Genomic DNA, 71,302 nt, shown 5'->3' with positions numbered 1-71,302 from the left:
GAAAAGTAAGTGGAAGTTATAGGGTCACCTCCAGGTGGCAGTCTCTACAGCCAAATCGCAACTTGCCACCCTTCCCTCCTTCCTGCCACTGTTGCTGTCCCCATTGCAGATGGTCACTTCATCTGCCTGGGTCCCTCAGTAAGGACATGGGACACAGTCCCCAGCCACCCCAGGAAGGACATGTAGAATGAATACAAAATAAATCTTCATTGTTTTTCTATTTTGTTTTATTTTTTTAGAGACAGGGTCTTATTCTATCACCCAGGCTGGAGTGCAGTGGAGCCATCCCAGCTCACTGAAGCTTTGAACTCCTGGGCTCAAGTGATCCTCCCACCTCAGCCTCCTACAGTGCTAGGATTACAGACGTGATCCACAGCACCCAGCCGGGGAGAAAAGATTTTTTACTCATCACGAAATTCATGGGTGAGGTACCTACGGTAGAAGACAAACAAAAGAAAACCATACAAATTTATTTATTTAATAATATAAGTTTTATGTGACACGGGAGACTTCAGAAATGAAGACCCAAGAAACAGAGAAAACTTGTATTTTTATAGATAGTCCTGCAGAAGCATGATTGGAGGACAGAAGGGTATGATCTAATGGTAATAAACTAGGGCCTTAGCAAGGCATGTTTGTCCAGATTCTTCATTGTGTGCCTGTGCCTTCGGAGATAAGGACATTCCTTCCCTTGGGTGTAGGAAGGGCATCTCTGGAATGAACGTTTTCTTCAGAGGAAGGTCAGAGAATTCTTTTATGACCTGCTAAAGGGGAGAAGGGTGAGGGGAAGATGAGAGTGACCTTACCGCTTCTGCTGTTTTCTCTTATCCTAAGGCGCCATATTTTGGGGTAGCATGTCCTTAACCCCATCAATACCAACTCAGTAATAAAATATAATTTTTAATACTTTTTATGGAGAAAAGGATGCAATTCTGGGTGACAATGTACTTCTTGGACATGAGCAGAGACATGGCATTGCTGTGACCTATAATGTCTTTTCCTTTATGAGTATGTCAAAATTTCCCCAGTTACAGTGAACTGGCTCTGTGTTTGCTTTCTAAGGTTACTCAGCACACCTAGGTCGTAACTGCTAGGGGCAAGGGTTCTAGTTCAAACCAGTGAGCATGAGACAGCAGATTCCTCTAGTTTACTTCCCATGTTTGTACTTTCCCTTCTTCCGACTTCTGGAGGAGTCCAGCAGGTTCCAGGGAAGCCAATTCCACACCGAGCTCCAGGGCTGGAGCCTAGGGTGTAAGCTCAGCCCCCCGCCCTGCCCACGGGGAGCATGGACAGGTGACCATTACTCCAGTTCAGCTAGAGGGAGCCTTACAGCTGTGGCCAGGAACTCTGGGGGTGCAGTCTTTCCCAGAAGGCACGGTGTGTAAACGTGAATCTGAATTCCCACCTAATTTGCAGCCATGATCAAAATCAAAGGAAATCTTAGAGAACCAGAACCTTGATCATACCACACTTGAGCTCTACCTTGAGATCTTTTGAGTTACATACACCTATAATTTCCCTTTTACTGTTAAAGCCGATATGGAATGGGTTTTCTTCTACTTTAAACACCTTACTGAAACTAAATGTATTATTATTATCCCCTTTATAAATCAGGAACAGAGGGGCTAAGTCACTTGCTCAAAGCCACAGAGCTAGTATGTATAGGAGCCAGGATTCAGTCCCAGCCAATTCGACTCAGAAATTATCCTGATTAATGTTAACCTGTGATTTGCATTGATATCAAATGCTATGTTTTCACAGATTTCATATGTTTCATCTGTAATTCTCCCCGTATATGTTACCTTATAAACCGCATAAGTACGAACAAAGCTAAGCAGAAAGGAATCAATGCATATATGAATTTTGTTCTAATCTGTGTGTCTCGTTTAAGGAGCTACCCCATTCCAGGAAAACACAGCTGGTACCACATGAAAAGGACCCCTCATCACCACATATACAAAACATTAAAAGATCAGGAATTTGACAGCATCATTGCCTCCCATCTGGCTCCCTGACCCTTCTCCCACCTCATCTTTCCACCTTTCACACCCTCTCCTCCTTCCTCCAGCTCAACACCAGATCCAGTCTCTCTGCCTCAGGCCAGTTTGCCTCCTGGTCATGCTTGCGGGTTTCCTCTCTGACTCAGCACATTCCTGGGCAACCTGGACAACAATCAGGCCTTCTGAGGCCTGGACCTCACCATGCCATCTGTGGTCTTCTCAAATAGCCCACCCCACCCCTAATGTGTCCCACCTTCAAGGCATGGACTTGTATAATAGTCTCCCTTTCTCCAAAATACTTTTGCAAACCCTTATGCATATGGAAAACAAACACTGGGAGGAAATAGAGATGATGAGTGTGGACAACTCATTTGAAAAATTAGGACAGATAAAAAAGAATGAAATCATGTCTTTTGTAGCAACATGGAGGGAACTGGAAGTCATTATCTTAAGTGAAAGAAGCCAGGCACAGAAAGTCAAATATCACATGTTCTCACTTATAAGTGGGTGCCAAAAAATGTAGACACATGGAAGTAGAGTGGAATGATAGTGGAGACTCAGAAGGGTGAGGGAGGCGGACAGGTGATGAGAAATTAGCTAATAGGTACAGTGTACATTATCCAGGTGATGGGTACCCTAGAAGCCCTGACTCAACCACTATGCAATCTATGCATGTAACAAAATTTCACGTGTACTCCATAAATTTATACAAATAAAAAAATTTTTTTAAAGAAAAGAAAAGTTAGGGCAGAAAAGAGAAAATTGAGATTGGGCTATACTCGGAAGGGATGTGGCGTGGGGTGGTAGAAGTTGCTTGTTGCATACCGTATCTATTCTCCCTTCTGCTATAGTAAGAGAGTTTCTATTTTAACTGGGTACCAGAATAATGGCTCCATTTCCCAGCCTTCCTTGTGGCTGGGCATGGCCATGTCGATAAATCCTGGCCCGCTGGGATGTGAATGGAAGTCATACCCTACGTGGAAGGGCTCCCCATTTCCCCAGCCCTCTTTCCCCATTCTGTTAGCAGGAGTGTGAGTTACCACGGACTATGCACGCAAGGCCACCCCCAGGAATGGTGGAGTGAGGAGACCTAAGAAGCTGAGGTCCCTGACACTATGGTGCTGCCCTGCCGGCCCTGGGCTGCTTATGTGAGAAACAACTTTCACCTTGTTAAGCTTTTTAAGTGGGTTTGGTCATTTGGGGTCTATATAGCAGTCAAACTTGCTTCTTCATTAATACACGTGGAAAGAAGTTTTTTCACTTTTTTGTTTTTAATGAATTTTGAGCCTGTTCCAATGTTGATTGGAAGAAACCAGGACAAAGAGAGGTTGAAAATACAGAGTGATCCAGAATGATGGTTAGCACCAGGGTCCTGAGAAGACAGGAGAAAAGAGGGCCCAGAGCCGATTCGGAAGGGCCTGCCATGGTGGCAGGAGGGACACGCTCCACTTGGACAAGGGGATTGGCAAAGCAGAGAGCTGGAGGCAGGACACTTGAGATTTGGTGGCAGGAAGTTGAAGCAGTTCCTGCCTCGTGGCTTCTATTTTCTCAGCAAAGCAGGAGGTGAGGTCCTTTATAGAGAAATAAACCTGGAGCGGGAAAGTGAGCCTGGGAGAGTTTATGTAAGTGTTCAGAGGTAGGAGCGTGGCTGGGGCATCCATTCCATGGCTGTCTGTGTTTGTGTTATCTAAGAGCACAAGAGCTAAAAACCAGACACTGACAATTTCATTCCATGTCAAGTACCACACAAGGCCATCCCTGAGTAAGATTTGCAAGTAAAGTTTTTTCTATGATTTTGATCATTAAAAATAAGAATATAAAACAGATTGAGGGCCTTATTCAATACATCTAATTTATCCAAAAGCTTCAAGCTAAAATATATTCATTGTCTGCAGTTATCAAATTATGATAGGTCTATTTTGATTTTTTAAAAAATCAGGATAACTGAGACCCAAATAAAACACCTGCATGTTGCCATTTCACTTGTGAATTAGGTGTGGTCAGACAACATGCTCAGCTTTTCACATGGCTTAACTCTCCATCCCATGAAATGGGTATTTTCATCCTCATTTTAAAGATGAAGAAACTGAAATCCAGAAAGATTGAATAACTTGCTCCAAATCATACAGTAATTAAAGGACCAAAATTTGAGCAAGGTAGTTCTGATTCCAAAATCTGTGTTGTTGGCCAGGCGTGGTGGCTCACGCCTGTAATCCTAACACTCTGGGAGACCGAGGCGGGTGGATCGTTTGAGCTCAGTGGTTCGAGACCAGCCTGAGCAAGAGTGAGACCCCATCTCTACTAAAAATAGAAAGAAAATTAGCTGGACAACTAAAAAATATATAGAAAAAATTAGTCGGGCATGGTGGCACTTGCCTGTAGTCCCAGCTACTCAGGAGGCTGAGGCAGTAGGATTGCTTGAGCCCAGGAGTCTGATGTTGCTGTGAGCTAGGCCGATGCCAGGGCACTCTAGCCCGGGCAATGAGTGAGACTTTGTCTCAAAAAAAAAAAAAAAAAAAAAAAAAAAAAAAATTAAGAGAAAGGAATGAGACCAAAATCTGTGCTCTTAACCACTGCCCCTGCCTTTTCTTAGCCCAGAAGTTGTTCTAGGACCTGACAGGTCAGCTGCGAAGTTTTGCTGCCCTTCTAGAAAGTTATGAGGTATTTATGGAAATAGAGCTTCTGGTGGCCTGCCTGATGTCTCAGAGTTGCCAATTGAGAAATCAAGTTAGACACTCTCTCCCCTCCCTCACCATCCCCACATTGTGCTACAATGAAAGTCTTCTAGCTTGTCTACAGCCCTGGGCTTTCTTCACACTCCCTGGCACGTGGCACTACTCTTGGCTGGCAAGGACCGGCACCAACACGTGCATCACCCAAAGTATAGGGCAAGCGTGTGCCGGACTGCACAAAAACAGTCTTCAACAGCGACACCTTGTGGTAGCGGCTGAAACAATAGTGCTGGTGAGTTGGTTGGGCTTCTCCATTCTCTCTCTCCATCAATACTGACCTCTTTGAACCAAGTGCTTAGGATTCTTAGAAAGTTTAAAGGAACATTTAAGAGGTATATGATTAGATTTCCTGCTGATGAAGGTAGATGGGAGTTGTTAATGATAAAAATGAGAAATGCGGTTGTATTTGTACCAAGGCAGCCATACATCCTATGTGTTTAGTGTGCCACCCCTGGGACTGTCCCCAGAACAGGATGCAGAGCACAGAGAGAAGGTGTTTCAGGGAGCAGTCTCTCCAGGGCTGCTGGCCGTGTTGTGTGCTGTCTCTCAGAACTCCTCCAGCTCCATTGATGGTCTGACTCCTGGGCCTTCTGACCCTAGCAGGGCCAGGGCAAGGCCCCAAAGGATGGCCCCACCGTGGGGAATCAGCTATTATAGAAGCCATCACTAGATCTCCCACTGACGGAATCGTTTTCCAGGTAATGCAGTTGCAATTAATGCAACTTGCTGGCTAGCTTCTCTCAGATTGTCACTTGGTTTGGTAAGTCTGTTGCTTGTTGTCATACCCCGGCAGAAAAGGCCACTTCTGTGTAATCAGATTGTAGAGGCCACAGGGGCTCTTCTGCAACAGGAAGCAAGCTCTTTCCAGAGTGTTAATTTTATTTGTTGTGCATTTTAGCAGATTAAGCACTTAGGGTTGGCATTTTAAAAATATTTCTTCTTTGGGCCAAAGGGGTATTTTAATAAAGCTAAATTCTTTGCATAAAGCTTCTCCAAATCCCTGACTAATTAATTCCTCAGGAAGCAGCACGTGGCTCATGATTCCTGGCAGCCCCTCTTTATAACAAGAGCACCAGGGGGAGAGTGCCAACAACAGCACAGGGACCCAAATGGTGACCCTGTGACTGAATGGACCCACAGGGTGGTTTTCTGGGGACATTTCACATGAAAATCCAGATTTCTTACTCTTTTGGGGAAAGTGGGCAACGTGGCAAGTCTGGGTTTGGGTTCTCACAAGACAATAAAGAACAGCTGCTACCTTCCGAGGGGCTGGGCGAAATCCCGTTCTGCCAAAGTTGTCAGCGCACCTATTTTCTTACACCTGCCCGGGTGTCACTGTTGGAGACTGATTCACTTATTCATGTCACCTGCCTGGCCCTCCGGTTTGAATTTGCTCCCTCTGGAGTGGTGTGAGGCTCTACGGAAACTTCTCTTACACCTTCCCTGCAGACAGCAAGATCCTGGAAGACAAAGGCACAACCATTTCACATCCACTCTATTGCCACCACTAAACACGGGCTCTCGATAAATGCTGAGTGGAAGGATGAGTGACTAAATGAGCAGCTACTTGTATGTGCAGTGTGTGACTGATACTTTGAGCAAACGTGATGCGTAACTATCAAAAGGACGACTTTACCTGCCCCTGACGGAGACTGCAGCAGAGCTGTGCACTGTCTCGTCACCCTGAGGACACAGCAGTCTCATAGTCCTCAGCCCCTTTAAGGAACAGCCACTGTCTCCTTTCAGGAGAATGTCCAGTGCTATATAAAAATCAAAACTTTGAACTTGATTTGGTGTCACCTGTTCCTCCATCTCCCCAGCTGCCTGAGAAGGGAGGTGGGTGATGCTTTTTCTCTTGCTCCCATCCCACTTGTTTTCCCACCAGCAGGCTAACAAGGTCCTGACCACAGGGAGAAAGGGTAAAAATCACCAGGCGGTGCATTTGTCTAGAGACATCGGGGTATTCTGGACGGGAGGTAGGTAAAGGTGACGTTCGTGATCATGAGTGCTCTGGGTGGTCCTCAGAGATCCCCAAGCTGGGGGCTTAGCAGCAGTTCCCAGGACGCTGCCCTGTGGAACCATGGGCATCTAGAGTTCTCCCACTCCCTCTGAGATGAGGTGCCTCACAGCCCCTACCACCCTGGCCATATTGGGTGCTATTTAAGATGTCCCCATGACAGTTGTCTTGGAGACTTTCTGTTGGTCCACAAGAAACAACAGCACTCCCCTCCCTCTGCCCTTGCTGGAGGGCATGTCCTTCCCTCACTCTGCCTGGCTTCAGGCTGCTTCAGCTGTCTCCAGCTGGTCCCCAGAGTCCCCCAACTGCAGAGAACTTGTGTCAAGCTCTAAAGTGGCCACTGGGCCAGGCACGGTGGCGCACGCCTGTAATCCTAGCACTCTGGGAGGCCGAGCTGGGTGGATCGTTTGAGCTCAGGAGTTCGAGACCAGCCTGAGCAAGAGCAAGATCCTGTCTCTACTAAAAATAGAAAGAAATTATATGGACAGCTAAAAATATACATAGAAAAATTAGCTGGGCATGGTGGCGCATGCCTGTAGTCCCAGCTACTCAGGAGGCTGAGGCAGGAGGATCACTTGAGCCCAGGAGTTTGAGGTTGCTGTGAGCTAGGCTGATGCCACGGCACTCTAGCCCGAGCAACAGAGTGAGACTCTGTCTCAAAATAAATAAATAAAGTGGCCACTGAAACCCAGGCTCTCTAGACTCCATGGGGAGGAAGTGACACCCCCATTTGATTCCTCATATTTTCCTCTAGGCTTTCAGCACAGCTCTCGCTGAAGAAATCATCTGAAAATCCCCTCAACCATTCCGTAGTCCCCAAGGTGACCAGGGGAGGGAGGACCAAGAGTCCTGAATCCTATACTCTCCATTTGATGAGCTTCCTAAACTCACTTTGGAATCTGTTATCTCTTTAACAAAAAAATTATAAAAAGTGAGGCAGAGAAAGCCCCATTTTTTACATCCTGTTTTAATAAATAACAGATGCCCTTAGAAGAGGACAGACAGGCCGGGTGCAGTAGCTCACGCCTATAATCCCAGCACTCTGGGAGGCCGAGGCAGGCGGATCACTCGAGGTCAGGAGTTCGAGACCAGCCTGAGCAAGAGTGAGACCCCGTCTCTACTAAAAATAGAAAGAAATGATCTGGACAGCTAAAAATATATATAGAAAAAATTAGCTGGGCATGGTGGCGCATGCCTATAGTCCCAGCTACTCAGGAGGCTGAGGCAGGAGGATTGCTTGAGCCCAGGAGCTGGAGGTTGCTGTGAGCTAGGCTGATGCCATGGCACTCTATCCTGGGCAACAGAGTGAGACTCTGTCTCAGAAAAAAAAAAAAAAGAAGAAGAAGAAGACAGACAAACACTCCTGTGGGGGGTTAAAGGAGCATAAAATCTCTTCCAGTGTAGGGAGTGAACAATGGAAGACTTCCTGGAGGAAGTGGCCTTTGGGCTGGGCCTTGGCCATGTGGAAGTCGGGGATGAGAGTATTCCAAGAGAAGAAAGCATGGGGGGGCCCACAGGCAGGAATTGTGCCATATCTATGCTGTCTTAGTCAGGGACATTTCCACTGCCAGAAATAGACACTCAAATTACTTTAAAAAGAGAGAGAGAGAATTGAAAGGGTTCCTATGAATACCTCCAGAATTATGCTTCTCAAAGTGCAATCCTTGGGCCAAAAGCATCAGCACCCGGGAACTTGTTAGAAATGTAAATTCTCAGATCTTACTCTAGAGCCTTTGGATCGGGAAAGAAACCCCAGGGCTGGGGTGTTCGGACAGGCTCTCCTGGTGACTACCATCCACAAAGAAGCTGAGAACCTCTGCGATGGAGTATTTCTGGAAAGGTATGCAAAGAACTGACAACAGAGGTTATTTATAGGGAGGAAATGGGGCTACTGGTGCAAAGGCGAGGGGAGGTGGGGGATTTCTGCCATTGTGCCACGTGCATACATTACCTATTCAGAAATTAATCAAGCAACATGTTTAATCCCCTGTCCTTCCCCATCCACTTCTCTCCTACCCCATAGCTGCTCCAGGACCTCCCTCCTCAAACAGCCATCTCTTCCTTAGGCAAACTGGTTTTCTGTTCTCCCTTCCCCATTCTTCTGTTGCTCTGTCTGTGTTAACAGATCTGCTGAGCCTCCTAAGGAGAGTGGAAGAGGAGAGAAGAGAGATCCGGCTGGTGGTTACAGAATTCTGCCTGGGGAGCTGGCAGTGGGCGGAAGTCTATGAATTCAACCTTGATAATAATTTCAGTTGAGTCTATCTACACTAAGGAATTACGAATAAGCCTGTCCCACCCCCCCTTTTCAGTTGCCAAATATGCTTTGTCTTCCTCTTTTGTTGTGCTTTTGTTTCTGTTTCACTCTTGTCCTGCCCCAGCCCTGAGAAGCCTCAACTCTAAGCCTCATTCCAGCCACGTAGGGACCATGGAGAGGTTTGCCTAGAACAGGCTCCGCTATTGTCTCTGGGGTGTTCTCCAGGCAGCTATCAGCCAATCTGCAAGTTTTGATGCAAACACTCAGGCAAGAACAACTAGTCACAACCGCTGCCAACCCAACAGACGCTTTTAAGACACATCTATCTTAGAGATGTTCAGATGTGAAAAAAGGTGTATCTTAGAGTCCTTGAAAGATGGTAGCACTCACTTTAATCACTCCTGTCTTAGAGGTGAGGCTTAGAAGGGTTTAATAACTTGCCCAAGTTAACCCTCACTAATAATTGGCAGAACTAGGATTTGAACTCCATCCACTTGACTCCCTCTGACAGTGTCCTGGGTTGGGAGGAGATGTCTGGGCCAGTGCCCGATGGAGGGAACAGGAGAAGCAGGACAGCAAACTGTCTCATGCTGGTCTAAAGCAGAGAGAATCCACGTGGTTTCCCACAAAAGAGCAAAGGCAAAAGGACGGCTATTTTCATGGCTATGGGGCAGATTTAATCACAATGAGATACCACTTCACAGCTTTAGGATGGCTATAATAAAAAGCGAAAAAGAAAGAAAGGAAGGAAAAAAAACAACAGCAAGTGTTGGCAGGGATATGGCAAAATTGGAGCCTTCATATGTGGCTGTTGGGAATGTAAAATGGTGCAGCTACATGGACAACAGCTTGGCAGCTCCTCAGAAGGTTAAATACAGAGCTCTCATATGACCCAGCAGTTCCACTCCTAGGTATATACCTGAGAGAACTGAAAATCCATGTCCACACAGACCCTTGCATATACATGTCTTATATTAATAGGAGCATTATTTGTAATAGCTAAAAAGAGGAACCAACTCAAATGTCATGAACAGATGAGTGAATAAACAAAGTGTGGTATATCCAGACAACAAACTATTATTTAGTCATAAAAAGGAATGGCCAGCCTGAGCAAGGGCAAGACCCCATATCTAAGGCCGGGCACGGTGGCTCACGCCTGTAATCCTAGCCCTCTGGGAGGCCGAGGCGGGTGGATCGCTCAAGGTCAGGAGTTCAAGACCAGCCTGAGTGAGACCCCATCTCTACTAAAAATAGAAATAAAAATTATCTGGGCAACTAAAAATATATATAGAAAAAATTAGCTGGGCATGGTGGCACATGCCTATAGTCCCAGCTACTCAGGAGGCTGAGGCAGTAGGATCGCTTAAGCCCAGGAGTTTGAGGTTTCTGTGAGCTAGGCTGACGCTATGGCACTCACTCTAGCCTGGGCAACAAAGTGAGACTCTGTCTCAAAAAAAAAAAAAAAAGACCCCATATCCATAAAAAATAAAAAATAAAAATATGAGCCAGGCATGGTGGTGCGCACCTATAGTCCCAGCTACTCAGGAGGCTGAGGCAGGAGGATTACCTGAGCCCAGGAGTTAGAGGCTGCAGTGAGCCATGATAACGCCACTGCACTCCAGCCTGGGCAACAGAGTAAGACCTTGTCTAAAAAAAAAAAAAAAGGAATGGGAGTACTGACACAAGCTACTATGTGGATGAACCTTGAAAACATTCTAAGTGAAAGAAGCCAGACACGAAATACCACATATTTTATAATTCTGTTCATATGAAATGTCCAGAATAGGCAAATCTATAGAGACAGAAAGTAGACCAGTGGTTGCCAGGGGCTGGGTGGGTAGGAATGGGGACACACTGCTTGCTCTGGCTGGAATATGTGTATCCCCCTGAATTCATATGTCAGGACCTAACACCCAATATGATAGCATTAAGAGGTGGGGGCCTTTGGGGAAGTGATTAATTTATGAGTGTTCTGCCCTCATGAATGGATCAGTGCCCTTATAAAAGAGGTTGAAGGGAGTGCCCTGGTCCCTTTTCCCCTCTTGCTCTTCCTCTGTATGAGGTGCCATCTGGGAAGCGGAGGGCAGCCCTCACCAGACACAGATCTGCTGGCGCCTTGATCTTAGACTTCCCAGCCTCCAGGACTGTGAGGAATAAATGGCCATTATTTATGAATTATCCAGTCTTGGGTATTTTTTTACAGCAGTGGGAATGGACTAGGACACTGCTAATATAAGTACAGAGTTTCTTTGTAGGGTGTTGAAAATATTCTGGAACTAAATAGTGATGATGGTTGTACAACATTATTAATATACTAAAAACCACTGAGTTATACACTTTAAAGTGGTAATTTTGTTATGAGAATAATATTTCAATTTTTAAAAATCACACAGAAAGAACTGATATACTTCTCCATCCACACTTTTTTGGGATAATGAAAACATAGCCAGTCGCCTGTCAAATGGGAAACACTGATGTGGACTGACCTCGTTGGCAGGGGCGACACAAGGGCTGAGCTTTTAAAATTCGCATTCTGTGGGATTTACAAGGACCTCATGAAAGCTGTATTTGTTTCCATGTCCTTACCTCCAGTCACTTGCTGTATTTTGATAATGCTCTAAATTACCGGACCCTGAACTGGCCTTTAATTCCAGAGCGCTGTGATGGGGCTTGCTGGCAAACACCGCAGAATTATGGGAGCCACTAATGAAATACAGCATCGTTTTATCTCTTCTCCGGTGGCAGCTTTTAAAACGCAATTACAACCATGCAAGATATTTATTTAGAATTTTATCTCATTTATTCATTCCGTCTCCAAATGAGTGTTGTGCTTCCAGCTGTTTTTTACTCCTTCACATGGGTATTTTCTCATTTTTAATCCATTCTTTTCTTCTCTCTTAGACTCCAGGGAGCCAGAATGTCAGCAGCCCGGGGAGCTGATTGAGGGAGGCAACATCTTAAACGTTTTCTCCGATCCTGCCGCCTGCTCTTCCCAGGCGTGGATGGAGGGAGGAAGAACGGACACAAGTGATCATGTCGCAGTCCAAGCTAAAGTTCTCCTGGGTGCCCAACCATTACCTACAGGAAAACAGCCCAACTCCCAAGAGGACTAAATGACATGATCCCCACCTTCCAGGAATTTATAATCCACTAGTGGGAGGAGACAAAAATCCGTATCCAGCTGTGTCCTCCTTATCCGTGGTTCCGCCACCTGCAGTCTCAGTTACCTGTGGTCAACCAAGGTCTGAAAATATTACACACAATAAGACCTTTTGAAAGAGGAGAGACAGAGAGAGGGACCACATTCACATAATTTTGATACAGTATATTGTTATAATTGTTCTATTTTAGTCTTAGTTATTGTTGTTAATCTCTTAGTGTGCCTAATTTATAAATTAAACTGTATCATAAGTATGTATGTATGGGCAAAAAGCTTAGCATATGTAGAGTTTGGTACTATCTGCAGTTTCAGGCATCCACTGGGGTCTTGGAACGTGTCCTACGCAGGTAAGGGAGAACCACTGTGCCCAGGAGGGCGAGGAGGAAAGCTGGCCATTTGTAACTCACCTGACTCTTGGGGACAGAAGGCTGTCCCCAGCGGAGGTCTTTGATGGAGCCAGCTGTGTGATGTTGGGGGAAGGAGCTGGAAAGGCTGAATTTTTCTCTACCATGAAGGGAGAAAAAAAAATTGGAGCTCCCCCAATAACCTTGGAGGGAGGGAATCCAGCAAAGTGGGGAGGAAGAGGAAGGAGAGTGAGCAGATGAGAGGCGAGACTGCGGCATGGGCCCGCCTGCCACCCACGTCACAGCAGAGCCCACCTGGTCAGGACTGTCCACAAGAGGGGCTGTTTCTGTGGAAACCAAGGAAGGACTAAAATTCACACCCCCCCCATAAGTGGGCAGATTGAAAGAAACCACTCTTAGCCATGGGAACCCAAGAACAGAAAGGACCATGAGAAATGAAAGCCACTTCCCTGTCCCCAAAATTTAGTTGAAATGAGGGTTGACTTTTAGATTTCCATTGACTTCGGATTACATGCATTTGTTGGAGGTGGACGGACATCAACAAGATTTCACATAGATCTCAAGGGAAAAGAAGCTGCCATCTGACACTTGAGTTACAGTGTAAAGCAGAGTGAGATAAGTGAGAAACACCTTCCAGTGACGATGATGAAGAAGGTGACGACGGTGCTGGTGATAGACACACAGAGCTGTGTCCTTGGCCCTCCCCCCGCCATAGTCTTGGTGTTGAACTAACCCTTGGAGTCACCTACACTGCAGGATGTTCTAGGACAGTGCTCTGGGAAACTCCTCTCTGTGTCTGCTGGAAGGATGTCATTAAGGACGTTGGTTAGCACTGGGTGTTGACAAGATCATGATGAAGAATTAAATCGCTATACGTTTAGACAAGATCTGCTGACTCCAGGGAACAGGCCAGGCCACATTTTCTAGTGGGGGTGTTTTCAAAGGAGGTAGAGCATGTGGGGGCAGCTCTCTCTGCTCTCTTCTTTCCAGGAGACCACACCATGGGGTGACTCTTCCCCAAAGCCAGCTCACCTATGTCTTCCTTCCTGTGTGGGTGTCCTCTCTTCCCCCTCTCGGCAGCAGGCGGAAGGAGCAGAATCAGCTGCAGGCACTGGGGGAAGCACAGCCTCACCCTGCCCTGCCGGGGATCCACCAGGTCCAGTTCCCCAGATCGTAGGTGGTAAGATCAGAGACCCACGTCAAGGTGGTGGCTGTGAAACGGAGCACACTTCCCAGGCCACTTAGTCAGAAGCCACTTAGCCTTACAGAGTTACAAAAAGGAGGCTGTGCCAGGAATCAGTATCCATCTTCCTGGAGTTCTCTGCACTGGAGTCGGGGGCCCAGGCCTCAGGTAATAGTGTTATGCATGTTACATGCCATTTGCTCGTTAGAGCCTTCCTGGCACATATATTCCTTGGGAACCTCATGGGGATGAACCACGTGTGTTCAAGTCCCGTTTCCTAGTTGGTTGTGTGGCCTTGGAAAAATTACTTCACCTCACAGTGCCTCAGTTTCTTCATCAGTAAAATGGGAATAAAGTCATTGTGTTAATGAGTCTATACATGTACAGCACTTTTGGCCACAGTTGGTTCATGGCTAGCACTAAGTTAATGTTAGCTGTTGTGTCTCCCACCTAAGCTCAGTCCCTCCAGGGACCTGACACTGTCAGTGTCCCACCTCTTCCTCTCAGCAATAGTCCTGTCATGGTGGGCAGCACCCCTATTCATCCAGCTGAGCAAGCCACAAACCTAGAGGTCACCCTGACACTCCCCTTCCCCTTCCACCAAACCATCATCACAGCTCATCAGCCTTACTAACTTCCTTCAAATCCCAGATCTGTTCTCCTCTCCTTCTCTATAACCTCTCAACTGAACTAGCCCAGTTGGCCCCCAACTACAACCACTCCAGCCACTACCCATTTCCACCCTGTAGCCAGAGGGATGCTTTGAAATACAGACCTGATCTTAACACACTGGACTCTCCCAGCTTAAATCTCTTAATGACTTCCCACTGTTCTTGGAGTGAAAACCAAAATCCTAACACCATGCAGATTTTGTCTATTAGGATGATTTTATCCCTAGGGATCAGAAAGCCCTAATAAACCAGGCTCAGCATACAGGCAGTTGATTAGTTCACTAACAGGTAGAAAGGAATAGGGCAGGCTTCAGGCATTGCATGATCGGGGCTCTAGCGCCACATTCTGCTATTCTGTTAGCTCTGATTTCCCCCCTAGGTGCCAGCTTTATCCACAGCCCAGCTAACTTTCTTTTGATCAGTATCAAATGAGATATTGCCACAGAAAAAAAGAGAACATCTTGCCCAGCCATGAACTAAAATTCCCTTCTGTCAGCTTGAGTGAGCCATTTGAGGCCATATGCCCATTCCCCACCAAAAAATTCTTAGTGGCATGCCATGCACCGAGTCCTTCCATTCCCTGCCTCGGGTGGGAAATGGGTCCTTTAGTACAAAAACATTGAAAACATGCTAAAATATAAAATTGCTATTAAAAACAGAAAGTTTTGCTTTAACGATGTCAGCTCTGAAGAATATGAAAGAGCCAACTATCAACCTCAATGCTCCCCACTGTCTTTGTTGATGGATCTAGGACCAGAGGTCCCAGGGCCTTGACCTTATGGTAATGGGCAGCAGGAGCAGAGGGCTGGAGCATGGAGGAGGGAGGACAGGATTCCACGACTTGCTGGCCTCCTAGGACACTGACTCGATGGGATGGAAAAAATAAGAAAATGCTGCTGTAGCATCTTCTGCACCCTGGCTGGGTTTTCAATCTGCTAATTGTTTTATTTCTGAAAACGGACTTAGTGTTACCAAACCGAACCTGAGTCCACTCACCCAGGGCAGCAAAGCCAAACACTGACACCAAGATTTGCAGCGAGAGAAAGGCATTTATTGCAAGGCACCAAGCAAGGAGAATGGGCAACTAACACTTAAGACTTGAGCTCCCCAGTGGTTTACAAACAAGGCTTTTTAAAGGCAGGGGTACATTCCAGGAAAGCAGAGGTTACAGGCAAAATCATAAGCCATTACTGGAGGCCGGGCGTGGTGGCTCACACCTGTAATCCTAGCACTCTGGGAGGCTGAGGCGGGTGGATCGTTTGAGCTCAGGAGTTCGAGACCAGCCTGAGCAAGAGCAAGACCCCATCTCTACTAAAAATAGAAAGAAATTATATGGACAACTAAAAATATATACAGAAAAAATTAGCCGAGCATGGTGGCACATGCCTGTAGTCCCAGCTATTCAAGAGGCTGAGGCAGGAGGATTGCTTGAGCCCAGGAGTTTGAGGTTGCTGTGAGCTAGGCTGACGCCATGGCACTCTAGCCCGGGCAACAGAGTGAGATTCTGTCTCAAAGAAACAAAAACAAAAAAACACCCCAATACTGGAGGTTATACATTGGTTTGGCCCCAAAAGGCAGGATATCTTGAAGTGGGGGCTTACAGATCATAGGTAGATTCAGAGATTCTTTGATTTGGGATTCATTAAGGAAACAAGGTCTTGTCTAAAAACTTAGGGTCAGTGGAAAGGGATGTTAAGGTTTGGCCTATGACGTGATTTTCTCCAGACCTCTCAGGAAGAAATTTAGAACAAAGAATGGTGGTCAGAGTTCCTCCCTCGGCTCCCCCTTATCTGAGGTCATGTTCCATTTGGTGGGGAAAAACAACTCAAGAACATATGTGAAGATGTTGTCTTTCAGTGTACACAGGGAGCCAAAACACCTTGTGACTCTGACTTGCTTCGGAGACTATTGTTATTATCTTCTTGCCTATGAGGTTGCTCATTCACTTTTCAAAGTGCCTGGAATTTCCCTTGAAGGGACTCAAGATTTTTCCTCTACTTCTATGCCTGGAGGAGCCTGGCAGGCCCCTGAGAGAGGTCCCTGCTCCATCTCAGTAGCCAGCACAAGAATGGAGAGTGGCAATTTTGTATGTGGATGTTCAGAGCAGCACTATTCACAACAGCCAAAAGGTGAAAACAGCCCAAATGTCCCTCTGTGGAAGAGTGGATAAACAAACTGTGGTGTATACATGCAATAGAATATTATTCATCATTTCAGGAATGAAATTGTAACACACTTGTTGAATAAAAATTATAGGGGCTATCGTTTTAGACCAAGCTCCTGCACTGGTCTTAACGACCAGACTAAAAATCAAAACAGAGTCCTCTATGCTAAAGTTCCATATCACCAAACCCAAATTAAGTTTTATCTGACTTTTGGAGAAATCAGGAGAAAGAGATAACAGCCATTTTCCAAACAGGCCAGTTTCAGTCCTCAATCTGCATGATAATGAAGTTCCCTCTGCTCTAATCCTTACGCAAAAAGATAGCCTGATGTAACCTGATGTTAACTAATCAGTTATTTTTCCATTGTTCTCGCCCCACCTTAAAGGGAAAGTAACTTTGAAAAGTAACTAATCTGCTTTCTCTGCCCTCCTCTGCTTATAAAGCCAAGCTTTTATCCTTAGTTCATTGGAACACTTATTCTATTTTATGGAATGAAGTGTTTCCCAATTCTAGAATTGCAAATAAAGCTAATTGAAATTTTTCAACTAAATTTGTTGTAACTTTGTCTCTTTTTGTGTGTGTGTGTGTGACAGGTTCTTGCTATGTTCCCCAGGTTGTCCTTCAACTCCTGGACTCAAGTTTGACATGTGTTACAACATGGGTGAAACTTAAAGATATGATAAGTGAAATAAGCCATACATAAAAGGACAAATATTGTATGATTTTACTTATATATGAGTTACCTAAAGTGTCAAATTCACAGAGACAGAAAGTAGAACGGTGATTGCCAAGGGCTGGGGTGGCCGGGGGCAGAGTGGGGAGTTTTGTTTACAGGTTCAGAGTATGGGATGATTAAAAAGTTCTGGAGGTGGGTGGTGGCAGTGTTTGCACAACAATGGGAACGAACCTAATGCCACTGAATTGTATAGTTAAAAAATGGTTGAAATTTCGTATTATGTATATTTTACAATAAACAAAAAGATCAGCCCAGTACCTGTAGTCCCAGCTTCTCTGGAGGCTGAGGGAGGAGGAGTGCTTGAGCCCAGGAGTTCCAGGCTGCAGTGAGCCATGATTGCACCTATGAATAACCACTGCACTCCAGCCTGGGCATCACAGTGAGACCCCGTCTTTAAAAAAAAAAGAAAAGCGACTTAGCAGGCACTGAGGAAACAGCAAAGGAGTGACAAATGTCTCAAAGAATAATTATTGTTGGGTTGGTCTATCTGGGTTACAGACATTTTTAGTGATATACTTTCATTTTGACGCAATGATGATGATGATCAGGACAGTGATAAGGTGCTCCCCCTCCATCCCTGCACAGGCTAATCCCAGCAACCCCCCCATCCCTCTGAATCACTGCAGGCTTTCTGTGAGATGCCCTGGGTCTGCTCTCTGCAAGAAGGGGCCTGGGGAGTGTTTGGAGGGAGAAGAGGTGCAGAGAGGAGTTTCCTTTGGGCAGGCAGGAAAACAGTGTGAGGAAACTGAGCTGTCCCTACTCTTTCAATGGAAAATGTCTCTTTCAGTCCTCTTTTTCCAAGAGTTATTCCCTCCCCACCTGGCATTGCCAGGGGGATGACAGAGCAGCTGTCGCCAGTTGGGTCTGACTCATTAGTTTATCATCTCTCCCCATCCCTCTCCCCAACCCCCCCTCCAAACCCACCCCCCTGAAAATGCCTGAGCACAGTCTACTATTTTAAGAACTGAATTCCTTGTCGGCATGGCAACTTCAAGGCTGTACCTCTTGTCAGTGGCTGCCTGGATGGAAGAAAAGCCACCTTTCACCAGGGCTCCAGCTAGCCTACGGCAGAGGTCAGACCCAGCCAGAGAGTAGACATATGTGTCTCTGTCGCATATTCTTCTTCGTGTGTTTGCTTGCTTTACAACCCTTTAAACATGTAAAAAAAAAAAAAAAACCCTTCTTAGCTTCCTGGTCATACAAAAATAGGTCACGATCATAGTTGGGTTTGTTTCTGATTTTGTTTTTGCATTACTGACATTTGGTTTTATTTAGGATTTAAAGAGAATGACAATAGACTTTCATGTTAATGATTTAGCAAATAGTAATCCAAAATTTGAATTTTAATGGCTCAATTTCTGGTTAATATGTTTATCTCACAAACTAAATATACAACAGCAAAATATCTTTAATGTTATTCATGGGCCATCTTTTAAATTTGTGGAAGAAGTCTTGATCAAACAGTTCCCCAAACCATAGTGTACCCAACCTCTGCTGCAGGACAAAAGCAGTGGGTTTTAACACTTGCTGTACTTCTCACTGTGCAAGTTTGGAAGGTTGGGGAGGGAGAGGAGCCTTCCAGGGAAAAAGACAGAAAGGGGGTTGTAGAAGAAGGGCAACCAGATTAATTGATTTTTTTTACTTCCCTCCAAATCCACACATTTTTATTATACTTTAAAGATTTATTGGCCGGGCGTGGTGGCTCACACCTGTAATCCTAGCACTCTGGGAGGCTGAGGCGGGTGGATCGTTTGAGCTCAGGAGTTCGAGACCAGCCTGAGCAAGAATGAAACCCTGTCTCTACTAAAAATAGAAAGAAATTAGCTGGACAACTAAAAATATATAGAAAAAATTAGCAGGGCATGGTGGCGCATGGGTGCCTGGGCTAGACTGCCATGTTGTCACCCTAGCTCACAGCAACCTCAAACTCCTGGGCTCAAGCAATCCTCCTGCCTCAGCCTCCCGAGTAGCTGGGACTACAGGTGCACTCCACCACACCCGGCTAATTTTTTTTCTATTTTTAGTTGCCCAGCTAGTTTTTTTCTAATTTTAGTAAAGACAGGGTCTCATTCTTGCTCAGGCTGGTGTTCTTGAATTTTAGGGCTTGCTTTATTTTGTGTTGAGTAGGCCAAAGTGTTGATCTGCATATTCACTTTGAAGAATTCTGGGATTTTAGGAGGACTCATGCAGGTCCTGAGGTACTGATTTAACATTAGAACGCTGAAAGGATAACCAGTGACATACACTCCAGAAGAGCAGCTAATCCAGCCTAAGCCAAGAAGGTTCAGAGAGTTGGGACTCACTTTCCCAGCCCCTCTAAGGAGCTTGGTCCCATTGTAGAATATCCACCAATCGCCAATGTCTAGGGTTACTTAATATATCGGATTATTTGCTAGAGGACAAATCAGTAGGAGGAGGAACTTTGGCATCACGCTGCCTGGACTTAGGTTCAGTCCGCACCGCGTGTATTTCTGCTGTCGTGTGTCCTATCACCTCCAGACAAGGCCGGTGCCCAGCACCCATAAAGGGCAGGCACAGAGGCAGGAGCGGGCTGGACTTAGTCATCAAGCGACAGATGTGCGCAGAGAGACAGACAGAAGGCGGTGCAGGACCGAGACCGCTCCCCCAGTGGTGGGCCCCCAGCGCCGGGCCCCCAGTCTCCGGGTGTTGGAGCCCGCCCCCCGGCTCCGGAGGAAGACTGCGCAGGACAGGGACGGCCACCAGGGGGCGCGCGCGGCCGGAACCCGCAGGCTGCGGGAGGCAGAGCGGCAGGATTCGGCGAGCGCGGCTGCGGGAGATCCAGCCTTCGGTCTCCCCGCAATGTGTCCCCCGGGGAACAGCAATGACAGGCATCTCACTGGCAGCTGCTTACCTGTCCCCACCGCCTACAAAACCAGAAGTTCCGTGAGTGCAGTGACTGCGTTTTAGTCGCCTTGCTTGCTCAGTTGCCCTAGCCGAGGTTGTCTGAACCGAATCGAAGGGACCCGTTCTCACCCCAGAGGGGGAAGTGAGGCGGCCCCTGCAGACTGCCTGGTCTCCGGACCCCTGCAGACTCTTAACGTTACCGAGGGCCTCAAAGAGCTTCTTGTTCATGTGGGTTGTACCTCTCAATATTTACCAATATAGAAATTAAAACTGAGAATTTAAAAATATTTATTTACTTATTACAAAAATAAACCCATTACATGTTAACGTAACACTTTTTGTTTAGAAAAATAACTGCATCTTCCAAGATAACAACAAAAAAAGGAAGAGGTATGACACTATTTTACATTTCTGCAAGTTTTAAAAATGTCTAGCTTAATAAAAGACAGATGAAATTTCATATCCGCTGCTGCATTTGGTCTGCTATGATATCCCAAAGCACACAGCTTTGGGAAAAATTTTTCCACAAGTGTGGAAAAGGCAAATAACATCTCATAATGAAGAGTTTTGACCTTGCAGACTCCCTGCTCATTTTGATATTAAATAGAGTATAAATGGCATACGGTGTTACTTTTGGATAAGGATTGAATTGGTTTTTGTAAAAGGTTTGGTGAGGGCTGAGGGCTGAGGACCATACTGCCCCCAAGTTCACCCACCAGCAAGGATGTGACCTCCACTGCCAGCGGTGCTAGAAAGTAGGGCCTCAGCAGGTGTAGACAATACACGTGTTACGTGTCCATTCCCAGCCTGGGTGTTAGGACTCTATCACAGCTGCCTGTTCACTGCCTGCTGTCCTGAACACAGCTGGTGGACTGTGGCCAGAGGCAGATGAAAAGGTTCATTTTCCTTGGGGAGAGTCTTGTTTTTCTGATTCAGATATTCTGCTGGCTTTGAAACCATTTTGTGGGTTCTTAGCAATCCAAAAATATTTCACAACAATGGCCCCAACATCTCTGTGCCCCTAGGCCTGCTCTGGGGGTGGGGGGGGGGATCTGTGCAGAATGCCCCTGGGAATTAACAGGCAATGTGGGAGAGTAGAGTAACAGGTCAGGAAAGTTTCTTCCCAGTTAATTCCCTCCCAGGGTACGAAACCTGAGTGATTTTCATAACCATCGGAGGGACTTCTCCAGAATACTAATGCCTGGTCCCACCTCAAATCAATCAGCAATTGACAGCCCCAGGTTTGGGGGCTGTTGGGCTCCTCTAAGTAGGAGGAGGTGTCATAGAGAGGCTTGCCTACTGACTTGACAAAGGACCTCCATCCCTTGGGCCCAGGAACAAGTTTTTAACCAATAGCCCAGCTAATTCTGATGGAAAGGGCCCAGGACCATCCTGTGCCACGTTTATTGCAATCCATGTAGCACACACAGCCCATGTCTTACAGTCCGTGTGTCACAGCCTGTGTGTTACAAAGTCACTTTAAGGCCCAGATTGAAACCAGCACAATTTTAGTCTTCCCTCCTTCTCCTCTGAACAATCACACTCCCTCGTGGGAGCCTAAATTTAAATTCCTGCATTCCCAAGTCCCCTCTGATGAAGGCGAAAACCTTCCACCTCAATCCTAGAACTGTGCACTCCAAGAAGATCCCTTTCTTCTCAAATTGCAACTGGGCCCTGCCTGAGTGCTGTGTCACCTTGGCCCCCCTGTTCACTCATGAGCCTTCTCCCCACTTTTATATGATCCTTGTAAATCAGGCAACATCTGTCTTTCTACAGAGCTAAGCTAAAGGTGCACAGGGAAGAGCAGCAGACTTAACTCAGCTTTCTGCACGCCAGGAACCTGGTCCCACCTTCTCCTAATGTTGTGGAGGGTACTTTAGTACCCTCATGCCAGAAGGGGCTGCTCTCTCCTTTCACCCTACTTCCCGCCTCCAGCCTCTGGTCTCTCTGGCTCAAGAGTTTTCTAGGGAGCTCTCTGAATCTTTTCTGGTTCTGAGTGCTGCCTGATTTAAAAAAAAAAAAAAAAAAAGAGTTTTCTAGCAGGACTCCTGCAGCCCTGGCTCCCCAAGGACAACCCCTGGGCCCCAGGGTCTGCTCTGGAGCCTGCTGCCCTCCCCCTCCGCTTCTGCCTCTGGCTTTCACGTTCACATTTCCTCTGCAGGACACACGTACCTGTGGCTATTAAGGGTGTGAACACCAACTCATTTCATGAATTCTTAAAGCATCAAATTATGATGAGTGGCTTCTTTTTCCAGTTGTGTCCAGGCCACACACACTCAGGATGGAATTGGGCCTGTCTGTCCTTTGTGATCCCTGCTCGGCTCCATCCTTTTCTGTGGTCTGAACTCCATGGGAACTTTTAGCCAAATCTTTGCTGTCAGCTATGGAAGACTCAATTCTGGGAGAGACCAGGTGAAAATGATGAAGGTGCCCCAGTCAGGGGTATTTCCCAGGCGTGCTCACCATGGCTGCTCCCCACAACAATCTCATCCCAGTCTCTGGGGGTGGGCCCGGGCTCCTGGGGATGGCAGTGGTAGCGAGGTTGAAGAGCACTGCCCTACTCCTGTTTCTTATGAACATCTCCTCTTCTGCCTTCCTGTGGGTTGACTTGGCTTGGAAACCATCCAGAAGAAGCTAGTGTAACCCAAGGAAAAGAGAAATTATCAGAATGAAGTCTTTTCTTTCTTTCTTTCTTTCTTTCTTTCTTTCTTTCTTTCTTTCTTTCTTTCTTTCTTTCTTTCTTTCTTTCTTTCCCCCTCTCTCTCTCTCTTTCTTCCTTCCTTCCTTCCTTTCTTTACCCCTCTCTTTCTTTCTTTCTCTTTCTTTTTTTCTTTCCTTTCTTTCATCAAACATTTATTGGGCGCCTACATGCCAAGCCCTAGGCTAAATATTAGAGATACTACATTGGAAATAAAAGGTACAGGTCTCAGGAAGTGTAGTGGGGGCCCATTCATAACACTGACACTTACAGGGAGAGCTTAGCTGGTGCCCTTGGATCCCGGCCCATCTCGGTGGACTGGGGGGTGGGAGGGCTTACGAGCGACTGAGGACATTTTGGGGAATAAGTATTCATCCCCAGAAAGTTCACATATGGGTGGCAATTTCAGGTACAATGTGGGTCCTGTGTCCCGTACTTTTTAAGCCCAGGCTCTTAAGTTCTTCATACTGTGCTTCATGTACTCTGTGGAAGGCACTACTACTCATTTTACAGACAGAGGAACTGAAACGCAGAGAAATTAATCAGCTTGTCTAAATCTCTCAAGAAGAAGAGCTGGAAGCAAATCTTGGGTCTGTGTGACATCAGAGTCCTTTTTGTGACAGCTAACCTGTCCCAGCTCTAGACAGGCAGGCTCCGATAGAGGTGCTAGTAAAAACCGGCAGGGCCATTTCACTGGCACCTAGTGGGGTCCTGTAAATGCCAGATGCCACCAGCAGAGCTGCCAGCACAGAGCTGCCAGTGTCAGCAGTGGTGGGAGGGGGCTTTGGGGCAGCTGGAGGTAGCACTGGGGCCTCAGCAGTCCTGGTGGCAGTCAAGCATCACCCCCTGCACAATAGCTGACATTTATGGGACACTGTGTGCCAGACATTGCCTGAGCACTCAATATGGATTAAGTTATTTTAATATTTACAACTCCCGCCTTTTTACAAATTAGGCAACTGAGGCACAGAGAGGTAAGAACTTTCATGGGTCACATACTGGTAAATGTGGAGCCAGTGTTTGAACCCAGGCACTTTGATTTCTGAGCTTGTGTGCTTAAGCACTGTGCTAGACGACCTGTCTTTGGTGTTCCTGAGGGATGTAATATTTTTAAGTGTGTTTTCCTTTATCGGTAATGTGCCCCAGGAAGGAAGTCAGCAAGGGCGGCAGATGGCAAACAAGGCTGGGATACTTTGCAGCACTCTCCATCAGGAGATGAAGTCCGTTTGCCCACCTCTTGTGCTTGGCCCGGCCTTGTGACTTACTTTGACCAAGAGAATGTGGCAGAAGGGAGGGTATGTCAGTTCCAAGCCTAGGGCTCAAGAAGCCTTGTAGCTTCTGCTCTTCTCATCCTTGGAACCCTACTGCCATTGGAAGAAGCAGCCAGGGCAGGCTAGCCTGCTGGATGGCAGACACGTGGCCCCAGCACCCTTTCACCCCTGCTGACAGCCTGCCAACCACCAGATGTGTGCTGAGGCCATCTCAAACCACCCAGTGACCTGCCAGCTCACCACAGACACACAGTGAGCCCAGCAGAGCCAGGCTGGAAGAACCGCCCAGCCGACCCACAAAGTCCTGAGCAAATAAACGTTTATTGTTTCAAGCTACTGAGTTTAAGCCACTGGGTGGCTTGTTATGTGGCAACAGATAGCTGATGCAGCAGGAAACACCTCAAAGAGAAGGAAGATATGAAGTTGGAAGCATTCCCACCAGACAGTATGGATAAGTAGAAACTCTTTAGGCAGGAAAAAGAGGGTTTCAGAGGACAAAGGTGAGGGGTGGGGAAGAAACTGCCTGGATCTTTCAGAAACCCAGCACCCCCACTTCTTCTGGCTTCTGCTAGATGGAGTAGCAAAAGGAGAGACATTCCGGCTAGACAGAGAGGAAGCTAAAAGCAGAGGTTCTCTGCTGACTTTAGGAAGAGAATCCCACACAGTGGCTGCCTCTTGACAGATACAGTGGTGTTGTACGTGGGGCAGAGAGAGGACTTGAGAGACCTCCTTGGATCTCCCTGGGACTCTATGTGCCACGAAAGGGATCCAGATACTCCCACGAGGCTACCGCAGTGATCCGGACCAGGAATAAGACACTGTGAGCCTAAAGTCAAGCAGCAACTTGAGAATGAGAAGTGGAAAGATTGGAGAAATATTTAGGATGTACAAGGGACAAGAAAATGCAAAGCCAACTGAAATGGACGGTATGGTCACTGGGAGTGGGACATCTTAAAATAACACTGCTGTTCAGAGTACAAAAGGATGTCTGGGCAACCAATAATAGAAAAAAGAAGATTAAGCATTACTTATTAAATGTCCTTACCATATAATATGTACATACTATGGTATAATCACGCCTTTTTGGTGACATTGGTGATTTTTCGATGTCACCTGCCATCTACCCTTGTTTTAAGAGTTACCCTTCCTTTAGGCATTTGAATTTTAAAAGGAATCGAAGCCTGCAGGTACAGAGTTGATGCTGTATTCGTAGAATTTCAAGCATCCATTGAAAATGGAACAAGGGTTTTTCTTTTATGTTGGCTGTTTCCCTGGACTCTTGGTATCGGCGCCAGCCACGAAGCCACAGAAAGCATTTTCCAGGACCTTGGCGTTGGACTCCTTTCATTCCCTTCCTCCCAAGGTGTCCCAGTGTTTCCCAGACGTCGGGGAGCGGGTCCCCCTTAGTCCCCCGCCCTCCCCCGCCCGGAGATCAGGGGTGGGGGGTGGGGGCGGTACGGGGGTCCCCGCGCGGCCGCCAGGGGGCGCTGCCCCGCCGCCTGGGCGTGTGGCCTGGCGTGGGCATTTTTGTGTTGTTTAAATGCCAGCGTTTGCTGCTCGCTCCTTTCCCAAACGTGTTTCTAATTTACCCGGTATCTCTTCTACGTGAAAAACTTAAGGGGGGGGCGGGGATACTCGCTTAACTTTAGTGCCAGGGTGGGCAGAAGGGGTTTTGACACCAAACGCGGTTTTGTTCCTGAAACCTCCCGGACTGGGACAGAGCCGCCAGGAAGGGCCCCCCGGACCCCACTCCCGGGTTAGGACGGGGGCGCACGGAGACAAACACACCCGAACCCGGCCGCCCTGGAATTCCCTAGCGCAGCACCAGCAAGCCCGCAGGCGCTCCTCGCCTGAAAACGGGTTTGGTTTCCGGCCAGGCAGGTTCGGGGCCCGTGCCCGAGCAGAGGGTCGCTGCCGCGGAACCGGGCGCCCGGCGGAGGGGCCCACGCCGCGACCCCGCGCGAGCGCCGCGCCCGGCCGGGGGCCTCCCCGGAGCGAGGTAGGGGCAGGGCAGAGCGAGAGTCCGGTCTGCCGGGGCTGGCGGGGGACGTGGGTGCTAACAAGTCTGACAGCCAGGAAAAGAAGTCTTCGGGGGGAAAAGACCTCAACACCCGTTCGACTGCTGGAGGCCTCTGGGGTGGGGTCCTGGGGGGAGTGTCTGATTGGCGGTAGGTTCTGTTTTAAAGACCGGAAAAGAATCCCCTGTCGCCTGGGGAGATGTCTCAGTCACTTTTCTCCAGCAGGAAGCTGCTTCTCGTTGGAGCCTCCTGGGATTGGCAGAGTTAAAAAATCCTTTAACCCAGGATGCCTTGGGCCTTTTGTTCAGCCCTGACAATGGAGTTGGGTGGAGGGGGCTGGGAAGGCAAGAAGCTGGGTTAGGGATGCATGTGTGGGGTGGAGGGCTGAGGAAGCTCGTGTTCAGTAACTGGGTGAATAAAAGCAATTTAGGGGTGTGTGTGTGTGTGTGTGTGTGTGTGTGTAGGGGGAAAGTGTGAGGGAGCCCAAGGGCACTGGGGCACCAGCTCGTTAACACGTGTGTATGAGTGTGCTAAGCAAATCTTTAATTACCCAGGGAGACCTTCCAAAACGGGAACTCAATATTGGTCCCTAAAAGGTTGGGTAATGGGTTTTTCTTGCATCTGGAATCCAAGGGGACCAATTTCTGGCTCCCTTGGGCTCCCAGATTCTTCTAGATGTCTTTGTCTTCTAAATTTCTGGGCTCTCACGGGAGAGCACTTAGTTAAGGAAACACAGAAATGCATAGTCTTCAACCATATTAATCGTCCTGAAATCTTGGCTTTGAACATACCATGTCCTTGATCCGTAACCTTCAGTAGCACCCACTAACTCAGGCGACTTGGAGAGATGGCATTCAACGCCCCCCCCACCACCACCATGTGGAATTTTCTTCCTTCATTCCCCATGTGAATTCTCTCCTGTAGCCAGCCTGGCCCCTCATAGCCCCTTGGATATACTGTACCTTGAACTCTACAGCCTCTCTGCTATTGCCTTCCTAGGACACCCATTCCCATCTTCACAATCTAGCTAATTATATCCCTTCTCCACTCAGTTCTAGCATCAGCCAGTCAGTCAGCAAGCTCACTATGTGCAAGACATGTTCTAGGCCCTGGGAATACATCAGAGACTAAGACAAATACCTGCCATTAAGGATTTTATATTTTACTGGGAGGAACAGAGTAGACAAGTACTCTAAAGCAGCTAAACTAGAGTAATGTGATAGAGTTGGGTGTGTTTGTTTAGCCAGGAAGGCCTCTTTGAGGAGGTGGCATTTGGGACCTTACGGGTGGGAAGGAGGCAGTCCCGTGAAGATCTGGGAAGAGTGCTCCAAGCAGAAGGGAGAGTAAGGGCAAAGGCCCTGAGGCAGGGATGTGCTTGTTATGTTCAAGAGACACCATGAAGACCAATATGGCTGGAGCAAGAGAATAAGGAGAATAGAGGGGCCTCGGGTACACAGGCAGGGACCAGGTGATCTGAGTCCTTGTGGATCAAGGTGAGAAGTGTGGGTTTTAATTGGTTGCAAGAGGAACCCTCTGGAAGGTTTTAAGCTGGGGAGTGAAGAGATCTCATTATCTTTTAGGAAGATCCTCTGGCTACTGTGCAGAGTGTGGACTAGAGCTGAGGAAAACAGTTAAGACACTATTGCAGGCCGGGCGCGGTGGCTCACGCCTGTAATCCTAGCACTATGGGAGGCCAAGGTGGGTGGATTGCTCGAGGTCAGGAGTTCGAGACCAGCCTGAGCAAGAGCGAGACCCTGTCTCTACTAAAAATAAAAAGAAATTATATGGCCAACTAAAAATCTATATAGAAAAAATTAGCCGGGCATGGTGGCTCATGCCTGTAGTCCCAGCTACTCGGGAGGCTGAGGCAGTAGGATCGCTTAAGCCGAGGATTCTGAGGTTGCTGTGAGCTAGGCTGATGCCACGGCACTCATTCTAGCCTGGGCAACAAAGCGAGACTTTGTCTCAAAAAAAAAAAAAAAAGACACTATTGCAGAAGTGCTGGCAACAAAAGATATAAAAAACAAACCAGGGTTGTGGCTGTGGAGATGGTAAGACATGATACTGGTTTCTGGACCAATTTTGGAGGTGGAGAAGACAGACTTTCTGATGGTCTGACCTAGGAGTAGAGGATGGTGCCTCCACTTTTAGGCTAACTGGGTAGATGGGCGCCAATGTTGGCAGTAGGCGGTGGATCACTAGTTCTGTTTGGGCCATGCCAAGACCTATCAGACATCAGGTAGATATACGTAGACAGGCTTGAGTCTACCATCCTACCTTTGGATTTAAATTTGAGAACCAGCATATAGGTGGTATCCAAAGAAGCAGACCAGTATAATTCCACTTAGGGAGAGAGTAAAGAAAGAAGGTAGCAGAAGGCTAAGACGGAAGCCACTCTAACCTTTAGAGATCTGGCAGGGGAAAAGCCAGCAAAGGAGACTGAGGAAGACAGCCCCCTGATGTTGGAAGAAAACCAAAAGACTGTGATTACAAGGAAGTATTTTGAGAAGACGTATCAACCTACTATTGCTGGGTAACAAATAACCACAAAAATCTCAATGGCATAACAGTAAATATTTATTTTACTCACACAGCTGTGGGTCAGCTGGAGGTCAGCTAGATAAGGCTGACCTTGGCTGGGCAGCTCTAAGCCGTGGTTGGGTCTGCTCTGCATGCACGTCCCTTGTTCTCCTTGCACCAGCAGAACAGCTAGGGCACGTTTTTCTCCCATGGTGATAACAGGCACAGACAGGCAGCTGGAAACACGAAATGCCTCCTTCAGGCCTAGGTTGGGAACTGGCACCATGTCACTTCCTCCTACATTCCATTGGCCAAAAGAAGTCATGTAATCAAGCCCAAATTCAAGTGGCAAGAAAGTATTGTAGATGCTACCTCTTGTGGGACTGCAAAGCCACACGGAAAGGGATATGGACAAAGCAAGGAGTGACAAGAAGAAATAGGACCAATAACTCAATCTTTCACAGAGGAAGTGCTCAAACATTTTCAATGCCCCTGATGGGCCAGATGAGCAGAGGACACTGAACTGCCACTAATGTAACCTCAAGGTACAAGTCATCGGCATCCCTGGGAAGAGTTATTACAACAGAAAGGTAGGGATAAAAGCTGAGTTAGAGTGGGTGGAGGCGAGAATGGGAGATGTGGAAGTGGAGATGTCACTCTATAGACAACTCAGGAATGTTTGCTCTGAAGAAAGGCAGAAAAATGGTACAGTGGCAAGAAGGGGACATGAGGCTAAGGTGTTAGGGCTACTAAGCCCTGTTTTACTTCAATGGGAAGGCTCTGGTCCAGAGCAAGAAATTGATGATACGTAAAAGAAACAGAATTCTTCAGCTGGTCAAAGGGGACGGAGCCCAGGGCATGGTGCAGGGGTCAGCCACCAATGGGCAGGGAGAATGCAGAGCTGTAGGCATGCTGGTGGCTTTGGTGGTAGGAAGATCAGACAGTTGGTGTGATTGTACCTATTTTCTCTTTGAAGGCTGATCTGAGGTTAGACCGAGGATGAAAGAGGAAGGGTGTTGAAAATACACAGAGAGAAGAGAAAGTGTGAACTTATTGCACTATGGAGACGAAAAGGAATTTTCTAAGAAACTTTAGTAGGATTGTCCAGCAGTTGAAACACCTGTTTGAAATCTATGGCCACAGTGTGAAGTGAGTCCATCCAGAGTAGCTGGGCGATTTTCATCAGTGGTGTTCGACTGCTCAGGTGCAGGTGTGAAGTAAGCAGTTTGATTTAACCGCAGTTGGACTTTCACCCAGTGACTACGATGGAGAGAGACCGGTGCAAGGAAGGTGAGAGTGTTTGCAAGGGGGATTTCACATGCTAGACCATGGAATCTCAGCTGGTTGAGAATGAAGACTTGAGAGGGGAGAAATAAAGAAAAAAACAATAGAACCCTGGATTGGAGGTCTCAGGTGGGACAATTGCTGAGTCCCAGGACTAAAGTAAGTGAGGCGGAGAGCTGGCAGGTGATGGAAGCTTTGGATCTGAGAGTTTAGAGATGGTGTAGACATTCATGCTTCCAAGGTCTAAGATATGACCAGGAAGCTGAGGTGGGGCAGGAGGAATACACTGCCAGGGCTAAGGGAGTCTAGGGACTTAGAGGCCAGCCTGTTGAATGGGTCATTAGCATAGATGCTGAGGTCACCAAAAATGATGACAGAGAAGAAAGAATCCATGCTAAAATCAAAGGAGAGGGAAGTGACCAGGAGGGTGACAGATGACACTAACTAGGAGAGGTGGTGGGCAGTAAGCTCCTGATGACATATATTCCAAAAGAGCAAGGTTGTTGGGATTTTTTTAATTTAAAATTTTTTAAATTTTAATTTTTATTATTTTGTTTTTTAGAGTAGGTTCAGGTTCACAGCAAAATTGAGTGGAAAATACAGAGTTCCCTGCCCCCCTCACAGGCCCAGTGTCCCCCACTATCAGCACCCGTAACTAGTATTTGTTAGAATCCATGAACCTACAGTGAGTGACAGACACATTGTTCCCACCCACGGTCCGTAGTTTACATTGGTGTAAACTCTTGACACTTTTACTTTACATGACTCTTGGTGTTGTCCATTCTATGGGTTTGGACAAATGTATAGTGACACATATCCACCATTGTACAATAGTATCATACCTCTTTGTTTCACTGCCCTAAGGAGCTGAGTTTTTGAAAGAGGAAGAAACAGTCTGGAAAGGTCAGTGGTGAGGAGGACATCTGCAGGCCCTGAGGGACATGGCCCCGGGGAGGAAAGAGCGTGGACCTGTCCTCGGGGAGTGAGGGCCCTGTCTTGGAGGAGACGGACAGTAGAGGCCGGGTAAGGCTTGGGCAGGCAGGCAGGGGTGGAGGCGGGGTTGGCCGGGGATGCTCAGCAGTATATGGGGGGGGGGGGGTGGATGGCGTGGAGGCGAGTGGCCCGTTGGCATGGTGGCATTGCGATCCCTGCCTGTTGGCCATCTGGGGGCAGGTGGCAGGCCCCGCGGGAGGTGTCGGGTAGCTACACCTGGCCGTGCCGTGGGAGCTTTCCAGATGACTTGGGGGATAACAGCCTTCCTTTCCCAGGAAGCCCTGTAACTTTGGTTGGTCGTGCTTCTCGGGCCTTGTCCTCTACTTCCCGGCGTCTTCAGCGTTCTTCTGTGGGAACTTGTTTCCTCACTTAGACGCAGATTTGGGCAGGAACCCCGGCTGCACCGTTTTGCGCTCGCTCAAGTGCAGCACCGCACTTGACGTACAGTGTTTGCCGACTGAGTCGGATACAAGTGCGGTCTGGTTTCCCTCGGCGGCCAGGAACCCCCCTCCCCCACCCCGTCACGGGGAGGGTGTCCCGCCCGCGTCCCCTCCCCGCCGGGCCAGCTGCCGCGGCCGCCCCTCCCCGCCGCCACCGGGTAACCCGACGCCGCCGCTCTCCGCTCGCCCGGGCCGCGCGCCCGCCCCCCCCCCCCCGCCCCGGCCTCCCCCGGGGCCGCCCCCGCCAGGCGGGAGCCCGGGCGCCGCGGCGAAGGGCCTGCGGGCCGCGCGAGTCCAGCCTGGCTCCCGCCCCGGCCCTGCCCTGCGGGCCGCGCTGTTTCCCGGCCGGCCCGCCCAGGCACATCCTGCTCTCTGCCCGGCCAGGGAGGCCCGGCTGCGGCTCCAGCGGACCCGGGCGGTCACCCAGAGTGCCACGCCGGGGCAGGGCCTCTCGCCAGCCCAGGAGCCAGGACACTTGGCGGCTGGCCTCTCTCTGCTCCACGGTTTGACGGGCTGAGAGACCTTGGGCAATCCTAGAACCTCTGTGCCCTCAGTTTCCTCATCTGCAGTTGAGGCTGGTACCTGTTCAACTCTGAGAGGGTGGTGCGAGGGTGGGGGTGTGAATGCCCCCCCGTGATGCCCAGAGGACAAGGGCAAACCCAAGACCCAGTGGCTGTCAGCAGCTGCCCTGCAGCAGATGCAGAATTGCAGCTCCTCCCGCCCACCATCCAGGGAATGCCCTGGGTCCAGAGGAAGAGCCCAACAAGAGTACTTAACACGCCAGCACAGAGCCTTGTCCTGTAGCTTCCTCACTCCCAATGCACAACCCAGCGGGTGGTTTTAGCAATCCTGGAGGAAGGAGGCCGAAAATAAATGCAGGGCTAGCAGGATGGAGCACAGGCAGGATACCTTTTCAACTACCTATTTTATCTCCTGTATACAGTACTTACTAGAGTGTAAGAAGTGTAGAGAGGAAATCCTCACCGACAAGGCCTTTTTTTCTCCCCAAATGGTTGCAACTGCACATTCCTAACAATTACCTTTGACAGGCTACAAATGCTCGTGTATTTATCAGCACCTTTGGTCAGGGTACCTAAAAGAAAAGCAAAGGAGTGCTCAGGAAATATATTCTAGGCTCAGAGAGGAGGGAGGAGAGGATGTCTTTGCTAGGGCTGTGTTATTTTAACGTTCACAGCCTCCCCTGATGGCAGAGCATGGGTTGCCTGTGGTGATGAGGACGCATGGGAGTCCCCGAGTTCTTCATTTCTGTGTCCATGTCCTGAACAGACTTCCAAATTGGCTCCTGGAACCTACAGCCATGGCTCAGGTTGCCAACCCTTTCTCCGCACTGGGCTGGCAACGCTGTCACAGAGGTGAGCTGCTCTCTCTTCCCTGAGGCTTGAGCTCCAGGGCCTAACAGCCCCAGCAGACCGTTCATCCTTCTGGATGAATCCAAAGGCGGGAAGTGACTGGGGAGTCCATGAAGGGGTCCTCCCTAAGCAGACAGAGGGAGAGGTGCCCACCAGCCTAGGCCTGATGTTCTGTAGGTCACCTGAGTTCTTTTCATTCCAGATCTTTTTGGCCTTGACAAGCTCTATGTGAAAGATCAGAACTTTCTGAAAATTTCTGGAAATTTCTAGCAGGAAAGCACCAAGTGCTGAGCAGGTCCCAGAGTGACTTAGAAACAGTTAGGGGCTGGGGCTGTGTGGGGTTGGCATTCTTGTCTTTGCTTGGCCTAGCAGACAGGCAGGAATCACTGGCTCTTGGAAGGCAGTGCCACCCTGTCGCTGGGCTGGGGCTGCAGTTAACCCAGGACACAGGGCTGCGGATGGAGACTAGAAGCCTCACCCCTACCCATGCACCAGGACGACAACACAAAGGGCCTCCTCTCCTGGCCAAGCAGGAGGGGATGGGCTGACTGGGGAGGGCTGAGACTGTCACCCAGCACAGAGCCAGGCAGCTGCAAATGAAACACAGGCCCAGAAGGCTCAGACAGGCATTCAATCTTTTCCAGAGCCAAGAAATCCTGGCTAGAAACTTGACTACGGAGCGAGGAAAGGCACAGGGAAATACTTGAAACCAGGCGAGACCCCTGGTAATGCTGGACTCCTGACAGACAAGGAGCGGAGCCAACTGCTTTTTCCCGCCTGGCCCAAACACAAGAGCTGAGCTGGCCAGAGAGGACCCAGGGGAGGTGGTAGAGCAGCCTGGGAGGGACCCAGCAGGAAGAGGAAAGCAGGCAGCAGGGTCATTTTTACCCTGCTCAGACCCCAGAGTTCTCATACAGCAAGTCTGCAGAGGGGGTCTACCCCTGGCTTCACATGTGGCCAAGGCCACTTGGTCCACCAGAGGCTCACATGGAAATGCCAGCGTGGCAGTGAAGAGTCACCAACACCTCGGTGGCCAGGCTGCACAGGCCAGCTTCCAGCTGAGGAAGGGGAGTTTGCAGGAAAGATGTTGAGGGCAAGGCAGCCCCCGCCCCTGCTGTGGAGGGACTGACCTTGGCCCTGGAGCAAACCCAGTCCTTAAACCGTGTGCTTAGGCTGCTTTTTAAAAATGAACTTGCACAGTAGCATGTTATGAGTAAAATTTATAAACCTACAAAGGAATGTTCTTTTATTCATATTACTTGTTATGTGTGGAAAGGGCTTACTTTTTAAAAGTTCTAAAATTAAAGGAAAAAAGAGAAATCATCCTGTGTCGAGGATGGATTTGGTGTCTCAATTCTCTTTATCCTTTGCTAGATCTTTTTTTTTTAAGTTTTTTTTGAGACAGAGTCTCCCTCTGTTGCCCGGGCTAGAGTGCCGTGGCATCAGCCTAGCTCACAGCAACCTCAAACTCCTGGGCTCAAGCGATCCTCCTGCCTCAGCCTCCCGAGTAGCTGGGACTACAGGCATGCGCCACCATGCCCGGCTAATTTTTTCTGTATATATTTTTAGTTGGCCAGATAGTTTTTTTCTTTCTATTTTTATTTTTATTCTTTTTTTTTTTTTTTTGAGACAGTGTCTCACTGTGTTGGTCAGGCTAGAGTGCCATGGCGTCAGCCTAGCTCACAGCAACCTCAAACTCCTGGGCTTAAGCGATCCTCCTGCCTCAGCCTCCGAGTAGCTGGGATTACAGGCATGTGCCACCATGCCTAGCTAATTTTTTCTGTATATATTTTTAGTTGCCCATATAACTTCTTTCTATTTCTAGTAGAGACAGTGTCTCCCTCTTGCTCAGGCTGGTCTCGAACTCCTGAGCTCAAACGATCCACCCGCCTTGGCCTCCCAGAGTGCTAGGATTACAGGCGTGAGCCACTGTGCCCAGCCCCTTTGCTAGATCTTGAAGAAAAAAAATAAAAAGAAATATGCCACAGTAGAATAGCTTCTTCTTTAAAAAGAAAGAAAGAAAAGCTTTTTTCTGAATATAAAAGTAGAACATGCTCTATAAAAAGAAATTCAGACCAAAAAAATATAAAGGGAGCAAAAGTCACCTATCATCCCACCACCAATGATAGCCCTGATAAACATTTTTGTATATTTTTCCCATGCCATTTTCTATGTATGCAGATACTATTTTTTTTTGTAAGATAAAATTATTAACATAAGAATGTTCTCAGCCTTCTTCTTGCTCCTAGCCACTGAAGAAAATCCTTAATTGGCCTATTTGGTTTCTCTTCACTTATCTCTTCTAGAAAGAGGAAGAGTTACTTCTTGCAGAGGAAAACTAAGCTGATCAACATGATAAAGGAATGGCCTGGGACTCGAAAGAAGTCCAGGGTTGGGAAGTCTTAGGGACTGGAGTTCAGTAGGGTTCTTAGATTTTAGTGCATTTCAGGCTCTGGAGAAGTTACAGAGCTTTAGGTAATCGGACATGGAGGAGGGGGCTTTTGAGATGGGCTCATGTGGTTATGATCCAGAGCTCTTTTAGTGTTCTTCTGGAGATGTGATTAAATAATAGAATTTATTTTGTATTAATTTTGGCTGTTAAACTATGCATTAAGTCTACAGAGAGATTGAACCGCATGGTTCCATCCCCTCTGATTTATAAGGGTTATGTTTTTTAAAAGATGAGGTCATATTATATTTGCTTTTTAGATCCTCTTTTTTAAAAATAAATTTCATGGTCAAGTCAATAAACGCAGATAGGTGTTAACCTTTTGAACAGCTGCATGGTGATCCTTAATTCGTCTTCAGCATAACGTATTTAACCCCTCCCCTGTCGATGACCATTTATGTTGTTTCCTGTCGACAGTTAGACAGGAGCATCTTATGTGTATGTTTCTTTGCACTCTTGGTGAATTTTCCCTTAGGATATATTCCTAAAAGCATAACTGCAGGGTCAAAAGATAAGAACATTCAAAATTTAGTGCAGTGCCAGTTTGCTCTCTGTAGAGCAAAATGAACACAACCACCTACAGGAGTGGGGTTCTCGACTGTGGTAGTGCTGCTCCAGGGAGGTTGCAGTGCGGATAGATCCTCTGCGCATGGTGGGGAGAGGGGAGGATCGTCCAGGGTAGAGGGCATGAAAACCTACCGAAGGGTCTATGGGGGATTAATACTGCTGCCCAGTATTCTTACAGCTGGGGATTCGCTCTTTCCTCATTCCATAGTAACCCATTCAGCCAGTGAGCTGTGGGTGGCGCTGACCTCACACTTTGTCTCCCGCCTTCGTGCTGGGCTGGCTGCAGGGGTGACCCCATGACTTGAGTCTGATCAGTCAGAGGACCTCACTTATCCTGGAGTCCCGGGTAACTGGTCCGAGGATGTGTCTGTATGTCTGCATGTGTCTACATGACCCACACCTGGAAGAAGTCTCCTCTCTTGTTTGGTCAGCATCACGTGACACCAGAACTGGCAGTGTCTCTCTCCTGCCACACAAGAGGGCAGCTGAGATGAACTTGGGGCCGAGAGATGGAGACAAAACCCTGACAGGGATGCCCAGCCCCACGATGCAGCTGTGTGTGAAGTCAGTGGCATTCATCCCGGACTTTTCAGGTACAGGAGCCCATACATTTCTTTTTCTTTTTTTTTTTTTTTACCCCCGAATTGTCATTAGATTTTATTTTTTAAGTATTGGGTTTTTTTTTCCTCTCTTTTCTTTTTATTGAGATGAAATTTACATAACAAAATTAACCATTAACCATTTGAATATGTGCAGTTCAGTGGCATTTACATTCTCAAGGCCGGCCAACCGTCACTTCTATCCAGTTCCAGACATTTTCGTCATCCCAAAAGGAAACCCCATGCTCAGTAAGCAATCACTTTCTATGCTCCCCTTCTGTCAACCCCTGGAAGCCACGAGTCTGCTTTCTGTCTCTATGGCTTTCCCTATTCTGGAAGTTTCACATAAATGGAATCATATAATATGGAACCTTTCGTGTCTGGACTCTCTCCCTTAGTGTAATGTTTTCAAGGTTCATCCGTGTTGTAGAATGTTTAAGTATTTCATTCCTTCTTAGGGCTGAATACTATTCCACTGTGTGGGTATACCATCTTTTGTTTATCCATTCATCAGTTGATGGACATTAGGTTGTTACTACTTTTGGCTACTATGAATAATGCAGCTATGAACATTCATGTACAAGTATTTGTTTGAATACCCGTTCTCAATTCTTTTGGGTATAGACCTAGAAGTGGAATTGCTAGGTCACATGGTAATTCTGAGTCCATACATTCCTTTTCTAGCTTAAACAAGAGTACATTGGGTTTCTGTCCTGGGCAACCAAAGGAGTCACGACTTACTCAGGCCTTGAAAGAGGCACCACCATGGCCAAAGTGGGCAGCAGCGAGGTCAGGTTCTGCCTGGGGAGTGGGCAAGCAGCAGATACATGGGAAGCAGAGCAGGGAGGAAGTCCATTCTCCGGTGGGAGTGCCAAATGATAAAGTGGGGTTTCCTGGGCAAGTAGCAGGGCCAAATTGTCAGGAAGATCCAGGGAGGAGAGGGTCTTCAAGCAGTTCTTTGGCAACCCAGTCTGTGGGAGGAAACACCACTCTCCTCCCTCTCTTTCTTCCTCCTTCCCTTCCTGCCAACGCCTGCACAGAGATGAGCCACCAGGGAGTGATCTGGGTGGGAAAGAACATGTTTTCCTTTTTAAGTGAGAAGGGTTTTGATCCTTTTGTAGTTCATGAGCATGATGATTGGGTTTTCACGCTCATGTGTGAGATGTGCCTTCCTCAAACCTTGTTACGACATTGGCATATTACTCTTCTGACGTAAAACAAAAGGGGGGGCGGGGAGAGAGAGAGAAGGGTTTTGTTTTACTCTGTGCTCCCACACAGACCTCTGCCAGGGATTGATTTCTCCATTCTGGTGAGGTGGGTCGACTATTTGAGGGTGGCCTGCCATCTTCAGGCATTTCCGCTCTGCCCGGGGCCCCAGGTGGAGCGAAGGTCCCCACTCAGCTGGGCCTCTGCTCTTGTCCCTTCATTCCTGCTCCCCACCACTCTCTGCATCCCCGATGTTATCAGCTCATTTTTGGGAGACCCAACCAGAACAACTGAAATCCATGTTTCTGCTCATTCTAATCGAACACAGGTTGAGATTCTGTTCAGGGGCAGGCTTAGCTCCTCACTGTGGAATGCACTATGGGTGGAAAGTGACTCTACTCTGTTCTCTTCAGTTGAGTGCCTTCTGTGTGTCATGCTGGGTCAGGTCCTAGGCAATGGGGGAAGAAGGGATGGGCAGGGGCATGGGGTGTCAGGTACCAGAAAAACTGATAAAACAAGGCCCCTGACCCTGGGGAGTGTGCGACTCGGTGGAGGAGATAGAAGGTACGCAGAGGAAGCAACAGAAGCATAAAGGAGAACTGGGGAAATTACGAAGGTAGGGAAATTTTAGATCCCTCTAGTAAATATCTATTTACCTAGTGTAATATATATTTTAATATATTAATCAAAGCAGTATCTATATACAGTTTAGGAGCTGAGGCCTCATGCCAATAGCCAGCACCAACTTACCAGTCACATCAGGGCAGCCTCTTAGAGGGAATCCTCCAGCCCCGGTCAAGCCTTCAGATGACCCCAGCCTCAGCTGGCATCTTCACTACAATCTCATAAGAGACCCTGAACCAGACCTGTCAAACTAAGTTACTCCTGAATTACTGACCCTCAGAAATTGTGTAAGATAATACGTGTTTATTGTTAGGTGGTTATGTTTCTTGGTTATTATACAACAAAAGAGAACTAATGCATACTGTTTGCTATTATTATTTTCTTGGGTCAATGTCCCTGAGCAGAGAAGCTGGGGAAGATGTCCTGACTGAGGAATGCTGTGAACAGGGTTTTTAAATTTAAATTTTTTTTTTGTTTTAAAGACAGAGTCTCAGTCTATTGCCCAGGCTAGAATGCAGTGGCCTGATCATAGCTCGCTATAACCTTTAGCTCCTAGGCTCAAGTAATCCTCCTGCCTCAGACTCCTAAGTAGCTGGGACTACAGGAACATGCCACCATGCTCAGCTAATTTTATTTTTTTGTTGTTGTTTTTTTGGTAGAGACATGGTCTTGCTATGTTGCCCAGGCTGGTCCTGAACTCCTGGCCTCAAGTGATCCTCCTACCTCAGCCTCCCAAAATGCTGGGATTATAAGTGTCCACTGCACCCAGCCTGTGAGCAGTGTTAATAACTAGGACCACCTTGTTCCTGGGTGGTTTACAACACGATAGGCTAAGGATCTTCTGGCCAAGTTACAAAGCTTCCTTCGAAATGAGAAGTCTCACACCAATGTGAACTGTGCTTCACAAGTCAGTGGTCTTGGAAACAGATCCCTGGGTGGCAGACTTCGCTCACAGATGACCTTCAGTGCTCAGGTAACAGACATCAAAATGGGAGTTATGGGGTTATCGATCTAACACAGTTCCCACGGCCGAGGATTGATTGAACACTTTCACTAGCAAAAGCAGGCCCCAGCCACAGGTCCATCTGGGTCTGGCCTATGTCGCCAGAGTGTGGAAGCTCAGGCCTTCCCACAGAAACAAGGTAAAAAGCTCTGCAGTGTTTCCCAGCAAAATGGGCTTCTTGCCCTGCCACCAGGCACTGGGCAGAGCCGCGGGGCACAGGACAGCGGCATTTCATCAGCTCATGTGAGCTCATGTCCAAGAAGTCCCCACCCCCCCCCACCCCCGCTCAGTACCTGAGATTCTGGGAAATCAGCTCTATTTTCAGTCTCTGGGTTTTCCTTGTCACTGGGAGCAGCGAGCTCCTCGGAAACGTCGCCACAAGGGAGCTACGAAAGAGGAAGATGAAATAAGACCCACACAGCCCCAGGAAGACAGTTCTCAACTGCAAACTCGGGAAACCTTTCTCAAAAATCCTCTCAGCAGTCGCCCCTTGGAGACAGTGACTGTCTCTTTGGGATTCTTTTGGTAGTTCTCCTCCCAGTGACTGAATAGTCAAACAGTTTGAGTCTCTGTCCTTTTAAGAAATTTGATATAAAACACTTCAGGAGTGTTTTAACACTTCTGCATTTTTTGCAGTTTGTTCCTTTCTTTTCTGGTTTTGCTGCTTAGAGACAGATATTCCACAATATCTACCTCCCTGTGGCTACAAAGGGAAGCAGTTGAGAAATGACCACTTTGCAATTTTCCCACACCCCTTGGGAAGAAAGGACATAACAGTTGGATTTGGACTTTTTAAGGACCAAGTGTTTACAAGTCTTCCCTCCTCCAACAGAGGCTCATAGATAGTAAAGGAAACAAATCCAGCCAACTGGTTTCTTACAAGCCTTCCTTAAGCACTTGATGAAGGAGGCTTTTTGGATTAACCATTAATATTGACTTCCAATTCCCAAAGGAAATCAAACATTTCTGTGTGCTGCCTGGAGGGTATATAAGGAAACTGATGTTGCAAAAGTTAAACCTGGGTTTCTTAGAAATAACCACGGCTTGTGTGGAGGGGTTTCCTTGGCTTCCTCTCATGTCCTCCTTGAGTGGACAATGTCAGTGCCATAGCTGAGGAGTCACTGCTTTGGTGACTGTCCTCCTGCCAAGGGCTTTAAACCACCTTCCATTGACTCCCATTTCTTTCTGCATAGAAAGAATCTAGCGTCTTGCATTCCCTCCCTCAGTGCCCTAGGACTGTTTGGTGAGTGACATCAAAGGATCATCCCTTAGTTCCTGGCACCTAGGAGCCCATGTATGTTTAAAAACAGAAAGAAACCTCCCCAAAGTGCTGCTTGCAGGTTGAAAAGTTGGATGGATTCCAACTAGAGCACCACCTCCCTAACCCCACACACTTTTAAGTGACTAAAGGCTGAGGAATGTTAGGGGGTTATCACAGAACATTCTGATCCTTTTGTCAGAGTGAAAGCTCTTTGGAGCAATTGACCACACAGAGATTCGACCAGAATGGATACACAAGCAGAAGCACCCTGGGGGTGTGCTGGGGGGGCTGTTTCTCCCTGAACACACACTGCACACCATACGTACTAATACAGTTAAAAGAAATAAGGCAATTACATAAAGTTCCTAGCCAGGGTCCCGCATCCATAGTAAGTCTGTCGGTTAGTTCTTTCTTTTTCTTTTTTTTTAGCTTTTTTTTTTTCTTTTAACTAGGAGAAGTATCAACTGGAAAGTGAGCTCTTTCTATTTAACAAAACTTCCCTAAACTTAGTGGCTTAAAACAACAACGGCTATTTAGCTCACAGTTCTGCAGTTTGGCATATTTGACTGGCTCACTCGCGCTCTGAAGTCGCTGCCTGACAGGCTGGGGGCTGGCTGGTCTAGGATGACCTCAGCTGGGGCAGCTCCTCTGTGCCCCGCGTGGCACCTCCTTCTCCCGCAGGCCAGCCTGGGCCTGTTCACACGAGTTCCCAGAGACAGAAGTAGGCAAGAGGCTCAGAACTGTACAAACAAAGTCCGCCGCGTCCCGTTGGCCAGAGCGAGTCACTGGGGCAGCCCCAGTCCAGCGAGAGGAGAGATAGCCTGCCTCCCTTGACGGGGGTGCAGGGTCATTTTGCAAAGGGTGAGCTCATGGGAGCGGTGAAGGATCGTGGCCATTTCTGCAATCTACCACTGTAGGTACCAATACATTCTGTAAGTGTGTATAGTTTTTCAACATTTCCCAAAGGAAATTATATTGACATGTTAGTTGACAAGCCTAGAGTGAAAAAATACACGGGAAAGCAAGACCACCAGACTGGTAAAGTATCTTTGCTAATGTGCTTGCTCCCCCAACAGCCCGCCCCGCAGAGGTCCCTCCCCTGACCCAGCCCTACTCCTTGCTCCCTTTAATGTGAGATCCTGGCTGAGCCTCAGCCCAGGACTTGAGTCCTGCCCTCAGGACACCAGCATCTGGTTAAGGAGCCTTTCTCCATCTCCTGGCTCCCTGGATCTAGCAATCCTGTTCCCCTGTGAGCTGCTCGACTTTTCAGTGGAGTCATTCCAGACTCTCTGGGAAGAATGGAAGCTCTGCTCCAAGAGTCGGGGTTCATTACCCTGGTCTGGAATGTTTACTTCCCTCTTACTTGGAAGTTCACAGTGGTTAGTAACGTGGCCAGCATCCATGAGATCACCCTGTTCCTTGAGGTGGATGGGTACGTGGAGACAAGCATGAAGAAGCGCAGGCTCTGTCGCAATGTGTGCTGACTGGCTTCTGTCACATTTTCAGGTGAAGCAAATCTGCTCAGGGATTTCCCTTCAGGAGTGGGAACTGTAAACCCTTCCTTCTGAGTCCCACTCCACGTGCCATAACACACAGGCGCACTCGTGAGGATTGCGTTGTTCTATTTCTTTAGCAGAGCAGACACTGCTGGCTTCTCATCTTCACACACAACCCCTTTTCCACAGGCATCTTCTAGCTAGAGGTGAGTGTGTGACACCACACTGACCTATGAGAGGTAGGCAAAGTTAGCCCAGTGAGGCTTCTGAAAAATCTTGTTTTCCTGATTTAAAAAAATAGGGCAGACTGGCATGCCTTTTGCTGTTCCTTCTTCTTCCTGCCTGGAACATGGATGTGAGACCAGGAAGTACAGCAACCACCTTGTGACCATGAGGACTGAAGTCACGAGCTGAGGAGGGTAGAACAGAATGAAAGCAGCAGCCTGGATGCCTGATGAGCAGCTGTCATCCCTAGGGTCATGCAAATTAGCACAAGTCACTGTTTGTTGGGTTTTCTCTTGTTTACAGCCAAACAAATTCTTTACTGATATAAGGGAGGGTATCCATTGTTTGGTTCCAAAGGAAAGTGGCTTCTTAGAAATGTAACTAAAAGTTGTGAATTTCTAAAGAAGTCCCAGGAATAGATCAGTCAGAGGAATCATTGTCCATTCCACGTAGGAATTTCTTTTTTTTTTTTTTTTTTTGAAACAGAGTCTCACTCTGTTGCCAGGGCTAGAGTGCCATGGCATCAGCCTAGCTCACAGCAACCTCAAACTCCTCGGCTTAAGCAATCCTACTGCCTCAGCCTCCCGGGTAGCTGGGACTACAGGCATGTGCCACCATGCCCGGCTAATTTTTTCTACATATTTTTAGCTGTCCAGATCATTTCTTTCTATTTTTTAGTAGAGACGGGAGTCTCGCTCTTGCTCAGGCTGGCCTCGAACTCCTGCCTCAAGTGATCCTCCTGCCTCGGCCTCCCAGAGTGCTAGGATTACAGGCGTGAGCCACTGCCCCCGGTCTCCAGGTAGGAATTTCTACAGCAACTTGCTTGGAAGGAGAATAAATCAGCATCAAGGAGTTAAGATACCATCACCTGAATCATATTACTATATTTTATTGGATCTCAGCTGCTGTCTGCTGTAATGTGCAGCATGATGTATTGCTGTGAAAGAAAAAATATGTTCTCAAGACATCACTGATTGTAAGATGCATCCACCGTGATTTCAGCGATTTTAAAATGTGAAAAACGAGGGTGGGCATCTTAGAGTTGGCAAAATATGGCACATATTTGCTTCCTTGATTATTGCCTGTTGTACCCATTAGGCCAGAGACAGTATCTGCCTTGCTCTCTGCCAAGTCCCCCATATCTAGAATTGGGCCTGGCAGAGCAGACTCCACAAACATGTGTTAATGAATGAATCAGAGTTCTAGTCCTTGCTTTTCCAATAACTTCCCGGGCTACTCTGGCTGGGCAAAGCGTTTCCCTTTCTCTGTGCCTCATTTCCCTATATTCTAGTGTAACTGACCCTCACCAGGACAGATGAAATGAAAAGCCCCACGCAAAACACAAAGTAGATCCGCACTTCACCACGGCGAAGACTCCCAGAGTCTCAGAGGCAGGGAGGCCTCATTCTTCACCCTGGAAATCTCTCTTTCCTCAGAGCCCAAATCCTTCTAAGGCTCTGCGATTAACCCTTTCCAACTAAGCTTTTCCAACACTCCATTTGGGTTACTACAAGTGCTCCCTGCAAATGGTCTAGGGCCAAGGGAATATGCAAGATCCTCTGAGCAAAGAGATGGTGTTTTGTAACTTCCCTGAGTTTGTCCAGGAAGGTGAAATGCCAGTATGTCACTGCCGCAAAATATTTTTAAGTAACATCAGCCTGCATCTGTCAGAGAGATAGTCTTGCCTAGCCAAAATCCCTGAGCTGGTGAGGAGCAGGGTTATGTGTGTGCTCTTTCTGCTAGACTAGAACTTTATTTTGAAATAATAAAAATAATAGCTCACACATAATGAGTGATGAACCCTTTGCATATGTGCCTTCATTTAGCCTTCAACATAACCATATGGGGTAGGAAATATCATTATCTCCTTTTTACAAATGGGGAAACTGAGGCACAGAGGTGTTAGGGCACAGTAGGTAGCATTCCTTGGCCTCAAACCCAGGTAGGGTAGCACCAGAGTTTATACTCTTAACTACTGTGCTCTACTACCTTGTAATTGCCTTATGCCAGACACCTGGCACTGAGGCTCAGCTGAGAATAAAGCCCAGTCTCTAGCCTGGAAGAGTTCATGCTCTGATGGAGAAGACAGACCTGCCAGTAGAGATGGGTACAAGGTGTCACAGGAAATGAAAGGAAAAAAGGCCCATGTCTGTAGGCAGTCAAGGAAGAGTTCATGGGGGAGGTGGTTTGAATAGGGCATTGAAGGGAAAGTAGGAGTTTGCTAGGTAGGAAAAGTGGGGCAGGCATTCCAGAGAGCAGAAGCTTCTTGGAGGCTGGATCTGGGAAGAGGGAGGAGGCAGAGGAGCTGGCGGAAAGCAGGACTTGAAATTAGGGAAGGGGCCCCATGGGGAGTGAGTTTGCCTGCTTTGGTCAGGGAGTTTGAGAAGGATACAAGCAGTGGAGGAACAGGCTTGCTTCGCAGTTTTGAAAGAGCTCTCAGTTGCATAGGGGGTGATTGTGGTGGGGAGAAAGAACTGAGTCCAAGTGGACTGTGAGCTTTATGTTCTCCCACCATGAGTGACATTGTGAAATGGGGAAGAGGAGGGTGGACTGACAAGGAGACCAGCTTTGGCTTCCAGTGTGGGAGGGGCGGACTTTCCTGCTCACAGAACCCTCGCGCAGACCAGACAGGCGTTCCGCGCGCTCATGTGCAGTGACTTGAGGGTCTCTGGCCAGGTCTCTACTCCCACTTCTAAAACACCATCTCTCTGATGCCTGAAATTCCACTTCCAGAAATTATTCCTTTGGATTAAGCACTGATCTTTATTTTCCAGAACTTCTCTTGTGTTTTCCAAAGTGGTTCTTTTACTTACGTTTTAAATGTCCAAAGTGACACATGCTTTTATAGAAAAAGAAAATATAAAAATATACTAGACATGTCCTTTATTTCTTCCCAACTATGGTTGAGATTCTGAGCATCGCTTGAAATAGAAAGTCACAGTCATGAGGTGCCAGCCTGCCGTTTTAGGGCGGCCGTTGTATGGGGCCATGTGCAAGCTGGAGTGAAGACTGAGGAAAGCCGTCTGCTGGAGAAGAGACTGAGGTGGACACAAGCAGGAGAGAGCAGAGACCATGGAACTCCGGAGAGTGAGAAAGAGTTAGAGACAATGGCTGCCTGGGCACTTTTCAGTCTCCTTGAGGCCACACTGTACTATCTGCCGTCAAGTTTCATGCGAGTTCCAGTTTCCTAATAATAAGTCCCCCTACCTTTTAAATCTAAGCCAGCTGGAGTAAGTTTCTGTTTCTTGCAGTTAACAGATCCCTTGCATAACCTTATATACTGCCCTGTAATTTCCTTTTTCACTTTCTACGTTCCCTTTTTAAGAAATGCATACATCACTAATACTTAGTATGAATTACTTTCATCGTCTTCTCTAGTGGGGGAAGTGAAGGAGGAGGCAGGCAGGAAACATGAGGTTCAGGGGAGAGAATGGAGAGTGGCTCTGAAGGTCACGCTCACAGCTGTACTCAGGCCCAGCCCCGCATGCAGACCACTCTCACTGCTCTTGGGTCTGCAGGGGCTGGCTATGAAATTCCTGGAGGGAGTTGTTCCAAAGCACAGAGGTATAACACAGAGGGTCAAGAATTACCTGGAAGTATATCTTCATTACCGGGATCTGTGGCCCATACCTAATTCTGCAAAAATTCAAGATGTTTATATTTTTCTCTAAGACAGCGTGGAGTTTCTTTATTCAGTTGCACCAACTACTTGCCATGTCACATGTGAGGAGTTTCTCCTTCCTTCTCATATCCCAGATTAATTAAAACTGTTAATTAATAAGAATAAAAACTCAGCCTTCTTAGTTACCTACCAAAATGAGTGGCTTTTTCAATGTCTGCCTGTCAGGAAGGGCATCAGAAATACCTACACCCACAAAAGGCCTCCACAAGCAAGCACCAAAGCCAATGCTTTTATTTAGTTGAACTTATTTATATTGTCAAATTGTTTAATTATATTGTTAAATAAAAATTATAGGAGGACATTGTTTTGGATTAAGCTCTTGCAGTAGGCCCCGACAAACCAGACTAAAAATCAAAATGGAGTCACCCATGCTAAAGTTTCACATCATCAAACCTGAACTAAGTTGTTATCTGGCCTTCAGAGGAATCAGGAGAAAGATAGTCAATTTCCCAAACAGGCCAGTTTCAATCTTCTGTCGGCATAATAATGAAGTTCTCCTTGCTTTAATCCTTTTTTTTTTTTTTTTTGAGACAGAGTCTCACTCTATTGCCTGAGCTAGAGTGCCATGGCATCAGCCTAGCTCACAGCAACCTCAAACTCCTCCTGCCTCAACCTCCTGAGTAGCTAGAACTACAGGCACTCACCACCACACCCTGCTAACTTTTTGCTTCTATTTTTAGTTGCCCAGCTAATTTTTTCTATTTTTAGTAGAGACCGGGTCTCACTCTTGCTGCGGCTGGTCTCGAACTCCTGAGCTTAAGCAATCCTCCCGCCTCCACCTCCCAGAGTGCTAGGATTCCAGGCGTGAGCCACTGCACCTGGCCACCTTGCTTTAATCCTTACACAAAAAAGGTAGCCTGAAATAACCTGATGTTAACTCATCAGTTATTTTTCTACTGTTCTGTCTCCCTATCCTTGCATTAATAAAGAAAGTAACTTTGAAATGACCAATCTGCTTTTTGTTCTTGTTTCTGTTTTCTTCAGTCCTTTCTGTCTGTAAAACCAACCTCTTCTGTTCACTGGAACACTTGTTCTATTTTACAGAATGAAGTGTTGCCTGGTTCTAGAATTGTGATAAAGCCAATTGAGATTTTTAAACTGAATTTGTTGTAATTTTGTCTTTTGACAATACTCTTTCTCATTCCACAAGGGACTTAAGGGGGCGCCCAAATTTATGTGTCATCAGTATCATCACACCAAGCGTGCATTAAACATTGGCTGTATGCAGTGGGCTAGAAATATAACAATGGCTAACACGAATTGAACACTTACTAGAGGAAGGCATTGTGCTGAGTGATTTACATGGATTAACTCAATCATGCTGCAAGAGGTACTATCCTGTTTCACTGAATCAACAATACCACCTATTGTGAGTTACGCCATTACGTACTAAGAAAGAAAAAAGAATCTGCCAATTAACTGGAAGATGCAGTACCAATCAGGGTATGCTAGACTGTGAGGTCAAAACCTAGAACCCCCAATCCCAATGGCTAAAGAAGAAAGGTTTATGCTTCTGTCCCCTGAAATGCATCAGCTCTACGTCATCTTTACTGTAGGATCAGGGCCATGAAACAGCCTCTGTCTGGAATTTTGCTGGCTGTTGGGGAAGATGGAAAAGAGCACGAGGTGAACCACAGTTGCCTTTTAAAGCTGCAGCCCACGCTATGCATGTCGCTTCCCTTAACACCTCTTGGCCAGAACAAGTGACAGGACCACCCAGGCTCAGCAGGCAGGATGTGGGCTCCAGCTGCAGAGAGGCACTGTAGGGGCACTGCAGCAAACAGCAGCCCACCCTCCCACTCCCAGATCAATTGAAGAACATATCCTGATTTCGGAGATATTAAAATGTGAAAAACTGCACATCCTGGAACTGATGAAACACGGAATTATCATCCTCAGTATGCAGGTAAGGAATGGAAGCTTAGGTGGGTCATAAAATGTGCTCAAGATCTTAGGGTAGCAGAGCTGGGATTTCAGGCCAGGTATTGCTGACTCTACCTTTAATCACCCTGTTCCCAGGTGTGGCTGAACAAGTCTTTACCAAGATAGTATGATCTGTCAGGTGCTGGGAAAACCTGGAGGCTCTCTAAATTACCCTCCATTTATTAACCTTTTTAATTTTTTTAAATATTTATTTATTTTTGAGACAGGGTCTTGCTCTGTTGCCCAGGCTGGAGTTCAGAGGTGCAAACATAGCTCACTGCAGCCTCCAATTCCTGGGCTCAAGTGATCCTCCCTCCTCAGCCTCCCAAGTACCTGGGACTATAGGCCCGCACCACCATGCCCAACAAATTTTTTTAATTTTTTGTAGAGACAGGGGTCTCACTGTGTTGCCCAGGCTGGTCTTGAACTCCTGGCCTCAAGTGATCCTCCTGCCTCAACCACCCTAAGTGCTGGGATTACAGGCATGAGCCACCATGCCTGGCCTATTAATCCTTTAAAATAAAATAAAATAAAATAAAATAAAAAACTTTTATTCAAACATGTACTGAGTCAGCATTGTGCCAGGTGCAACACTGGAGGATAAGTCTCTGTGCTTAAACAAAATGGCCCAGGTCAGCCAGGGGCCAAAAGGAAAGAACCACAGGGGTCAGTTATTGGCTGTGGAGAGAAAGGAATGTGCTCAGAGGGCAAGTACACGTGACCCCTTCCCATACTGGGCTGGCCCTGGCCGTAATTCCTCCCATAAAGAGATGACTATTTACTCTAGGCAGAGGCCTGGTGGGTGCGGGTTGAGTGCCAAGAAGGGAGTGAGCTGGCTGTTGGAATGTGAGCGTGGGTGGGTGGGTGAGTAGAAGTGGCCACCGGCTTCCACTGAGTCACAGAGGGCTGGGTGGGGGAGGGTGGCGCAGCTCCACCTTGGTGCAGCGGGAGGAGCTAGGGCAGGAAGAGCCAGAGGGTGGGTGGGGTGGGGAGCCTCTGGGTGTGGCAGATCCCTGCTGCAAACAAGCCTTTGATACAAGCACTGCCCAGGGAAAGCCACCAGGGGTCCAGGTGGCCATCCCGAAGGCTCTTCTGGGGGTGTAAATCGGGGTTTCCATGAGAATATCCAGAACCCCTGCCTTTGTCTGGTTTGAAATTCAGAAGCTGCTGCTGGGTATCAGATACAATTCTGAAAAGTAGAGATTTGGGGTCCTTTAGAGGCCACTCCTCCCGGAGGGAGGGTCTCAACTGTGAGCAAGTCTTCAAACGAGTGACGATGGGGAATAAGAGAAGCTGAGGGTTAGAAGGAAGTGGGAAAAATAAAATGGGTTGGAGGGGAATGTGGACAAAACAGAAACGTTAAACAGAACCAGCAGCAGGGTGGCATCCCTGGTTAGCCACGGCGTGGTCTGAGTGTGCAGTGCCAGCTCCGCAGTATAAAATGGGGAGGGAGTGTGTGCTGAGGCCAGCGCTCCGTCGTGGGCAGGCAGGGTGGGCTCCTGCTGAGCCTGGGGGACCCCTGGGAAAGGATTCACCCAGGTTGCTGTCCTCAGCTGGCTCCGGCCTCCACCTGCACCCTCCCAGAGCCCCCTCCGGGACTGCCTGGCCACCATCCCTGCTCAAGTCTCTCTAGAGCTTTCTCTTGTCTTCCTCTTCACCTGAGACACCCTCTCCATCCTGCAAGGCCACCCTCCTGAATCACCCAGCCCTTGCTGAACAAACGCCGTAGGTTCACTGCTCGGACCCTTTAGCTACACAGTGTGGGGAACTGACCTGCCCTCGCTAAATGGAAAAAGGAGGGAATGTATTGTCTCGTGTGACTTATCTGAGGAAAGTGACAAGCTAGAGCTGGCTGTGGGGAGCCTGGCAGACCAGAGACTCCAACTCCATCTGTCTGTCCCTGCCTGTGTCTCCCAGTGTGTTTTTCTCTTTCTCTCAAGCTGACTGCCCAAGAAGGGCAGAACATGGCCTTGGGCCGCTCCTAGGTTGTCCCCTTACCACCTTGTAGCCTCTTCTGGCTTGTGGCTTTAGAGCGAGTACCTCAAGGAGGGACTCTGATTGGCTCAGTGCGACCCACCTGGGCCCCCAGCGGTGAAGTCTGAGTAGAACGTGGAGGGGACGGTGCTGGGAGGACCAGGGCGATCAGCCACACAGATACTCACCAGCACATCGTTTGCTGATCATTGCCGGCCTTACTTAATGTTGGGGCCTCAATTATACAGTGAAGGCCTCAAAAGCGGGTGTTCTCTCCTGTGCTTGTCTTGGCGCCCCCCAATAAGCAAGTCCTCAATACAAGTTTGCTGACTGGTTGATTAACTATTAGACAAACAGGCCTGGGCAGGACCACTAATCAGTAAAAATAAACCTATCTGTGAAGCTCTGAGTGAACCCACAATCCTCAAGATCTTCCAGGTTCTTTGGAAATCCAAAGTAGTAAGAGGAAATCCAGGCCTCTTGGTGCTGAGCTGCCATTAAGAAAGAAACCCTCTCCCCTCCCTTCCCTCCACTCCTCCCAGGACAGGCAGAGGCAGCTTGCACGGGGAGGCCTCTGTGCACCTTCCCACCCAGGATCCTGACCGTCAGGGCTGTGAAGGGGATGGCAGCAGCAGCACTGGCTTAGCAGAGCTGATGCTGAAAGTGGATCTTAGAAGGCAGTCAGTGGGTTACACTTTGTCATGGAACATGTCTGTCTGAGGGTCTGAGGGGTGATCCTCTCCGTGCCTTTCAGCTTTGGAATCGCTCGTTTCTGCCCCGACAGTGCGGGGTTGCCCAGCAGAGCCTCCTGGGTTCTGAGCCAGCTCTCCCCATGGCCCTCCTCTGGGCTCTCTCCCCTGAGAGCTGTCTGCAGATTCAAAAGCAGGGTGGGTTACACTCGCTCCTCAGTCTGTGCGCATTTATTGATTAATCTGCCAGTCGATACGTACTTAGTGAGCATCTGTTGTATCAGTCGTTGTACTGGGAGCTGAGAGAACCCCTGAGAAGTGTAAAACTGGGCCCACTCTTAGGGAGCTACATCTGTGCAGGGAGATCCCTGAAGAGAGATGGTTCTGGACGCGGGGTGGGGGGCGGGTCTTAAAGGTTCCCTGGGACATTGATATTATGTTATTGAACTAGGTTCTAGAACGAGGTGATTGGGTTTGGGCCAGGCCTGATGGATGAGTGGGGTCTGGCTATCTATTAAGTGTTGGGGGAGGAGGGTGGGAGACATTACAGGGACAGGGACAGTCAAGGAGGTTTGAAGTACAAGGTGTGTTCTAGCATCAGCATGCTTGGCCCGAGCAGAGGATTTTTATAAAGAAATGATAGAAGATTTGCTGCAATATTGGTTAGAACTAATGAGTATGTAATGTATCCCATAGGCAGAAGAGAGCCAGCGAAAAATTTGAACAGCTAAAAAACTAAAATTGAAGAGTTTTTACAATAGTGTTCATATCCCACTTGCCCGCTGCTGCCTTTGTCATTGACACTGTTGATTTTAGACTCAGTAACCATAGTCACTTCTTTCTTCCTAACAGAGTTCCAATTTTGTTCAAGATCTCCTCCTCCCCAGAGCAGCTGTGTGCCCAGAGGGAAGCTGGCCCCACCCCCACACTCAGAGGGGTCTAACTGGTCTATCTTGCAGATGATGGGTTCTAGAACAAGCATGTGACCCAGCTCTGGCCAATGAAAGGTGAAGGGAAGTCCACTAGGGGACTTCAGAGGACAATGTCCCTGTTTCTAAGACAAACTCATTTTAAAAAGATGGTTTTTCTTCTTACTCTGGACATTGTCATGTCTGGAGGTGGCTATTTTGCTGCTAGTCTGAAGATGAAGTCACCAATGAAGGTAGCAGAACTGAGAGACAAAAAGAACTGGATTCTTTGATTGTATTGTTGAGCCATGAAATCAACCATCCTGAAACCCACTCTTTCTGCTATGCAACATAACACACTTCTGTATCATTTAAGCTAGTTTGAGTCAGGGTTTTCTGTTACTTGTAGCCCGAAGCATCCAAATTGCTGTCCTCCCAGCTCTTGAAATCCTTTTTTTACCATTAAGCCCACTCTCTAGTGAACTCATTGGAAACTCTATTTCTATGACCCTTCCTGTTTCTCCAGTTCTATCAATTATTTCCTGTCCTTAATGTCCTTAATGCCATTGTGGAATCCTTGCACAGTAGTTCTTCTCACCCCTGTCCTGCCAGCTCCCTCCAATCCTCACTCCCCACGACCCCAGCACACTCACCCCTGAAATTCCCAGCCATGGTGCCATCCAATTCTGCCTTCGCTGTTTCTACCCTTGAATTATGGTTACAAACTACTGTCCAGTTGTTTCTGAGACCAAGCAGCTTCCTGGGATTCCAGACTTGTAGTGCTAAAATTGGGACTGTCCTGGGTGAACTGGGACTGTGAGTGACCCTATCCTGGGCTGGTGAGGATGCTGGGGACAGTGTCCAACAATGTGATCAATGGCCGGTACCAATGTATAGTCTCCAATCTCCAACGGAGCTCATCCCTATTTGGCAATCCTATTACCAAGCACCATTTGTCCCCATCACCTCAGTGGTGGTTTCAAGTCTTCACCGGGGCTTTCAAACTGCCTACCCAGCTCCCACTCCACTCTTTTTGCCACTGACTTCCAATTTCACTAAGAAAGCAGAAGCTATCTTCAACCTCCTTGCTCTCCTGCACTCTCACTCAGAATGCATCTCCTTTCTTGCTGCTTTCTTGCCTTTCCCTACTCCTAAACAATCATCAGAAATCCAGACTTCATCCCTTCCTGCCCTCTGCATCCACCTCTGGCTATCACCTTCGCCCCATCCCTTCCCCGACAAGTGACCTGCGATATAAGTCTCATTTGCTGTCTGTTCCTAACTCTCCCTTCAGCCTGGACTCTGCCCCTACCACTGCTCTTGCTGGGCTCTCCAAGGACCTGTCAGTGGGCTCAGGCCATGGGCTGGCTGCTCAGTGTGGCCCTGCTGACCAGCCCTCCTCCTCGGAGCCCAATCCTCCCTTGCCATCACTCCCCCACTTCCCCTCCCATCTCTGCCTGCTCCTGCTCAGTTTCCTCTTAGGGCTCCTCTTCCTGTGTCTGCCATGTAAATGCTGGTGTTTCCTCTCTCTCTCTCCTCAACTATACATGCTTTTCTTGGATGATTTCATCTATAACCGTGGTTTCCACTATTACCAAATGCTGACAACTCCTTAATCATTATGTAGTTCTAGCTAAGACCTTTCTTCTATGCTTTGACCTATATTTGCTCTGAAGCCTCAGTGTGATTGTTAAGGTCCATGGTTTTGGAGTTAGACAGATCTAGGTTTGAGTTCCTGGACCTACCACCCATCAGCTATGTGACTTTGGTCAGGTGCTTAATCTCTCTGTGCTTCAGTTTCCTCAGCTATAAACTGGACATCATAATGTGCTTACTTTATGCAGCTGCTGAAAAGATTAAATGAGATTATGTGCAGTGCTTAGTACAGTACCTGACTCAGTGACAATCAGTGAGGTTATTTCTATGGCATTCTGTTGCCTATTACTCATCTTTTTTTAAAAGCTTTTATTTCCTGAACAGCCAGGCACTAAACAATTTACATCATTTAATTCAAAAAAAAATTTTTTTTAAAGACATGGGATAGGTGTTGTATTCTCTTTTTACAGGTGAAGAAACAAGCTGAGAGATGGAGCATCTGTGTAAGGTCCTACAGCCTGGCAGTGGCCAAGCCTGGCTTTGAACAGAGTTTAAGGCCAAAGTCCTTCTTCTACACCTCTGCAGTGACCCCATTTCTCAACATATTCAACAGTCAAATTCTATTCTCTTTTCATGTTCCACATCTGCTCTTCTGCTTAGGATGTTGGCAAAAACTAACCCTCCAGGGGAGAGGAGGGTATGGAGGGGTAGGTGGTGGACTCGGCTCCTCGCTCTAGAGCCCCTACCCATCCAACCCCTCACCAAGGGCCAGCAGAGGCCCCCCCTCCCCATCCTCTTCTCTCCATCCACTGCTCTTGTCCTCCTGCAGTCCCTCCAGATCTTTCAACTGGATGTTTGCCAAGCTCCTAATTGGTCTTCCTGCTGGGTCAGCACCTAGTACGATGTCAATAAATAATTGTTAAGGATCTCTGGCTGACCCTAGCCTTGCTCCCCAAATTCACTCTCTGTTCTGCTGCTGGTGCGACATTGCTAACTATGTTCATTTCGTGCTCCTAAAGGTCTCCAAGGGTCCCCATTTCCTGCAGAACAAAATGTTAGGGAGATTCAGGCAAAAAAGAAGTCCAATGTGAAAAGGTTTGTCGGACCCTTGGAGGAAAGGGAATTCCCAAGGTTTGATCCTCTGGGTCTGTGGCCTGAGGTTCAGGCAAGATCCATCCTCCAACAGCAAATGTTGGATTTAAGAGCCTACAGGCGCTTCCAGGTCCAGTTTCTTTCTCCCAGCTGCCTCCCGCTCCTCAGCCAGTTGTCCCATCAGCCCAGTAGGGGGCAGTGGCGAGCAAAAGGTGTTGCCATAGGATGGGGCTGGTGACCTGGCTTCTGGGCTGGGTATCCAGTTCCCTGGGCAGATGTCCGAAGAAAACACCCTGGCCACACAATTGGTCTTTCATTAGCATCTTTTCTGGCAGTCGCAGGCAGAATTTAGGTCTGAAACGACTGGAAACTGAATTCTTTTTCCCCTCTCTTTCTTGGCTCCTCCTGCCTCTGGGGCCAGGAGAGTCCGGGCGAGGTGGGGGGTTGGAACACCGGTTCTGCGCGGGCCGCAGGCCGTCCCGGCGCCGCGGGGCACTGTCGTGCCAGTCGCTCCTGCGGCCTCCGCGGGCCCCGCCCCGTGACTCACCCTGCTCCGGCCCCGCCGCCGGCCGGGTGTGCCCCTGAGGTGGCACGTGCACTGCTAAGGCCTGGGGTAGTGCGGGGCCCGCCCGGGTGTGTGGCCCGAACTGGACTCGCAGCCTCCCTCGGCCTCCCTCGTTTGGATGGCTTGGATGGCGGCAGTCCGCACCCCAGGCTTGGAGCCGTTCCCTCGGCCCACGGCTGGAGAGAACACAGACACGGGGAACGCGAGCGGGAAGCGATGGGCACAAAGAGCTCCTGTCTTCTGCAGCCATTCTCTTCCTCGAACACCTGGAGACAAAAGGAGAGGGGTCTTCTCAGTTAATCACCTTGGCAGTGTCGCTGGGGGCGGGGCCCTAACTGTTGGGGGCGGGTAAGAATATCAGACAAAGGAAAAGTCCAAAGGTGTTATCTTACTTGCCATTTATCCCAGGGTAGAGACTGAGTTAGTGGGGCCTACCCCAATCAGACCTGTGGGCTGCCACTTACTTGCCATAAGTCCTTGACTAGTTTAAAATTGATAAACATGTTTCTTATTCCCTTGAATTCTAGAGCCTTAGCGCTAGAGAAACCTTAGCGAGTACCCACAGTTCACCACCTTTTCTTTTCTTTTCTTTTTTTTTTTTTTTGCCAAGGTCTCCCTCTGTGGCCCAGGCTAGATTGCAGTGGCGTCATCATAGCTCACAGCAACCTCAAACTCCTGGGCTCAAGTGATCCTCCTGCCTCAGCCTCCCAAATAGCTGGGACTACAGGTGCACTCCATCATAGCCAGCTAATTTTTTCTATTTTTGGTAGAGAGGGGTCTCGCTCTTGCTCAGGCTTGTCTCAAATTCTTGACCTCAAGCAATCCTCCCACCTCAGCCTCTCAAAGTGCTGGGATTACAGGTGTGAGCCACTGGGCCCGGCCCACAGCCTTCATTGCAATGAAGAGACCTGGAGGGCTAGGTGACTTGAGTAGGCTGTGCTGTTCTTGCTGTTAGTGAATGATGAGTCACGCTTGGAACCCAAGCCCCCAACACCCCTTAAACCTACTGGCAGGTGAACATCCTGTCCTAACCTCCGGCCTGGTGCAGGGCTGATGGACAGGATGCGTGGCCCATGATCAAAGCAGCTGGTGTGAGGGAAGCATTCATCAAGGAATAGGGTATCTTGGGTTAAGAACTTTATGTAGAAAAAATTTTGTGTTTCAATGGAAAACTATGTATCATTTATAGCATACCCCTCAGGGCTGTGAGATTCTAGCCCTGGTCATTGTGTTTAAGCTATTTTGCAACTCTGTAAATTGTAGGTAATTGATAGATACAAAATTCTGTTCTGTCTGACAGAGATTTGGCTTCTTCCCACCCCTTCCCAAGGGCAGCAGAAAAAAACCCACTTTTGTCCTCATTGGCAATTCAACTTAATATTCCTTTATTGCATATAAATCTGTTGTTTTTTCCTTTGAACCAGTGATAACACCTATCTACCTGCTTCCATCATATCATTTGAGCAACATAAATTCTTTAACACTTGTTCTTTTAAAGTATTTTTATGGAAGTCGCAATTTTACCTTTTAACAATGTTATACCTCATCCACTAGGCCCAGCCATCGCACCATGTGGTGCAGCGTGTGGCTGCTGGATGTATCTGTCTCTCTGTTCCCATGAATCCAACCAGAGCTACTCCTGTCTGGCTTTGCTGGAGAGACAGTGTGCCCAAGGATGGCAGCTAGGGCTGGCTCAGGGTGGCTGACCTGGGCCCCACAGCCCCATGCCATGGATTAGTGTTCGTCTTTTGACACTGTCAAAAACTAAGCCAGGGAAGACATCCTACTCCCTCTGAGAGCAGGAGGCCAGCTTGGAAGGCAGCCTGCTGGCCAGGCCCTGGAGGCAAGGCTCACGTGGGCAGGGAGGCAGGCTGGCTAGATGCCTCTTGGGTCCTTTATCCTTAGTTTGAATTTCTGTCCCTGTCTTTTTTTCTCATGGGTCATTAGTTATTGAAGCTAACAGAAGTATTTGTCTGCTGCACCAAAAATAAAGGGATAAAAGCGAGAAGGGAATGTGAGGGAAAGGGACAAACAGGGAAGCAGTGAGGGAGGGAAACAAAGGGTAGGGGGAAGAGAACTGTCTTAGTCAATTCTCACTGCTGTAAAGGAACACCTGGGTAACTTATAAAAAAAAAGAGGTTTATTTGGCTTATAGTTCTGCTGGCTGGAAGACTGGGCATCTGGTGAAAGCCTCAGGCTGCTTCCACTCATGGCAGAGGTGACAGGGAGCCAGCAGTGCAGAGATCACATGGTGAGAGAGGAAGCAAGAGAGAGAGGGGAGGTGCCAGGCTCTTTTTAACAACCAGATCTTCCAGGAACTAATGGAGTAAGAACTCACTGGTTACCCCAAGGACTGCACCAAACCATTCATGAGGGATCCACCCCCAGACCCAAACCCCTCCCATTAGGTCCCACCTCCAGCACTAGGGGTCAAATTTCAACATGAGGTGTGGGAGACAAACATCCAAACTATGGCAAAAATAAACTAGAGTAGTCTTTCCACCATTATTCTCTGGGCTACACAAAATGATCTAAGGACACAGTATCAAATAACACAGTGACAAGGCTTTCCTTTGGCACTTGGATCATGTGAAGAAGAAAGCCTCAGTTTGGTGCTACTCTGTCTTCAACACCTCTTTTAACTTTTCCTATCTTCTCTCCTAACCAAGGATGAGTAGGCCTCAGGCTCAGGGCTTTCAGTCAGCAAGAGTATCCAGCAGAATTTAACACCCTTGCTCTGTTTTCATCGTATTCATCTTACTGTTTTATAATATGTCCTCCTAGTTATAGCAAGGGATGCTGGTTTTCTGCTGATTAAAAAGTTTCTTTTTGACCTGCTTTGTTTCTGAACCGGGGTGGTTCACCCTCCTTAGGTAACCTGGTGGTCCCCTGCTCCCAGGAGGTCACCATGTTGATGCTGAACTTAGTGCGGACACCCAATCAGCATAGTGCACTACAGCCCAGAACTCCTGGGGTCAAGCAGATCCTCCTACCTCAGCCTCCCAGATAGCGGGGACTATAGGCATGTGCCTCTGTGCCCAGCAAAAAGTTTATTTTTATTTTTTTGAGACAGAGTCTCCCTCTACCACCCTGGCTAGAGTGCAGTGGTACCATCATAACTCATTGCAACCTCTAACTCTTGGGCTCAAGCAATCCTCCTGCATCAGCCCCTTGGGTAGCTGGGACTACAGGTGTGCACCACCACACCTGGCTAAGTGTTCTATTTTCGTAGAGATGGGGTCTCACTCTTGCTCAAGCTGGTCTCAAACTCCTGACTTCAAGCAATCCTCCCACCTTGGCATCCCAGAGTGCTAGGATTACAGGTGTGATCTACTGTGCCCGGCCCAAAACATTTATTTTTAAAATAATATTACTTAAAGTAGAGTCAAGAGAAAAAAAGTCATTGGATGTAAATAAGTACTATTAGGATATGTAAAAATCATGGTGGTGGCACAAAATTGGGGACTGAAGTTGAGAAGGAAGAAGGCAAAGAAGGAGAAAGACAGCAATAAGAATGAGAGATGAGAAACCAAGGAAACCATGCCAGGGAGCTGGGGACCCCTGAAGGGCAGGACTTACTATAAAGGGAGAAAGACAGAAGAGGGTCTGGCTTTTATATTTGGGGTCTAAGGAGAGGATTGGATGATTTGACAGTGCCACTGGTGCTGTTTCAAATGTACACTGACTGTGTAGAGGAGTTTTGGCAGTTGTTCAGCAAAACTGGAAGTGGTTTAGGGTGGCTCTCACCTCTCACAAAGAAAAAGGGGGCTTTGCCACGGGCCACCCTGTGGATGCTCTCTGCACTCTCTGCCATTAACAGCTGCTTAAGTAGATATCACTTCATTTTTTCTTGCTTCACTGGCATTCATTAGATACTTCTAAATGTCTAATTGCAAGAACTCATTCTAAGAAGCTTGAATTTTCATGTTGGGGTGTGAATTAGTGTCCAATAACTCAGAGCCTGTCTGCTTCCCACTTAATTTAGAGATATGCTGATTGGTGCAAACCTTTTGAAGCCAAAAAAAAATCTCTCATTTCTGAAGCTTTCAAGCCAAGCTCATTGAAAAAATATGGCCATAAATACTTATTCCAACAGCTCCCCGGACCATAGTCACAAAGCTTTTACACTGCATTTACTGGGAGCTCCCCAGCCCAGCCCAAATCATCTCATTCCTATTCCTCATGGGTCGTTGGAAATGTCCGTGTCCTCCCACCACCTGCCTCACTGAAACCACCTTCCTTGCACTGCTGGGCCAGCAGTCCATGCCTCCAGATGCCAGGTTGAAGCTGTGGGCCTCGATTTCCTGCAGTTGTAAACCTCTGGCTTCCTGGCTTACCACAGGGTGATGCTCTGGCCAGAGGCATTGAAGGTTGAAGCTTTGGCCTGTTGGCTTTCACTGTGGCAGGTCCTTGCTGCTGGGGTTAGGCTGTCTAGGCAGAACTCGTGGGCCACTGGGTGGTGGCCTACAGTGTGGATTGGTACAGTAGAATTGTGAAGGAGAGTAGGGAGGGAGGTCCTGGAAGGACATAAGGTACTTCCCCCCACCCCATGAATTGCCCTATAATCCCTGGGGTTCACTTGGTCCACAGAAGCCAGCCTTGCTTTCCAAGGCTAGGCACAGACCAGTCACTAGCCAGTCCCCGGAAGGGTGTGCTGCAAGCCCCCCACTTGTGTTTCCCAGCTCTGGCCACATATGAAAGGCAACTGGGGAACTTTAGAAATAATGATGCCTGAGCTGCACCCCAGACAATTGGAATCTAGAATCTCTGGAGGGTATGCTTGGCCACTGGTACTTTTAAATTAAGGTTTAACTTAGATGCAGCAAAATGCACAAATCTTAAGGATACAGCTATACGAATGTTTGCATGTGTATCTACCTAAGTAACTACACCTAGATCAAGATGTGGAACACTTCTGGTCCCTCTGAAGGCTCCTTTCTGCAGTGCATCTATCTAGGTATCTATATGTTAAAAGAAAAACTTTTTTTTGTTTTGTTTTTTGTTTTATTTTTTATTATATTTTATTTTTATTTTTTGAGACAGAGTCTCACTCTGTTGCCCAGTCTAGAGTGCTGTAGCATCAGCCTAGCTCACAGGAACCTCAATCTCCTGGGCTCAAGCAATCCTCCTGCCTCAGCCTCCCAGGTAGCTGGGCCTACAGGCATGTGCCACCATGCCTGGCTCATTTTTTTTCTATATATTTTTAGTTGTCCAGATAATTTCTTTCTATTTGTTTAGTAGAGACGGGGTCTCGCTCTTACTCAGGCTGGTCTCGAACTCCTGAGCTCAAATGATCCTCCTACCTTGGCCTCTCAGAGTGCTAGGATTACAGGCGTGAGCCACTACACCCAGCCTGTTTTATTTTTCTTTCCAAATAACTTCTCACCTGAGAAAAGGAAAACTTTAGACAAATTAAATTTAACCAGAGTTTAATTGAGCAAATAACAATTTGTAAATGGGGCAGCTCCCCCACAACAAGAATAGATTTAGAGAGACTTTAGCACTGCCTCGTGGTCAGAGAGGATTTGTGGACAGAAAAAGGAAAGTGACGTACAGAAAACAGAAGTGAGATACAAAAACAGCAGTCTTGGTTACAGCTTGGTATTGGCTTTATTTGAACAGGGTTTGAACAGTTGGCTGCCCTTGATTGGCAGAAACTTGGTGGTTGGTACAAAAGTAGGTAATAGTCTGTATACATGAAGTTCAGTTACAGTTCACTGTGGGTGGAGGAATCTTTAGGCCGAACTGAAAACATGAGAAGACAGCTTTAGGCCAAACTTCATTTAACATACGTATATTAATGTATTTGTGTGAGTGTGTATTTATTTATTTATTGGTGATGAAGGGGAGGAAAAAAAATCTTTTTCTATTCATCTTAGCTTCTCTGACACCCTGTGAATTAGCTCAACAAAAGACAGATTAAAAAGAGAAAAACAAACAAGTTTATGAACATGTGCATCCTGCTTACACAATGGAGCACTCAGGGATGAGTAACCACTCAGAGGTGTGGTTAGAACCTGGGTTTATATAGCATCTTAGCAAAAGAACAATAAATTATTAGAGAAATGACAAGACAAAGGGAAAGAACTTTGAATTTTTAGGACAGCAAATTGTGGGAAGGCAAATATATAGGGAACTAATGGAAGATAAGGGCTCATTAGTAAGGTTTGTTATGCATATTCCTCCTGTAGATTTGCCTCCCATGTCTAAGTTCTGTCCTTCCTGGTAGAAAGGGAGGGGGAACACCTTTGCAAACTTATGTCCTGCTTTTAGGCAAATGGGGGAGGGCAGAGAGCTTTTCTTTCTTTCTTTCTTTCTTTTATTATTATTTCAGCATATTGTGGGGATCCAAAAGTTTAGGTTACATATAGTGCCCTTGCCCCCCTGCCCCGTCAGAGCTTCAAACATGTCCATCCCCTAGACAGTGCGCATCGCATATATGTATGTATACACCCATCCCCGCCCCCACCCACATCTGCCCGACACCCGATCAGTGTTATTCCTGAATGTGCTCTTAGGTGATGATCAGTGAAACCAATTAGGTAGTGAGTACATGTGTTGCTTATTTTTCCATTCTTGGGATACTTCACTTAGTAGAATGGGTTCCAACTCTATCCAGGAAAATACGAGAGGTGCTATATCACCATTGTTTCTTATAGCTGAGTAGTACTCCATGGTATACATATACCACATTTTATTAATCCACTCATGTATCGATGGGCACTTGGGTTGTTTCCACATCTTTGCAATTGTGAATTGTGCTAGAGAGCTTTTCTTGTATCTGTGTCTTTTCAAAAGCCTTTGGCTCAGAATAATCCTTACGCCAAAGTGGCATGTTTGGGGTGGCACGCTCTGATCTCCTCCAGTGCTGTCAGGACCCGTCAGATCAAGAGCATGGAAAGCCAGCACCTCTTCTTTGAACTTTTCCAGTTTTCCTAATTCCAGGAAACTCATGTCAAGCACCGTGGGTCCAATTCTTACGTCAGGAAAGTGCCCACAACTCCAGGATGATTCTCCTCTAGTATCTTCACTACTAACATTTAGAATAAATACCTTGAAGATGAGTGAGTGATAGGTTCAGAAAGGCAGAACTCTTTTTTTTTCTTTTTAAATTTTAAACTTAACAAGTCTTACCCAGAAGGTCCAGCACTTTTCTTTTAAAAGAAGATGTTCTTGTCACTTCCTTTTTAATTTAGGGTCCTAACCATATTACCTCCTTGATATTGTGTGTGTGTATGGTTAAAATACATATAACACAAAATTTATCATTTTAACCATTTTTAAGTGTACAATTCAGTGGCATTAAATATATTCACATTGTTGTGCAACCATCCTCACCATCTATCCACAGAATGTTTTTATCATGCTAAACTGAAACTATGTACCCATTAAACAATAACTTTCCATTCCCCCTTTTCCCCAGCCCCTGGCAACAATGATTCTACTTGAGTCTCTAAGAAGTTGACTGTTCTAGGTACCTCATATAAGTGAAATCATAACAATATTTGTCCTTTTGTGTCTGGCTTGTTTCACTTAGCATAATGTCTTCAATGTTCATCCAGGTTGTAGCATGTGTCAGAATTTCCTTCCTTTTTAAGGATGAATAATGTTCCATTGTATGTGTATACCACCTTTTCTTTATCCATTCATCTGTTGGTGGACATTTCGGTTACTTCCACCTTTTGGCTATTGTGAATAATACTGTTGGAAGGATTGATGCATAGGTAGCTATAAGTGCTGCAGCATCTGGGTTTTTCAGATGCTCCCCTGCTGATTTTAACATGCAGCAGGGTTGAGACACCCTCTTCTGGAGGTTCGTGCCCTGTCCCGGTTCTCAAAGCCAGGCTTCCTTGTGGGGCAGCTGGGGAAGCCTCAAAGTGCCATCAAGGTTCCTGATTGATCCCACACCACTGCCTAGTGCTGCCTCCCTGGAGGTGGGCCCTGTTGGTGTCCTTGCCATCCTTCTAATCAGCCACCTCAGCAACTTTGAGGTCTGGGAAGTTCCTGGGCCTCTTTGCAAATTTGCCCCCTCTCTTCCTTGAGACCAACTGTGCATATCAAAGATAGTAGACAGGCTGCTACCAAAGATCTTGCTTTATCCTTTCCCCCAGGGCAGGGAGCACCTCTTAGCCTGCACATTACATGACCAAGAGGGGCCACTCCAGGTATTGTTACAGAACAAAGAAAATCTTGGCAGGCCAGGTGGAGCATGCCTACAGGCCCAGCTACTTGCCAGGCTGAGATGAGAGGATCTCTTGAGCCCAGGCTGGGCAATAGAGCAAGACCCCACCTCTAAAACAAAAACAACAAAAAGTTCCAAGATAACTTTCTGCCTCAACCAAGTCCTGAAAGCTGTTGACAGCTCTTAAATTACTGCTTCCATACCTAAAAAATATGTTTTGTTTATGCAGGCTTATACAGGCTCTGGCCTGGTATCTGAACCTGAACCATGCACAGAGTGGCATTGGCAGAGACTGCTTGGGTGCCCAAGGGCCACTGCACCGTGTGGGCTTGGGACAGGTCCATTTCACCCCACCCTAAGGGGTACACAGCATGGCTCTCTGGGTAGTGAGGCCTGTGGGGGTGAAGGCTGTAAGCTGGCATGACTAAGCTGGCAGCCCAAGATCCCAGGGTTGATGCCCCCAGCCGGGAACTCAGCTTCCTCACGGACTTTGGCAGAAGCGGCAGTGCCAGTGCTCACTTGGCTTTAAGGGCCAAGGCATCTGAGTGCCCCACTGGGGCCTCCTAAAATCAGGGTGGGAGGCCAAGGTTCTGGGTTGTGCAAGCGGGAGCCTAGGCCAAGGAAATTGGAGTTTTTATTGTTAGTGGAGTTCTATTAGTGCCTCCGGGCAGAAGAGGCCTTGGAAAATTCTAACTCCCAGATACCAATCAACAAATAGCGAGATTGATTCTTAAGAGTAGTTTCAAATCTGGCCATTTTTGCAGAGCTACAGCCAGTTCAGTTTAAGTCTGACACTCCGCTGGGAGTGCTGATGTGGAACGCAGTGCTCAGGATCCTGAAAGCAAGCCCAGCCTCTGGAGGCGGGGTGTACCCGAATGGACTGGTAAGCCCTAGGACAAGGAGCTAGAATTATGAACATGACTTTCCAGCCTTCTGGTTTTCATAAAGCAGTTCTTGTCCTGAGGACTGAAGCTGATAGACAGCAAGAGCCCAGCAAATTAGGTTTGCCTGTTAGTGGCCAGAACTGCTCGGTATTTCTGGGGCCACTGCCTTCTCTAGACCTCATCAAGGTCAAGGTCTTCTCTAACACAGGGGCACAAGGAAAACTTCCGCTTTGCCTTCATTTGCTGAAAGTCAGCTGACAAAAAGGCCACGTGTGTTGAGAGACTTCAGTCTTTCTACCTGCAATATGAGTTCAGCCAATAAGAACTCAGGGAAGGGACCAGAGGTAATTGTTTTCTTCTTTGGTGAGTCTGGACTTCAGGCAGAGAAGGAAACTTTAGAACAACTTCATCCTTTGCTTTGGGACAGACAGAGGCTGGAGAGACAGGGATGGGCACAGTGGAGGTCAGAGAGACCTTGAATATCTTCTCAGCCCAGCATGTCAAAGCACTACACTTTGGGGTACAGTTTCTGAGCCCCAACACGTTTAATAATGGCCATTCAGCCAGACAGCCAGGAGTGGCTGCCTTCTTTTCATCAGAGCAGGAGCTGATGCTCTGAAGAGGGAGGTAGGAATGGGGCCTGGACAACCTGGCCTACAATGGGGTGTCAGAGACTCCCAAACCTGCTTACAGTCATCTTGCCCATGCCAGGCTCTGCTCCCCAACAAACTTCCGTGCAAGTCACTGTCCCATGCCTTGAGGGGTACAGAAAACAATAAGGCCACAAGAAGTTTGTCATCTGGTAGAGGAGAGAATCATGCATGTAGGATAAGGAATCAGTGCCCCAAATAGAGTATGAGCAGAGAACGCATAGTTCTGTTCGCAGAAGTAATCCTCAAGCTGTGTACAGTGCAGTTCTATTAAGGTAGCCTTATTATTTTTATACAACTTTGGTATTATTTAAGTAATAGCATAAACTAACTTTATTAGGGTCAGATTTGTGCTAAACACTTTGAATGCATTGCTCTGTTTAGTTGCTATGACAACACTAAGAGGAAAGTACTATTACTGTTATCTCCTTTTTACATTTGGGGAAACTGATACTCAGAGAAGTTAAATGCTATTCCTAGGCCGGGTGAGGTGGCTCACACCTGTAATCCTAGCACCTTGGGAGGTCAAGGTGGAAGGATTGCTTGAGCTCAGGAGTTCAACACCAGTCTGAGCAAGAGCGTGACCCCATCTTTACTAAAAATAGAAAAATTAGCTGGGCATGGTGGTGTGTGCCTGTAGTTCCAGCTACTTGAGAGGCTGAGGCAGGAGGATTGCTTGAGCCCAGGAGTTGGAGGTTGCAGTGAGCTACAATGACACCACTGTACTCCACCCGTGGCAACAGAGTGAGACTCTGTCTCAAAAAAAAAAAAAAATGCCATTCCTAAGGTGGTCCACCTGGTAAGAGGTGGAGCCAGAATTTTAACCCAGTCTGGTCCCACCCTGAGCTTGGCTGTTAATGTGATGCTATGCTGGATGCCCACACGTATCTGCAGGCACGTGAAAGGAAGCTCTGAAGAAGTGGCTCCTGATTTTGGTGCTGGTACTACCCAGCTCTGTGGATTCACACCAGTACTTTGCTTCTCAAGGCTTTGGTTTCCTCTTCACTTGCGTTAATAGCTGAGCCAAATGCTTACAAATGTGCCTTCCATTTCTAAAGATTCTCTCAAATCTAGGATTGTCAGATTCCTAAAATGAAATCATCTTATGCTCACCCTTTTTAATGCCTGAATCCAAAAGAGCAGTTCCAAGGCAAATAGGGTGCAATTGCATGCAATCACTCTCTGACTTCTGGGGAGGCTGCTAAAAAGGGTGGCATATGGTGACAGGGGTGGGAGAGGGGACATGGGGGCAGGGGAGCCACAACCCTGTTTGCAAGGAACTCATCAAACTTACTCTACTATTTACACAGTACGTATCAGGATAGACTGCTATGTCAAACAACCCCAAAATTTCACTGGCTTAACACAAGAAAAGCTTAGTTCTCACTTAGGAACAGTCCAACCCGTGTCCTGGTCCTACAACTGTCCTCCAAGGGGCTTGTCGGGAACCCTGGCTCCTTCTATCTCGTGGTTCTGCTTGTCTTTCTCGTTCTCAGAGTACTTTACTTCAGGTTAGAGAAATTTTCTAGGGTGCAGGAAAGGGACATCCTTTACTTCTCTCCTGTTCTACTGGCCAGAATTGGTCACTGTCCTGTCCCACCTGACTTTGAAGGAGAAACTGGGAAATATAGTCTTACTTTGTGTCCAAGGGAAGCTGACTTTGCTGGACACACAGAAGTCTGTATAAAAGCCCCTAAATGGTGGAGTCAGTCTCAGAAAAGAGGGAGCTTACCCTACCAGTCATGGACTCTCCACAGTGAGCTCTCAGGCTTGTTGGGAACCCATTTTCCCACCATGACTGTTCATAGTACTAACCTGAGTGTCCCTTGGTGGGAATAAGATGACTCCCCCTTTCCTTCCTTGGTTCTCTAAAAGAAGGTAATAGAACTTTCTTAAAGAGTATGAAGACTTTCTTCAGTGTCTTTTCCTGGGATCAAAGGTAAAAATAATATCTTCCCATCACAATCTCATTTAATTCTCAATGACCACCCTGTGATATGGGTGCATCACTACCTCTACTTGTCAGATGAAGACTTTACGCTACCTTCTTAAGCTACTTTGCCAGAACACTTTTCCATGTACTGTGGGTGGGAGGAACAAAGATCATTTTCAATTGGCAAAAAGTTAGGGTCAGGGCTACTTAAAAGGCATTCACAGTTATTTCTTTTAAGGGCGGCCACAAATGCACCGATAGAGATCTTGTCTAATGGAGACAAGTCTTAGACTTTCTTTAACAAATACCTAAGGCACACTTGAAATTTGTAAGTAAGCCTGTTATTTGGAAATGGATGAAACAAAAAGGTTTCAGAACAATCCTCTTAATTAAGTTAAACTCCCTCTTGCAATCTCTTCTAATGATTAGCTTATTAGAAAAATCCTTTTGTTGACCAACAGTGTAAATGTAAAGTTTGCTTAATCATTCAATAATATTGATCAAGGCCATTTTGAGGTTTTTGTCTGAAGAGTAATTAGTTTTTAACACTCCAATTTGCAGCATTCAGATTCTTTAAGTTGTTTCCTCCCCTCAACTTTAAAATCTTTTGCTAAATTTCAAAAGTAAAATATCTTTATTCAGGCTGGGTGCAGTGGCTCATGCCTGTAATCCTAGTAGTCTGGGAGGCTGAGGCTGGAGGATCACTTGAGCTCATCAGGAGTTCAAGACCAGCCTGAGCAAGAGTGAGACCCCTATCTCTACTAAAAATAGAAAAATTAGCCAGGTTTGGTGGCATGTGCCTGTAGTCCCAGCTACTCGGGAGGCTGATGCAGGAGGATCACTTGAATGCTGTGTTGGGGAAGGAAAAAACCTTTATCCTCTACTCTCTTAGGTTCAGGACTGAGGGCCTGCAAATAAACTGACAGATTAACATGAGAAAAAAGGATTATTTGATATGCATCCAGGGGGCCACACAGTAATGAAGTGAAAATTCCAGAAAGACAGTCAGACCAGAAGGCTCATATACCATTCTGACAAAGGGTGATATATTTGTCAAGACGTAATAAGGCAAAGGAAAAGGGCTTTGAGCTTCTACTGGTGGTGAATTTGGGGAAGGTAAACAGATGGGAAACTAATGGATGAGGGTTGCTTAGTCGAGTGTGTTTGTGCAGGCCCATCTCAATGCTGACTTTCCAGCTTCTTTATGGCCATAGAACCCTCTTGGGGGAGATTTATGGGAGATTTGTGGAAGTCCTCACTTCTCAGAAGTTTCTGTTCTTGGTCAGATAAAGGAAGCCAGAAGAAGGCTTCTTTGTGCATCTGTTTATTCTCAATGGTGTTCAGCTCAAAGTAATCCATATGCCAAAGTGACATATGTGGGGTCAGTATATTCTGATCCCCTTCAGCTGCAACAGGTGCTAAAGGAAGAAAACTCCTTTGCCAGTCTCTCTTGGGAGAATAATTCAACTTTCCATAGAATGCCCCTTTACTGACCTGCCTTGACTGAACCTCACTGCCCCAGGATGAGAAAGCTTTTCTTATATCCGTCGATGCCCACTCTTACCTTGGCCTCACATCACCAGAGAGCATAGACGAAAGATTTGGAGCACCAGAGGACACAGCATCATAGATGCATCAAACACAAGCATGCAGATGAGTCTTTGGAGCGAGTGGGTAGCCCCCTACTGTAGGGGGCAGTAGCCAAGGATGGGTGGCAGGGGAACATGGCTGGAGCTCTCATTTCTAAAAGAAACCATGGCTAAAAAGTTATTTTTGAAGTTCCTAGACCTTTGCTTAGGATTCCAAATAGCACATATCAGAGAGCCTCCTGAGAACTCCTAACCTAGGTATGCAGAGGATAGGTTCAACTGTGGCCCGTCATCTTATGGTGGAAGAATCAGCTACCTCAGGAGAGATGCCTGGCATCTTGGAAGTCTTGCGGGCATTGGGCTCAATGGTTCCCAAGATGCTCACCTTTTGTTGAAAGAGATAACAGCTTCCAGTGGATAATGAGAAGATCAGCCCCTTCTTGGTGGAGCTTGGTGCAGCATGCACTGGCCTCTTTATCAAGAAGTATCTATGTGGTGTTGATATTGCCACTTAACTTCCTTTTTCAAACACCAGAATCAATAATGGCCACTTTCCAGTGGTTGGGCAGGTTCATAATTAAGCCTGGAGGTGACTCTAAAGGAAGGAGTCAGGCCAACCTGGATTCAAATCCTGGCTTTAGAACTTCCTAGGTATAGTAGATTGAAGATGGCTGCAAACTCTTTTTTTACAAATTTTTTCTTTTAATTAATATGGGTACATAATAGTTGTATATATCTCCAGGGCACATGTGATGTTTTGATACAGGCATACAATGTGTATTAACAAATCAGGGTAATTGTGGTATCCATCATCCCAAGCATTTATCATTTCTTTGTACTAGGAACATTCCAATTCCATTCTTTTAGTTATTTAAAGTATACTTATTGTTGTATATACTTTGTTGTGCTGTCAAATATTGTTCATTCTGTCTAACTATCTAACTATATTTTGGCTGCAAACTCTTTCCTGTGCCTCTCCCATTGAGAGATGGAGTCTGTTCCCCTCTCCTTTAATCTGGGCTAGGCCTATGGTTCACTCTGACAAACAGGATACAGCAGAAGTGATGCTGGGACAAAAGAAGATTTGCAGCTTCTGCCTGGCTCTCTCAGAATGCTTCAGGACACTCCCTCTTAGAGCACAACTGTCATGGGGGGTGGGGGGGGCTACATGTAGACACTCAGGTGACAGCCCCAGGGAGCATTTATTCAACCAACTTGTGCTTGGCCATCTAGCTCACTGGAGCCTTCATTTGACCCCAGCCACAGCTGACATCAACTGCATAGGAGAACCCAATGAGAAGTACCCAACTGGGCTCCATCACCCACAGGATCATAAGTGATGATGGTAAAATGTTGATTGAAACCACCATGCACTGTGGTATGTAGAGTGTATGATCTCAAGTGAGGTACTTAACCACTCTGAGGCTTAGTTTTCTTCTATAAAATGGGCAAAATAATGCTATGTGCTTCCTAGAGTTAGTGTGATATGAATTAATAATGATGAAAGTGCCTAGTGTAGTGCCTGGTATACAGCAGGCCTTCAGTATGTGCCAGGCTCCTTCCTGCTCCTCCTCTGGGAAGGTCTATGTCCCAGGTGTGAGTGCTCTTGGCTGCTGCCCTGGACTCCCTGGCAGACACGCAGCTTCCTCAAAGGGAATCCTATGATCACATTTGAAAATGGGGTTGGAGAGCATTTGATTTTTCTTTCTGGGGCAATCTGTTACCCCCTTAGGAGAAATATCATACCTTGTATCAGGAAAATTTTATTGTTTTTTTCTTTCTCCTCAATTAAAAAAGTAAAAGAATTAAGTCTTTGCTTCCTTTTTTTTTTTTTTTTTGAAATAAGAATATGCTTGCTCACACTGAACAGTGCCGGCACGAAATGAAACAACTTCCCTTCTGTTTCACAGCCGGCAGGTTCTCCTCAACACCCCAGTCCCGGGGAGCTGCAGATTGCACAACGGGCAGACTTCATTGAACAGATGAACAACTGTGGCTTAATCTGTTTGGGGGAAAAAAAAAAGGTCCTGAAGCAATTGATAAACAAGAGGCTGAGGTCAGTGTGAAGGAAAAGTAAATGAGGCCAGATTGGGGACGTTGAAACTTAAGCCTCTTTCATCCTGCCTGAATTGGGCGTGTGAGTAATTGTCAGGACTAATCCTGCTGAGAAAGGGACAGAGAACCTCTTGGATTGCCTGATACTGGAGTTACATTTTTTTTAATTCAAAATTATTATTTTTTTGGAAAATTTTATAGGAGTATAACATAGAAAAGTGCACAAATCATGAATACAGATGTATAAGCCTTCACAGACTGAGCACATTGTGAAATCAGCACCCAGGTCAAGAAACACAGTTTGGCTACACCCCAGGAGCCCCCTACATTCCGCCCTAACAAGAAGAATCACTACCCTGACTTATAACCCAGTTGTTATTTTTAACAGCTCATACACATTCATCTGTGTTCTTCTACAGACATTCTACGCACATTCAGGAATAGGCATATGCTGTGATTTTATACAAATGTAGTAAAATGCATTTTAAACATCATATAGCACATTACCCAGACTGTTGTGCCTCTTGCTTTTTTCACATTTATCTTGATCATTCCATACCAACAGGTAGAAAGCAGACAAGTTTCTTTAGTGGTTACATAGTATTCCGTTGTCTGAATGAACCACAATTTATTTATTAATCATTTTATTCAAAAGCAAAGAGGTTGTGTCCAATTTTTTTGGAGCCGGCTTTTAAAGGTATATATTCTTGAGGTAACTTTGTTGTCCTTTATTTAAGGTGGCGATCAGGCATTGCTCTCTGGAGGCCCTTAAAAATGCTACTAATCCTTACTCCGTTCTGAAATGTGACGGGTGTGGTGCCACCTGGGGTGGTCACTTGTTTTATTCTCTCATCCTGTTAGGATTCAGTTGTTCCATGTTTGAATATGTAACCAGGAAGTGGAAATAATGTCCCTGACACCCCCACTTCCTTTTCTGGCAAATCGGTGTCCGGTAAATGAATCCAACTACTTTCACCCACCCGATTCCCTCAGTCAGTTGCTTATTCCGCATTGTCCTGGCTCAGAGCTGGAAATTTCAGAAGACGGACCCCAAGAGCTCTTCCTGGCAGGACTAGTTGGAGGGACTATTCCTTGTTTTGATGAAACCAAGCCCTCCCTTTGTGCCCGCCTTTTCCTCCTTCCCTGGGTTCTTCTCGCCCTTCACCTCCAACCCCAGCCCTGGTCTCTTGCCTCTCCCTCTCTGAACTCGGTCTCAGAATCACCTGGACTTAGTGTGAGTGCAAGTCAGGGCCTACTTCCTTCTTCCGGTGGCACTTGCTGTTTACATTTCACATCCACCATGATCACACAACAGAGGCTGTGTCTCCGTAAGACTTCTGGGTTTCCTGGCAGCAGGAACAGTTACATATCTGGGGGTGGGGGGCAATCTCCTCACCTCCCTTCACTG

At 47.2% G+C, this 71,302-nt stretch overlaps 2 long non-coding RNA genes and 1 other non-coding gene across 4 annotated transcripts; 2 read left to right on the top strand and 1 right to left on the bottom strand.

Annotated features, from left to right (window-relative positions):
- The first annotated feature begins 29,904 nt into the window (after positions 1 to 29,904).
- LOC123636977 lies at positions 29,905 to 36,731 on the top strand. Of its 2 annotated transcripts, XR_006734718.1 has the most exons (5): positions 29,905 to 29,945; positions 30,804 to 30,962; positions 32,568 to 32,745; positions 36,190 to 36,351; positions 36,515 to 36,731. It is a non-coding gene; the product is annotated as an uncharacterized LOC123636977 (long non-coding RNA). The 2 variants fall into 2 exon arrangements; XR_006734719.1 differs by lacking the exon at positions 32,568 to 32,745.
- LOC123636976 lies at positions 32,096 to 41,136 on the bottom strand. Its single transcript, XR_006734717.1, has 5 exons — positions 40,808 to 41,136; positions 39,484 to 39,576; positions 37,099 to 37,419; positions 32,323 to 32,465; positions 32,096 to 32,221 (listed from the first exon to the last, which is right to left on the bottom strand). It is a non-coding gene; the product is annotated as an uncharacterized LOC123636976 (long non-coding RNA).
- LOC123637650 lies at positions 37,467 to 37,570 on the top strand. The gene has a single exon (XR_006735000.1). It is a non-coding gene; the product is annotated as a small nucleolar RNA U13 (small nucleolar RNA).
- Positions 41,137 to 71,302: the final 30,166 nt, after the last annotated feature.

The sequence above is a fragment of the Lemur catta genome, chromosome 4 (genome assembly GCF_020740605.2).
Source record: "Lemur catta isolate mLemCat1 chromosome 4, mLemCat1.pri, whole genome shotgun sequence".
NCBI lineage: Eukaryota > Metazoa > Chordata > Mammalia > Primates > Lemuridae > Lemur > Lemur catta.
The sequence above is the reverse complement of the archived record's forward strand: the minus strand, read 5'-3'. Positions and strand labels throughout refer to the sequence as shown.